The 60,948-nt window shown below is 39.5% G+C and overlaps 1 protein-coding gene across 8 annotated transcripts; it reads left to right on the top strand.

Annotated features, from left to right (window-relative positions):
* Positions 1 to 2,605: 2,605 nt before the first annotated feature.
* On the top strand, positions 2,606 to 45,683 carry RACGAP1 (Rac GTPase activating protein 1). Of its 8 annotated transcripts, none has more exons than XM_043964980.1 (17): positions 2,606 to 2,717; positions 15,062 to 15,150; positions 27,785 to 27,987; positions 28,842 to 28,978; positions 29,846 to 29,915; positions 31,666 to 31,719; positions 32,422 to 32,502; positions 32,940 to 33,057; positions 33,499 to 33,629; positions 34,149 to 34,313; positions 35,513 to 35,608; positions 35,691 to 35,889; positions 36,316 to 36,421; positions 36,603 to 36,735; positions 37,015 to 37,150; positions 37,584 to 37,692; positions 44,006 to 45,682. In XM_043964980.1, exons 2-17 carry the CDS (start codon positions 15,066 to 15,068, stop codon positions 44,079 to 44,081), a joined length of 1,899 nt encoding a protein of 632 aa, XP_043820915.1. In that variant the 5' UTR covers positions 2,606 to 2,717; positions 15,062 to 15,065; the 3' UTR covers positions 44,082 to 45,682. The 8 variants fall into 8 exon arrangements, with proteins under 8 accessions (XP_043820915.1, XP_043820917.1, XP_043820920.1 ...); XM_043964982.1 differs by having other exon boundaries at positions 2,613 to 2,717; positions 15,066 to 15,150; XM_043964985.1 differs by having other exon boundaries at positions 2,624 to 2,641; positions 44,006 to 45,683.
* Positions 45,684 to 60,948: the final 15,265 nt, after the last annotated feature.

The raw sequence follows: 60,948 nt of genomic DNA, 5'->3' as shown, positions 1-60,948 counted from the left end.
TGGGGTTTTCTTGGCAGAGGTATTGGAGTGGTTTACCATTTCCTTTTCCAGTTCATTTTACAGATGAAGAAACTGAGGCAAACTGGGCTAAAATGACTTGCCCAGGATCATACTGGAAGTGTCTGAGGATGGATTTGAACTCAAGTCTTCCTGACTACCTAGTTGCCCCTTCCTTATTTTATATATATATAAATAATATATTCCTTATTTTATATACTGACTCAGAGAGGTAAATTTATTTGCCCCAAATCTGAGCAGGTACAGGGGGCACTACTGTATCTCTTGCTGTGGACATCATGCTTCTTTTAATACATTAGATTATATAAGTTTTTTTAGCAACAATATTATAATTTATCATACTGAGTTTGTAGTCAGTTACAGTATCATACTGAATTTGTAGTCAATTAAGTCTCCCATCCTTTTTTAAAAAATATGCATTGTTGATTCTTTGAAACAAGAGTAGGACTTCATTTTTTAAAATCCCTATTAAATTTCATTTTGTTTGTTTCAGTTCTGGACTTCTGGCCTTTTAGATTCTTGAATCTTTATTCTCATCCACCTTGTTAGTTATTCCTCACAGTTTTGTGCCATGCATGAGTATGATGAACATACCTGCTATGTCTTTTTCAAGTTAAGCACTTATTAAGTGTTTACTATGTACTAATTTCTATGCTAAGCTTTGGGAATGCAAAGGACTCTCAAGTTGCTCACAGTCTAATGGGGAAGACAACATGCAAAAAACAATGTTCAAACAAGTTATATGCAGGATAAATTGGAAATAATCTGTTGAAGGGAGGTGCTAGAATTAAGGGAGATCTGGAAAGACTTCCTGTAGATAGATAGCTGGAACTTTAAGGAAGCTAGAAGGTAGAAATGAGAAGGGAGATCAACAGCCAGTGAAAATGCCTGGAATTGAGAGATGGAGTATTGTAAATGGGGAATATCAAAGAAAGCAGTGTTGAGGGATTGCAGAATAAGGGGCGGGGATGGTGGAAGGAAAAAGGACAGCAAAGTATAGGAAGGCTAGAAAGGTGTTGGGGGCACAGTTTATGAAGGGCTTTGAACACCAAACAGACAATTTTATATTTGATCCTGGAGATGATCGGGAGCTACTGTAGTATCTTGAGTAGAAGGATGACAGGGTCAGACCTGCACTTTAGGAAGATCACTTTGGCAGCTGAGTGGTAGACCTACTGGATTGGGGAGAGACTTGTGACAGGGAAACCAACCAGCAGGACTATTGCAGTTGCAGTGAGGTGATAAGGGCTGGCACCCAGGTGTCAGTGTCAGAGAATTTAATGTTATGAAAGATGTTATGAAAGTCAAATTGACAGACCTTGGTAACAGATTGGAAATGAGGAATGAGAAACTGAGAAGTTGAAGATAATACTTACACTGGGAGCCTGGGTGACTTAAAGATTAGTGCTACTCTTGACAGTAATAGGGAAGTTAGGAAGTAGGGAGGGTTTGGGGGCAAAAGATAATGTGTTCAGTTTTGGTCATGTTGAGTTTAAGATGTCTGTGGGACAGCCAGTCTAGGATGTCGATTAAGTATTTGGTGATATGAAACTAGAGCTCAGGAGAAAGGTTAAGACTAGATAAATAGATCTCAGAATCATCTGAAAAGAGACAATAATTTAATCCATGAGATCTGATGAGGTCATCAAGTGAAATAGTATAGACAGAAAAAAGGTCCTAGGACACAACCCTATGGGACACCTGTGATTAGTGGGAGTAACCTGGATTAAGATCTAGCAAGGGAGGGGCAGCTAGGTGGCACAGTGGATAGAGAACCGGCCCTGGATTCAGGAGGACTTGAGTTCAAATCCAGCCTCAGACCCTTGACACTTATTAGCTGTGTGACCCTGGGCAAGTCACTTAACCCCAAATGCCTCACTAAAAAAAAAAAAAAAGATCTAGCAAGGGAGACTGAGAAGTGCTTGGATAGAAGGAGAACCAGGAGAGAATCATGAGTCAAAATCTTAGGGAGAAGAGAATATCACAGGGAAGAGGGTCATCAGTAGTGTCAAAAGCTGCAAAGGATGGGGATTGATAAAAGGTTATTAGACTCGGCAATTAAGAGATTATTAGTAATTCTGAAGGGCAGCCAAGTGGTTCAGTGGATAGAGCTTCTGGCCTAGAGTCAGGCAAAACCTAAGTTCAAATTCAGCTAGCTGTGTGACCCTGAGTAAAGTTACTTAACCCATCCTGACCTAGGTTCAAATCCTGCTCCAGATAGTAGCTGCGGTGACCCCGAGTAAATCATTTAATTACTCTGTTTCCTCATCTGTAAAATGATGCTCTGACAAGTAATGGCTTGTAAAGTCCCTCCCAACTCTAAATCTATGATCTATGATGCTATCCAAATCTGAGGAAGTGCGTAGGTCGAAGTCCAGTACCCCTTGCCCTCAATCAACATGGCACCCCGAATGGCCTCATTAGGAAAGACCTTAGTCAAAATGGCTGCCCGACCGGCGTCTTCGGAGCATTGTGCGCAGGCCTCACGTGGTTTCTTAGTCGCCGTGCGTACGTGCGTGCGTGCGCACGAATTGGGCGGGCCTGGGAGGAATATGCCGCCTTCTGATTGGTCATTGGAGGATTTCAAATCGGAGCGGGTGTCTGAGCTTCGTGCTGCCGTTGGGTGAGTTGCCGGTGGGAAGATAGAGAAAAGAGCGCGGGCTCAGGGTCCCGCGGACCACCCGGCGGTCTCCGTTCAGGTGGGTTACGGAGTTGGCGGGAAGGGCCGCTCTGCGTGGGCTTTGTCATAAGAAGCGGAGGTTTTTGGTGTCCCGCCCCCTCCGCCCCAAGGCGTTCAGTGGTTGTGTGCGTTGTGGGGGAAACGGAGGCTGCTGTCCGAGGGGCCTGCTGCCCCTCTAGGAGAACCCGGCCTGAGGAGCGGGGGCGGGGGTAAAGTGGGGTAGAGGAGGAGGGGACCACGGGGAGGAATGAGGTGGGGACGACGTGGGAAGAGCGGGCCTCGGGAGAGGTGAGGAGGAGGGGGTATATTCTGGAGCGGCCGGGGTACCCTAGAGTTGTCAGAAGCAGCCGTGCCCCTACCCCCTTCCCACGCATGCCCCTCACCCGCTAGCTGCAGGAGGCGAGTGCGCACGCGTGGAGCAGGGGGGGCCGGGGGGAGGGCGGGCAGCTGCGCGTTGTGAGGCTAGCTTACTTGTGTTTGCTAGTGGTCTTGGCCCATTTCGCAGATGGGTGGGACTGAGGTCTTGAGAGGTTCAGAGGAGGTTTTCGGCCTCCGCGTCCAGGCTTCTTTCTGCTATGCCATTGCTACCTTCTTAGGCCACATAACTTGGTGGTGGTGAACTGGCCGGTATGAGGCAATGATAATAGCTAGTATTGACATAGCACTCTAAGGTTTGCAAAACGCTTTAAGAGGATTGTTTCATCTGGCGGTCGGAACCACCCTAGGAGTTAGGCACGTAGTGGGTGCTGTAGAATCCTATCCCAACATTCTTTTGGGGTAGCAGTGTTCTGTTTGTAGGGAGGGGAGAGTTAGGTGATGTAGGGTTCTGTTAGGGCTTATAAAGGACGTTTTTCTTTTTGAAATGGGGGGGGGGGAAGAAAAGCTCTATAAACTACTGAAGGGTATTTGAAGAATACTCAGTGTAAAGTAACTTTGATTGCCCAAGTATTTGAGTACAAGCTAATAGTTTATCTCTGAAGAAAGAAAGTTAGATTTGAATCCAGAGGATTCAAGTTCAAATTCTGATTGGGCCATTTACTTCTTCTGTTATCCTGGGTGTCACCAGGGGTTTGGGGGAGAGAGCATAAGAAGGTGAATAATACAGGGCAATCTATACTGGTTGGCGTTTAGAAGAACTTTTGTGGTCAAGGAGGCTTCACAGAGGAGGTGAGACTTGAATGGGACCTTAAGGAATAGGAGAATATGAGGTACTGTAGATAGAAGGCCGGTGAGTTTTTCTTAACAATAGTAATTCTTTTGTTCACTTCATCCTTTAATAGACCGAAGTAATTTTCTTCTTGCATCTCTGTGCAGCTGATAACATCAGTATATGATGGGGGGAATGTGACAATTTTTGTGGGGAGAAATTATTTTTGAAACGTTTTGGTGTAGAAAGTTTTGCAAGAGCAATACTTTTTGTAGTGAAATTGTTTTTCTGACTAGGAATGGTGCTCCTAGGAATCTACTGTCTCCTTGGCTACTCAGGAACCCAGTGATTTTTAGAAATGTTTCTGGGGATTTTTCTTATTTCTTTTTGTGAGAAGTGTTTTCATTTATAAACCACCCCTCCCCCACCAACGAACTAGCAACCCATGCATTGGTATATCTTGTAAAGTGCCGTCTTTATGCATATTTTTACAAAACCCAAACCCAACTTATTTATGAATCTGTTAATAATGTTGTTGGGGCTGGAGGAGGTTAGGGACAGGGAAGGTGGAGGATAGAAATCTTATCTAGTATACCCTGCAGTTAGATCTATAATAGTCTGTTATTCTGAAAGAGGATGTCTGTCTCTTGGCTGGATGATTGAAATTAAATTGGGGCCTCAAAGCAATCACATCAAGCTGATACTCTTGCATCTTGATGCTAAATTGCTCCCTTAGGGACACTCACAGATTGGGAATCTGTGAAATAGTGACTTCTGCACTGCTAGGGCTTCCCATCAATACCAGCTGAGATTCTCTAGCACCTTTTTGTGTAAAGTGCTTCACAAACTGATTTTCTAATAACACAAAGGTATTATTTCATCCACACTGAAAGACAGCCACCTCTATAGTGAAAGGGATGGCTTGTTTTACAGCCACATAACTGCACTATAATGTGATTTTGTTTTTGTTTCCTTTCACATAAACATCTCAGAAATATTGTTGTATATTGGGGGAAAGGGGGTGGCTGAGAAATGAAATACTATTGACTGGTTAGAATAATAACCAACAGGAGAATTAAAACCATTTCAACTGATACTATAAGAGATGAATAAATTTGAGTTTTTCTGCATTAGAATTTGGCTTTAATATCAGGGTTAATGCTCATGTGGAAATAATCTATAAATAATTCCCGAGTTACTTCTGTAGAATCTTAATTTTAAAAGTGATAGTTTCTTGACAAATAAAGAGTAGAGAATATTATTTTGCTAGCATGGTTCTGGGATTACTTTAAACCTTTGTGAAATGAAGAGCTAAATTTACTGATGCCTCTCCTCTCAGAGACTTAAGTCTTATCTTTGCCAGCTTGTTCAAGAGCCTTGCCAGGTCAGATGTGAATATCTGTTCCTTTCTTCTAGCACAATGTAGTTTTGGGGTAGTGTCTTAGAATGCCTGTCTCTAACACTCTCCTGTTTTTTTGATGTCATGTCTTCCTTCTCCCTTTCTAAAAATAAGCTGCGGGAATTAAGAGACTTTTGTATATACTGGGACAGAATGAAGTAAGCAGAATCAAGAGAACAATATTACACAGTGACTACAATAATATAAACAAAGGGAACATCCAAAGGAAGCCCAACACTGTAATTGTTATAACCAGTGCTACTCTCCTTTTTCTGGGAAAGTTGTGGGACTGAATGTAAATGATTTAATTTTCTGTCAGAAGTGGGTGTATTAGATAGTTTAACTTAACTGTTTTTCATTGTTAACAAGGGGTGGCTCACTGAGTTGGGGGTAGGATATATCCAGAAATAAAGGTGATATTAAAACAAAAGCTATCAATAAAATGTTAGTGTTTTGTTTTTACATCCCCTTCATTTGTGAATATATCCATACCCCCACAACCTTTCCCCAACAAGCTATCCATCTTAACAAAGATTTTTGGAAAATGTGTAGGGAGTAGTTCAGTAAAAATCAACCCAATTTATCAGTTGATACCAGTATCTGTAAAATGTACTGTATGGTTCTCCATCTCTCCAAACAAGCAATGGGGGTACATTTTTCTCCAGGGTGAGGCGTTGTCGTTTTGATTAGTACATAGTACATTTTAAAAAGTGAGTTAAAATTTTATTTGGGAATTTTGTGATATTCCTTTTGGTAACTTGACACATCCTCAAAGGGTAGCAAAGCAGGACTGAGTCATTGTTTAAAATGTAAGTAGTGTTTGTAAGGATGAGACACTTAACACTAATACATTACTTCATACCAATGATATACCACCAAATTAGAAACTGTTGACACTGGTAACAAGTAAACACATTTTTTTATGTGTTTGCTTTGTCAGATAATACGAATTTATGAGCTTTTTGAGAAGCCAAAGATTTTGTTAGGGAGATAAGATCTCCCTAAGGAAAAAAAAAATCAAGTACTAATAGTGAGAAAAGTTAAATAACAATACAGAACCAAATAACAGGGGGCGGCTAGATGGTGAAGTGGATAAAACACTGGCCCTGGATTCAGGAGGACCTAAGTTCAAATGTGGCCTCAGACACTTGACTCATACTAGCTGTGTGACCCTGGGCAAGTCACTTAACCCTCATTGCCCCTCAAAAAATAAATGAATAAATAAATAAATGTTTTTTTAAAATGACATAATTTAGGAAAATTAATCTTATGTGTGTACAGGATGAATTAGAAGAAGCAGAGACTATGGGGGGGTTGGCTATACAGTAGGAGACAGGTAATGAAAGAAATTTGAAAAAAATCAACAAGACTTGGAGGAATCAAAAATAACTACTCAGTTTTGAACCTAGAATAATTGTAGTTCCATCGATTTAAGAGCTAACATTTAGGGGCAGCTAGGTGGCGCAGTAGATAGAACACCAGCCCTGGATTCAGGAGGACCTGAGTTCAAATCCAGCCTCAGACCCTTGATACTTACTAGCTGTGCGACCCTAGGCAAGTCACTTAACCCCAATTGCCTCACCAAAAACAACAAAAAAAGAGCTAACATTTATATAATGCTTTAAAATTTGCAATGCATTCTACATACATTATTTCATTTGATACAACAACCCTGAGAGGTAAATGCTATTAGTATCCTCATTTTTACATATGAAGTAACTGAGGCTTAAGAAGATGAAGTGATTTGCCTAGGATCACATTAAGTGTCTGAGATCCTTTATGGTACTATACCACCTAGATGATCTATCTAAGATTCCTTTGACTTTTTTTTTTTTTCATTCCTTTGACTTCTAATCTGATTCTTTGATTCTTATTAGAAATGGAGAAATCAGCAGGGGGATTACTTAGAAATAGAATAGTAGGAAAGAGTGCCTTTTTGGAACAAGGAAGGAATGCTTCAAACTAGACTAAGATTGACTTGGAGATGACAGCTGAGCATCAAAGGGAAATACTTGGTGGGCCTTTAGGAATTAGAATTTGAGGAACAGATTTGGGCTGGAGATAAAGATTTTGGAGTTATGTGCAAAGAACTGACAGATGAACATAAGAGTGAATGAGTTCATTAAGGGGGTAGAGGTAGTAGAGAGAGAATAATTATAGCTCACATCTGCGTAGGTTTAGAGAGTGCTTTGCAAGTACAGCTATTTCATTTGACTTTCTTAACAACCCTGTGAGGTAGAAACTATTACCCCCATTTTAGAGTTTAGGCAATTGAGGTTCAGAGATTACATGATTTTTCTCAGGGGCATACTGGTAGAATTTGAGCTGGGTAATGAATCTTTGAGAACAACGGATATTGGGGAGTGTGTACAGGAAGAAAGACCCAGTAACAAACTATATATGTTTATGACCCATGTGCTCTCTACTTTCAAAAATGATTTTAATATTGTGACTTAACAGAATTGGAGTGGGGGAGTCCATCTTTTTCTTCTTTTGAAAGAGCATTATGGACATGTAAGTTGGTAGCATTAGATAATAGAAGAAATATGGACAGTTTTGGCTGAGTAGTTTGATGTCTCTCATTTTGTGGATGAGAGGATGCCCCGAAGAGAGGGATATACATCAAGAAAATATGAAAGGAAGAAGGGAAAATATGGGCTAGAAGGGGAATTTAGAATTTTATTTTGGTTGATGCCTTCTGTTGCACCACTCCCCTACCTAGTGAACCATTCTTTGGAATAGATTTTTAAAAGAGAGAAAAGATACAATTCAGCAAAACCAACACTTCTGACACATAGTGAAGCACTTAAATGCTTATTGACCTGACATATGATAGTATATGCAATATTCCATATCCATGGTGTGGAAGTGTCCCACCTCTGGCAGGGGATGGACTATATGGGGGGCCATAGTTCCCCCCACCTCTGCAGTGGAGGAAGGTACATTTTTTTCCAACCCCTCTCCAGGGCCAAACTTAGTATAATTATGCAGCATTCAGTATCTTTTTGTTTATTCATTCCATTTACATTTTGTGTAGTTATTGTCTATATTTTTTCCTAGTTCTGTTTCTGTACCACAACTTGTTTAATAATTTCTCTAGTTAGTAGGCAAGTACTTTTATTTCTGATCCTTTTGCTTCCCCAAAAAGAGCTGGAGTGAACGAAAAACAAAAAGAGCTGGAGTGAATATTTTGACATAGGTATATATTGGACCTTTTGTCTTTGATCATGTTGGAATATATATATGCCTAGCAAGAAGAATCTCTGGGTCAAAGAATATGGAGTTTTTAAGTACTCTTGGCATCATTCCAAGTTACATTCCAGAATGGTTGAATCAATTCACAACTCTACCGACTGTGTTAATGTGCCTGTCTTCTTGCAGCTAAGAGGCGCATTTTAAAAAATGAAGAATCAAGTAATTTTATTGTTAATTAAATTCATCCTGAGACATATTGGTGTCTGATTAAGCCAATTGGGAAATTGTTTCTCCCCCTAAAAATGATATACTAGATCAGTACCCTTGTCTTTCATTTTCATAGAAAATTGTTGTTTTTTTGTTTTGTTTGTTTTTCCTTTGCAAATTGGGTTCTCACTGCCTTACATCCTTAGTACTTAAGATGAGAGACTTTGATATCTCACATCCAAGAAACTGAGCAATGATTTCCATTTCTATTGGGACCCAAAAGAAATCTTGTCATTTGAATTTGCTGCTGAGCTTTATGCCTTTGTTTATGCTACATTTTAAATTATTATTATTATTATCTTGCTCTGTCTTGTCATTGGGGATTGTAGAATTTCTTATTAATTTAACAAAACTACTTGTAATGCTAGTTATTCTGCTTTTAGTTTTGTTCTTTACAACGAATATCTTTATAATCTATTGGCCTGGTTGCTTAGCAGCTTTCTGTGAATATGTAGCATAGAATGGGTAGTCTTCCATTTGGAATATCATGGTTGTTGACCCTGAATTGCATAGATTTCTAAGTATACATTTAAATTAGATACTTCTTTGGTACTAGAATGATCATTGTTCAAGTACAGGTGAATAATTTTATTTCATTTACTGGACCATATCTGTTCTTTGGTGGAGTTCCCTATTATTTCCATTGGCAGTCTTTTTCTGCCCTGTCCTTACCAAGATCTTGTAAGTATATTTGTTGAAAATGGCTGTTGTTTCTTCTGTTTGACAGTTTCACAGTAGTCTGTTGAAATCTTTGGTTTTTGATTGTTAAATGAAGATTTTTTTGTGTGTGTGCAGTTCTCCTTGGCTAAGACTTATTTGAAGCAGAACTACTTATAAGAACAATGTTTTTAATGTGGTATCAGCAGGTCTTTGAGGGAAATAGGAAGCTTGAGATTCTTTATATAGAACACAGTAGCAAATGATTTTTCCTTTGCCCTTCTCACTGTGAAGGTGGTGTATTGTCTCTCTGATGCCAGGATGTGGTACAACATAATCCTTTGCCTATACTTAGTATAAATTTATTAACCATAGTCCCCATATGCAGTCCAGCAGAGAGACCTGCATTACAGAAATAATTCTTGCACTGCTGAGCTGGCGATTTCCCACTTAATCACTCCTGTGACGTCATCGGCACTGTTGGTAGGAAATATGCTGACCATGTCCTGCATTTTAAAAGCTGGTTACTACAGGAGCACTAACTAAAAAGAAATGTAAAGCTTTCAGAGGATGTTTAAAGGTCTCCAAAGTCTAGAAAGATAAAATAGTAAAAAAAAATATTAGAACTGATTTTTTAAGAAAACCACATTTTTAGCTACCTAATCAAATGGTATGATATCTCTAATTATGTTCTGAGCTCCAGGGGTCTGGTGGGGAAAGGTCATATATGATTGTTTGTCACAAGGCTTTCTGATAATTTTTAAATCAATCTTGAAAAATATATAATAAAATTCATGCATTTGTTCTAACGCTGTCCTTTTTGTCTCCCTCTGAACTTTTGTGTTCTGTGTATTTTTTAAATTGTTTCATTGGCACTTTTTTTTTATGTCACTATGAACAGCTCCTCAATTTCAGATTCCCATCCTGCCCCTTCCCTCAAGAAACCTCAGCCTTTCCTTGTAACAAATAAAATTAAACAAATACACAACTGATCTTATCTGAAACATCTCTTTCCATACTTCTACTCTTTCTCCACCAACAGATGGATTGCAGACCATCAGTTTTTTGGAGTTGTGTGGTTGGTCGTTGAATTGCTCAAGTTGTTAAGTCTTTGTCATTGTGTTTCTTTATAATGTTGAAGTCCTTATATAAATATATTTCTTGTGGTTTTGTTCATCTTATTGTGTATCAGTTCATTAAAATGTTGCCAGTTTTCCTTGAATTTATATCCTTTTCATCATTTCTTATATCACAATAATATTCAATTACATTTTTATGTCTACTCGACGAGCATTTTTAATGTTTTTTTATTCTTGAATAGAATTTTATTTTCCAAAATATACGTAAAAACAAATTTTAACATCAATTTTTAAAAACTTTGTGTTCCAACTTCTCTTCCTCCCTCCCTTCCCACCCCCTACCCACAAGAATTCAAGCAATTCAAAATAAGTTATACATGAGTAGTGATGGAAAGCATTCCCACATTAGCTAGATTGTGAGAGAAAACAGTCAAAAAACCCCTAAAACTTCAGATTAAGGAATTGTCAAAGAGGGGGGAAAAAAACCCCATGTTTTCATCTGTTTTCAGATATCATCAGTTCTTTCTCTGTAGATGGGCTGCAATTTTCATAAGTCCTTCAGGGTTATATTGGATCATTGCCTTGCTGAAAATAACCACATGCTTCCTAGCAGATCATCTTACACTATTGCTGTTATTTTGTATACAGTAAATTTCACTCTGCTTCAGTTCATGTAGGTCTTTCCAGGTTTTTCTGACAGTATCCTGTTCATCATAACCTGTATATAGTACCTTAAACTTGACAGAGAATTTTCTTTATGATAGCCCAGCAAAGTAGGTACCATACGTTTTGCCATTATAAGCAATCATCATAACTATTTCTCTCCATCCTATTCCCTTCCCATGATATTTACTCTATTTTCTATCTTCTTTTACCCTATTCCTCCTCAAAAGTGTTTTACTTCTGACTAACCCCTCTCCCACTCTACACTCCCTTTTTTCACCCTTCCTTCCTTATACTCTTCCCTTCCTACTTTCCTGTAGGGTTAAATAGATTACTCCTCCCAATTGAATGTGAATGTTATTCCTTCCATGTGCCCACTCTGATGAGATTAAGGTCTTTGAGCTAATTCTGTGTTCTAAATTTTTCTTCCTCCTCAGCCCTCCCTATGAAATCAAGCAATTCAATATGTTATACTTGTGCAGTAATGCAGAACATCTTCACCTTCCTTGAAAGTGTTTTGCTTTTTACTGCTCTCTCCCCCAATCTGCCCTTCCCTCCTTCCCCTCCCACCCCCTTATCTCCCTCTCCTCCCTCAGGGCAAAAGTATAATACTATACCTACTTGAGTATGTATGTTAGTCCTTCTTTGAGCCAATTCTGATGATATTAAGGTTCACTTACTCCCCAACTCCTTCCCCCTCTTCCCCTCCCCTCCATAAGCTTTTTTCTTGTTTCCTTCATGTGAACTACCTCTCTCCAGATCATTTCTCCCCCTCCCCCAGTCTATTCCTCCTACACCTCAACCCTACTTTAAAGATGTCATCATGGGTTATTTAGGTGGCACAGTGGACAAAGCACCAGCCCTGGACCCAGGAGGCCCCAAGCCCAGACATAAGACACCCCACCCTATCTGCCACACAAAGAACAAAACATAAATGGTTTACAGATATCATCCCTTCATATTCAGTTCAGACCTGTGTCTTCTGTGAATTCCTTACTGAGATAGTTCTTATGAATTCGAAGTATTATCTTCCTATGTAGGAATGTACACAGTTTGATCTTTTAATATCCCTCATGAAGTCTTTTTCCTGTTTACCTTTTTATGCCTCTCCAGGGTCTTGTATTTGAAAGTCAAATTTTCCATTCAGTTCAGGTCTTTTCATCACAAATGACTGAAAGTCCTCTTTCTCATTGAAATTCAATTTTTTCCTCTGAAAGATTATGCTTAGTTTTTTTTTTTTTTTTGGGCTGTAGTCCCAGCTCCCTTGCTCTCTGGAATATCATATTCCATGCCCTCCAGTCCTTTAATGTAGAAGCTGCTAGATCTTGCTTTGTCCTTATTGGAGCGCCACAGTATTTGAATTCCTTTTTTTCTAGCTGCTTGCAATATTTTCTCCTTGACCTGGGAGTTCTGGAATTTGGCTATAATATTCCTGGAGGTTTTCTTTTTGGGTTCTCTTTCAGGAAGTGATTGGTGGATTCTTTCAATTTCTATTTTAGCTTCTGCTTCTAGAATATCAGGGCAATTTTCCCTCACAATCTCTTGGAGGATGGTGTCTAAGCTCTTTCAACAAGCATTTTTAAATTATCTACCAGGAACATGTCAACAAAGAAGGCAAAAACAGTGCCTACTTTCAAGGAGTTAATAGTCTAATGTTAACAACCAAGTCCAAATAAGTTGTATATAGGATAAATTAGAGATAGTTTCAGGGAAAGCAAGACATTAGAGAAAAGGAAGGGCTTCTTGAAGAAGGTGGGATTTTAGCTGAGACTTGAAGGAAGTTGAGATGAAGAATGAGAGAATTCTAGATATGAAGAATAGTCAGTGATGGTTGATGGGGTGTTTTGTGGGAGACCAGTGTCACTGAGTTATAGAATATGTGGAGGGGAAATAAGGGGTCTGAAAAGGTATAAAGGAGCAAGGTGGACTTTAAAAGCCAAATAGAAGATTTCATATTTGATCCTAGAGGCAATAGGGAACCACTGTAGTTTATCTAATAGGAAGATGACATGGTCAAACCTATGGTTCAGGAGATCAATTTGACAACTCATTGGAGGTTGGACTGGAATGTGGAGAGCTTTTGAGTCAGGGTGACCAACCAGACCACTGTTGTAATAGTTATGGCAAGAAGTGATGAGAGCTATACATGTATCCTTTCCCTCTTTTTTTAACCCCTTTGTGACAAATGTTTCATTCGGACAATAAGCATTTTTTTTTAAGTGAGGCAATTGGGGTTAAGTGACTTGTCCAGGGTCACACAGCTAGTAAGTGTTAAGTGTCTGAGGCCGGATTCGAACTCAGGTACTCCTGACTCCAGGGCCGGTGCTCTATCTACTGCGCCACCTAGCTGCCCCAGACAATAAGCATTTTAAATGCTTACAAATGCCAGACATACTAAACTCCGGGAAGACAAAGAAGGGCTAGAATAGTTGCTGACCTCAAGGACCTCATGTTCAGTTGCGGGAGGCAACAAATGAAAGTGACTATGTACATATAAAATATATACAGAACAGATGGAAGATAATCTTAGAAGGGAAGGTACTAATATGTGAGCAGACAAGGAAGGGGCCTCCTGCAATAGTTGGTCTATGACCTGAGCCTTATAGGAAGCTGGGGAAAGTATTCCTTGCATGGAATTTAGACAGTGCAAAAGCAAGGGAGTTAGGAGATTGAGTGTTATGTTCAAGGAACAGCAGTAGTAGGCCAGTGTGGCTTGATTGTAGAGTGAATGGTGGGAATAGAGTATTAAGAAGGCTCAAAGGGCAGGAAGGGACCAAGTTATGAAGAGCTTTAAATGCTTTGTATTTGATCCTGGAGGTGATATTGGGGAAGGGGTGACATTATTAGACCAACTCTTTAGAAAAATTGCTTTGGTGTTTGAGTGGCAGATGGAGTAAAATGGGGAAGAAACATGATGGAGACCAATTGAAAGACTATTGCGATAGTTAAGAGATGATGAGGACCTATAATAGGGTGGTAGCTGTGTAAATAGAGGGAAGACAAAGTAATAGAAATGATAAAGGTAATACTGAATGTATTGCATATATGGGGTGAATAAGAGTGCTTTTATACTGACTGTTCCCCCCCTCCCCACTTTAACTAGAATATTCTGCCCCCTCTCCTCTGCCTCTGTTTCCCTGGCTTTCTTTAAGACCCACCTCAAAGCCCACCATCTTTGAGAGTACTCTGCTTACTTAGTATAGTGCCTGACATTTAATAAGCACTTAAATGCTGACTTACTTTTGACCTAGATTATTTATCCAGTGTGTTTGGTATCTCCTATTTAACTCAATTTCTGATATGGGGCTTTGTTCTGAGGCCAGGTTTTGCCCTTCTCAGATGGGATGGTCAGACCTTTTTTGATTCTAATCTTACTTTCCAGGTTTTTGGTGCTGGCATCTTTTAGCCCTCCTCCCATTTCATGGGTTAGAAGGGTGCAGCTTCAGGACGTCCCTTGGTGCATCCTCTGTCAGGGTATCTGAAGGAGCTTCTGGATTTCCTCTCCCCTCTCTATCCCACACAGCTCTGCAGTTATCCTCAGAGATCTTTTGGTTAGAGGACTGGCCTATTTACATGGGCTTGTCTGGTGGGATCCCTCTCTGAATACCTAGGTGTGAATTTGTAGCTGACCCTTTTTTGTAGCCTTAGGCAGGATGAAGGTGCTTTTTAGAATTATTGATCATCATTCAATCCAGTGTTCTTTTAGATCTTTGATACAGTTTCAATAGGGAATACATAAGGTTTCTCTGATTTTTATATATATACACACACATTTACCATCTTTGCTATCAGTACCTCTAGTTTTGTTCTCTTGTATTATTATGTTGTATTCCTGGGATTCTTGTTGGCTTCACTATGCACATATAGATGTCACTTGAGGCTGTACAGGGGTACCACTGAATCTCATGTCTGAGAAGGAGGCAAGACTGCTTACATATTTTTTTATTTCTTGGCAGAAAGATGGAGACTGTGATGCTGAATCTGCGAAATCCGTTTGAGCAGATTGTACGCCAGGCGGAGATTCTCAATGAAGGAAATGAACTCCGTAAGTCATTCTGAGCTGGTCTGTGTAAAGAGGGAAACAGATTTTTAGAATTGGTTTTTTGACAGAGCTAAAGTGTATGCCAGTCTTAGAACAGTTTTTAATAGAGTAGCCTCAAAGAACTAGATTTTTTTCCCCTTTCCTCCATGTTTAAAGCTTAACATTCATGTGCTTATTCTGAGCTTCACATTCTTTGCAGTCCTTGCTTTAAAATGGGTTTTCTTATGGTAGTTCAGCTCTGCTAAAGACTTGGTTTAAGTTGCTGGTTCTATATTCATAATATGAACTGAGGAAGACCTACAGAAGTTCTAGGAAGGGTGCATCCTCCTTAGAGTTTAGAGTAGTGTGTCTTTAATGTTTTATCTTGAACTTATCCATGCAATACTTCTACGTGATAGGCTTTCTCTGACCTTGAGAAAAAGGAATGTTTATTTCTTTTGTTTCAGGTTGGATAGAGGGGATGGGGATGTCATTAGGGAGGCATAAGAGGGAAATGTTAGGAGAAAAGGTGAGAGAACATAGATTAGTAAGAAAGGAATAAAGGCCTAGTAACATTAATGTAATAGAAGGCAATTGCCCTAAATAAGCCAAATGCTGTCATTATCTTTTTGGTTTTACTGTTCCTTATCTTACCTCTTCCCCTCCCCTTTATTATTGCAACAGTACCCAGTTTTATAAGTGGCACTTTAAAGACACACACAGAGACAGACAGACAGACAGATACACACACACACACACACACACACACACACACACACACACACACACGCCACATGGTTTTGTTCAGTTAAATAGGCAAGAGTAAATAAAGACAGTGTACTTAGCTTCCATTAAATATTCCATTTCTAACTTCTTTTCCAAGCTTTTGAAAACAACCCTACCTGGCCTGGAAGTATGCTCTGAATCCATCTTTTCTGGTCTAAGCACAGACAAATTTCTTTTTCCCCTTAGTTCAGCCAAAACAAGAGTGGAATTATTCAATTAAAAAAATTAAAAAAACAAAACAACCATCATCTTCATTTCCTAATAGACCTCTTCTTCCTTTTCCTACCTAGCAAGCCATCCCTTATTACAAGGAATAAAAAAGAAAGGAAGAAACAGTTAAGCAACACTCTCTCTCTCTCTCTCTCTCTCTCTCTCTCACACACACACACACACAATGTTTTGTACCCACAGTCTTCCCTGCCCAAATCTCCTGCAAAGAAAAGGGAAGGTACATTTTCTCATCTCTTCATTAGAGTCAAGCTTGGTCATTATAAATGCATTTAGGGCTTTATTGTTGTTTTCATTTACATTGTAGTTATTTTGTATGTTTTTCTGGTTCTACTGCTTACCTTGCTTTTTATCAGTTTATATAAGTCTTCACATGCTTCCCTGAATTTTTCATATTTATTGTTCTTTATAACAGTAATGTTCCATCATTTATGTGACATGATTTGTTTAGCTGTTCCCTATTAGTGAGCATCTATTTTGTTTCCAGTTTTTTTTTTCTACTGCAAAATGCTCTACTATAAATATTTTGCTTTATGTGGGCCCTTTTTATATTTGCCTTTTTGGATATACTTAGCAGTATGGTCTCTAGGTTAAAAGGACATTTTAATTATTGTCTTAGCATGATTTCAGATTGCATTCCGGAATAGAGGACTTTATAATTCCACCAGTATTGGTGTGCCTGTCTTTGTACAACACTTCCAACATTGACTATTCCCATCTTTCATCATCTTTGCCAATTTGCTGGGTATGAAGTGAAACTGCATAGGCATAGGCATGGTGTGGACCTTTGATTTCATTAACATGAAGGAATCCTGGGTGAGAAAACTCCCTCCATCAATGCAGATTGACACCTTCTCTGCAACTTGTGTTTTCCTGATGATTCTATATGATTGTGAATCATGCGATTCCAAGATCTCCGAAGAACCAAAGTCACAGATTACCTAGATTTTAATGGAAAGACAAAAGATGAATATTAGAACACTATAGTATCTTTCCAATGAAGTATCCGAAAAATGGCATAAAAGTGATCAAGAACATGTATGGTCAGAAAGAAGCAAGGTGGATGAAAAGCCTGAGGGCTACACGACTACCCTTAGGATAATAAAAGAACCAGGGGACAAGGGGGAAAAGTGTACACATGGGAAACCAAGAAGGGATTGTTCTCTGCAACCTGTAGCAAGAGAATCAGTACAAAATAGGATCACAGATGCAGCTGATCATATAAGTAGACTTTCTTCTTCTACTTCTAAAATTTTTAAATAATAAAAATGGTAATTTTTAAAAGTATTATGTTAAAGCCATTCATAGCTGATACATGAAAGCATCAGGCTGTCTCATGGAATTGCATTTTTCTTTTGTTATTGGTGATGTGGGGCAGTTTTTCATAAGGCTGTTAAATGTTTCCAGTTTTTCTCTTGAGAACTGCTGTTTTTATCCTTTGATCACTTATATGTTAGGGAATGGCTCTTGGTCACATATTTGTTTGAATTACCTATACGTCTTAGATATCAGATTGTAAAGTTGCTATCTATACAGGGCTAAAATTCTAGCTAAACTGTCTAAAAATCTATTGAGTGGTCGCCATAAATTATAAGCTTTAGCAAAAGTTTAGACTTTTAAGTATTTATTTTTTGGTGAGGCATTTGGGGTTAAGTGATTTGTCTAGGGTCACACAGCTAGTAATTGTTAAGTATCTGAGGCCGGATTTGAACTTAGGTCCTCCTGAATCCAGGGCTGGTGCTCTATCTACTGTGCCACCTAGCTACCCTGACTTTTAAGTATTTATTAAGGAGCATAAGCATTTGGAGAGGAGAGAGAAAGAGGTAATAGATCTAACTATATCTAAGAGACCCTATTTCTAAGAGACCCCATCATCTGACCTCTCTCACCCGAAGTCAGGAACCCAAAGACCCAACGATTCCTTCCTCCTCTCAGAAGCCTCCTCTCCAATAGGAAACAGGGCCATCCACACACACACAGCTCCAAGCTAATTGACTGGTAGCTTTGATCAACAGTACCCACAAGCAAACATCACTTCCTGATGACAAGGCCACATGAATATGTCCTCAGGCCAGAGCTCACAAATGTTCCTCCCAGCAGGGGGTGTTATTCCAACCCTTGCAAAACCCATGTTGTAGATATTTGATATGAAGATTTTTTTTCTTCCCAGTTGATTCCCTTATTCTGGTATTTGTTTAAGCCAAAGCTTTTCATTTTTATGTATGTCAAATTTTTTTATCTTTTGTTAAAAATTCTTCCCTGGCCATAGCAGTATTTGATTTGATCTAGTTGACTTTTTTAAGGTGTGACCTTTAATACTCCAGTTTCATGTCCATTTTGACCTGATTATGGTGTTAGGCATATGGTACTTGTCTAGCTCTCATTCATTCCAACCCACTTTGCCATTTTCTGAGCAATATGCCCTTGAGGTGGGAATTTTACTCAAGACAAAAAAAAAGAGGCAAAGACATCAAAATGCAGATAGATCCACATTTGCAGGTCTTTTGTACATTTCTGGCACATCATATGGAAGTGGGCCTTGAGGTCATCCCCTTTGGGCTGCTGGGTTCTTCCACTGCACACTGGGGCCTTGTCATTTCCCTCTTGTGCTGTTTCTTTCACAAAAGTTGGGGATTGGTTTTTTTGTTTGTTTTTTTTTTCAGGGCAATAGGGGTTAAGTGACTTGCCCAGGGTCACACAGCCAGTAAGTGTCAAGTGTCTGAGGCCGGATTTGAACTCAGGAACTCCTGAATCCAGGGCCGGTGCTTTATCCACTGCACCACCTAGCCGCCCCCAAAAGTTGGGGATTGTTAAGGAGAAGATTAATACGTACACTAAAATATTTATAGAAGCACTTTTCATGGTAGGAAAAAACTAGTAACAAAGTAGATGCCCATCAATTGAAGAATGGCTGGGGAATGTAATGGAGTATTACCATGCTTTAAGAAACAGCAAATATGATGAACGTAGGGATGAACGGCAACATTTATATGAACTGATTCAGAGTGAAGTAAGCATAGCCAAGAAGACAATATACAAAATGACTACAAAGTAAATATAAAGAACAACCACCACAAAACAATAGAAAGTAAATGTTGCAAAATTATGAAGAACAACCATGGCCTCAAAGAAGAGATTTTAAAAAGATACTTCTCCTATTCCTTTGCCAGAAGTGAGAGGTCCACGTTGTATATATTTTCAGATATAGTTGGTGTATTTATTATTTTTGCTGATTTTTCTTCCTCTTTTTCTTTAAAAAAAATTTTTTTTGGTGAGGCAGTTGGGGTTAAGTGACTTGCCCAGGGTCACACAGCTAGTAAGTTGTCAAGTGTCTGAGGCTAGATTTGAACTCAGGTCCTCCTGACTCCAGGGTCGGTGCTCTATCCACTGCGCCACCTAGCTGCCCCTAAAAAATATTTTTTTAAATGGGATGGCTTTGTGGGAGGGAAAGGGCCATAGGGGAAATTTCTACAATATAAAAACAAGAAATCAATAATATTTTGTTTTAAAAACAGGATTTGGTTACTAGGTATAATAGCTGAGGGAGAAATAAGAGTGAATAATAACTGGTATGATAAATTTTAGTTATTAACTTGTGTATCTCCTATCTTTTATGTTTCTTAATTTCCCAGTCTGTACAATCAATACAAAGAGGTATTTTATTTACTTTTCTATGGTTCTAGTCTTTAAAACACTTTGGAAATAAATGCAAAGTAGTTCGTCTTCAGAGCATCCTTTGTTTCAGTGTTTATTATTACATTATATTATATTACATATTATATAATTATATTACATGAAACAAAGTTGGCTATAAAATGGAATTTTTGTAAAGCATATAAATTCTCTCTTAATATATTATATAGTTGCTAGAGTGTTTGAATTGAATTTAGGGAGATCATGGTTCCCACCCTGTCTTAGATACCAGCTGTGGGACCTTGGACAAATTGACTGGCCTCTCTGCATCTCACTTTCATCATCTCTGAAATGAAGGATGGACTTGGAACTCTTAGGTCCCTTCCAACTCTAAATCTGTGGTTCTAGAATTGTATTCTCCCAGAAAGAAAAAAAAAATCCCTAGAATTAAAATGTTAAGTTTTGGGGGAAGAATTATTGAGTTGAGGTATACCTAGCAGTATTGTGCCTACTTAGTATTTTCTGGCTTTCTCTTAACCATAGCATTTTGGTACCATCAGTACTATAAATCAATAAACATTTATTAAACACTTACTATGTGCCAGGTACTGTGCTAAACACTGGTAATAAGAAAAAGCAAAATACTCTGCCTTTCTATGAGAACATAGGAATATATTTATGTTCTCTTATACCTAGAATTGACATCCTCTCAACTCTATTAACCATTCCTGAAACTCCAGTAGAAGGAATGTTAAATTAGGAGCCTTAGATCTATGCTTAAATCCCTGTTCTACTACTTAGTAGTTATGCAACCTTTGGTGAATTACTTTACAAATGTAAAGATTCAGTTTGTTTAAAGTGAGGACATTAAACTAGATAAATTTGTAAGGAACCATAAAGAATAAGAATCAATGAACCCTTTTCTTTGTTAGAATATTTATAAGGCGTTCATCATGTATTTATTAAATTCTTACTTTATACTAAGCATTACATAAGATACTGTGAAATGTACAAAAAAGAGTATGGGACATGTTCCCTGTCCTCAGGAAGATGATATAATTCCAAGTCCCTAAGTATGAATTACATAGGGGCGGCTAGGTGGCGCAGTGGATAGAGCACCGGCCCTGGAGTCAGGAGGACCTGAGTTCAAATCTGGCCTCAGACACTTAACACTTACTAGCTGTGTGACCCTGGGCAAGTCACTTAACCCCAATTGCCTCACCAAAAAACAAAAACAAGTATGAATTACATACTAGAAGTGCAGTGAGATGTCAGACAGCATGTATTAAGTATCCACTGTGTACCAGGCACTGTTGTAGGTACTGGAATTACAAAGACAAAAAGGGGGTGGGGTAGGGGAATGTAATATTGGAGTAAATTTTTCTTTGAATGCTAACTAAAATTCATTTGTATATTTATTTTTTCCTGAGGCTTACTGTATTGGTGAAGGATTTAGTGTGGATACTTTATTGGCTTTAGCCTTGCCATAGTTCATGAATTCAATGAACTCAAGCAGTCTGCCAGCCCTGGTTTTACAAGCATCAGGAACTATAGACATAGTCAATTTTTTTTCCCTTGTAGGATTATATGCAGTTTTGTGGGGAATTTGATATTGGTTGTAATTGCCTGTTCTTGGTAGTTCTTGCTTTTGTAATATCACATTCCAAGATTTCCTCTTTTATAGCATTAGGTGCCAGGTCTTTATGATGTTGACTATGGATTCTTGGTACTTGAACTTTTTCTTTTTGCTATAGGTATTTTTTTCTTTCAATTGAAAGCTCTGGATTTTGGCTCTGACATTCCTAGGAATTTTCCTTTTACAGTTTCTTTTAGGAGTTTGCTGGAATATCTCTTTTCCTTTTGTTCTCTGGTTCTGATAGATCTGAGAAGCTTTCTTTTATAATTTCTTGAAGTGTACTCATGTTTGTTTGGTCATGTTTTTTAGAGTCTGATGGCCTGGTTTTTTTCCAAGTATATAGTAAATAAGATTCCTTGCATTTTCTTTTATCTTTTTCCCTTGTTTTTTGTACATCTAATTTTTTTTTTGCTTCCTCATTGAATTCCATTCTGTTTTTTAGGAAGATAATATTTGGGTAAGATTTTCTATCTTTATTCTCCTTTAAATTTTTCCTTCTCAAACTCATCTCATTTGTCACTTTATCTCTTCCAATAATTCTTGTTTTTGCAGTCCTTTTGACTAATTCATTTTTTTTTCCTCCAGAGTTCTGCTTATAATTGTTGTCTTTCACTCCTCAAATTCAACCTATTGCCAGTGTCTGTCGATTGTGCCTTTGCAACATCTTTCAAATATGCTTCTTTTTCTCTTCTGACACTGCTACACTGGCCCTCATCATTTTACACCCAGATTATTGCAATAGTTTGCTGGTGAGTTGGCCTGCCTCAAACCTCTCCTCATTCCATTCCATTCTCCATTCAGTCACTAGTGATTTTCCTAAAACAAAGGCCTATTCACATCACTCCCCTACATTAAACCAGTGACTTCTGTTGTCTCTAGGAACAAATAAAAAATGCTCTGTTTCACATTCAAAATCTTTTATAACCTAACCCCCTTCTACCTTTCCGGTCTTTTTATCTTACAGACAGGTGCTCTTTCTTTCAGTGACACTGGCATCTTGGCTGTTGGCTGTCCCCCATACTTGGAATGCCCTCTCCCTCCTTCACTCTGTTGACCCTTAAGTCCCAACTAAAATTCAGCCTTCTACAGGAAGCTTTCCCTAACCCTTCTTAATTCTTATATTTTAGTGCTTTTTCTCTTATTTCCTATTTATCCATTTGTAATTTGTCTTTCTCATTGGATTGTAAGCTCCTTGAGGACAAGGACTTTCTTTTGCCTAGCACATAGTAAGAACTTAACAAATGTTTATCGAATAATTTGTGTTTGCTTTCTTCTGTCCTTCTTTTTTTTTTCTTTTTTTTGGGGGGGGGGTGAGGCAATTGGGGTTAAGTGACTTGCCCAGGGTCACACAGCTAGTAAGTGTTAAGTGTCTGAGGCTGGATTTGAACTCAGGTACTCCTGACTCCAGGGCCGGTGCTCTATCCACTGCGCCATCTAGCTGCCCCATGTCCTTCTTAATCTGCTCTTAATCCTTGGCTTTTATTTATTTATTTATTCATTTATTCATTCATTCATTCATTTAGTTTTGGTAGGGCAATGGAAGTTAAGTGACTTGCCCAGGGTCACACAGCTAGTACGTGTCAAGTGTCTGAGACTGGATTTGAACTCAGGTCCTCCTGAATCCAGGGCCAGTGCTTTATCCACTGCTCCACCTAGCTACCCCAATCCTTGGCTTTTTAAAATGGTGGTTGATGTCTTCTCTTTTTTTGTTTTGTTTTGTTTTGCTTTTTGTGGGGCAATGAGGGTTAAGTGACTTGCCCAGGGTCACACAGCTAGTAAGTGTGTCTGAGGTTGGATTTGAACTCAGGTCCTCCTGAATCCAGGACCAGTGTTTTATCCACTGTACCACCTAGCTGCCCCATATGTCTTCTCTTGTTTTCAGCATCAGTACTTGATTTGCAGTTTTGTGTTTAAGCCAGTACCCTCTGAACATCTTTTAATGGGTTCAGTAGGCCTTGTTTGTCCTGTGCCCTCTGTACCCTGGATGGGTTTTCTGGAATTAGACTCCACATTCTCTCTCAATGATAGTTTCTGTCTTGGTCTCCTGGTGGGCTGCTGCAGATTCTGGCCTTGTCTATTCTTTCTCTCTCTTCCCCCCCCCCCCCCCATGAGCCTTAGTTATTTGTTGACTCTGTTCTCTGCTGCTGTAGCCTTAACAGCCCTGCTTTTTAGATGTTTGGAATTTTCACTAGTCTTGGTCTCCTTGCACTCCCACTACTAGGGCACAGGCTCTGAATTGGCCCTGTCTCCAAGTTCACTGAGGGGTGTAAGCCAGGCCATCTTTCCTTGTGCAGTATTCTATTCCTGGTTTTTGTTCTGACAGGGCAGAGCCAAGATCTGGCATCAAGCCCTACCAGTTCATTGGAGCTGGCGTTGGTTTGCCTTACTCCAGCTCAGAGCACAGACTGGCTTCAGGTCTCTTTTGGGGGATCACTAACTGTACTCTTGTCATTGCCTATGAGAGCTTGTTTACCTGGACTCTCCCTGGCTTCCCTGGTGAGACACCCTATATCAGCATCCTTTTGCGAAGTTTTAGATTGGATGAAGGAATTTCTGCTCAACCTTCCCCTGTTTCCTTTGTTATTCATTCCCTTTGCAGATATTTGGTGTAATTCATAAAGGAGAGATGGACTTCCCTCAGACTTCTCACATTGTTATCTTAACCAAAAATAATGGTTTTTTAATTCATATAATTGGGTATCATCCCCCCCCCCCCTTAAAATAGAGCAGTTAGAGCAGTATTCAAGACAAGAACTGACTTTGGAGTTGGGAAGACCTGGGTTCAAGCTCCACCTCTGACAGCTGTATAACTGGGCAAGTTACTTCCTCGTTAGTGCCCCCAAATAACTTTCTAACTGATTCTATCTTAAACTTTCATGGATCTCTTTGGCAGTCTGGTGAAACCTATGGACCCTTTTGTAAAAAAACAAAAAACATAATTAAAAGAAATGCTGTCATTTATAGTTTAGAAAATTAAAGATTCCCCCCCCCATCCAAGTTTATAGGACTCCCTAAAAGATATCCATTGACTCTTTTGGGAGTTTGTGGACTCCAAATTAAGAACTTCTTTGCTCTAAGACCTTAAATTGCAGAGCACATGCCATCCTTCATTGACAGACAGAATTTTTCACTTAGTTTCCTAAATTAAGGAAATCATGGGTTTGGTTAACTCTTCCCGCCCCCCCCCCCCAAAAAAAAAAAAGAACACTAAAAAAATTAAAAGTTAGGGTCTGATTGTCAATTTTCACAAATTTTGCTTTAAAGCAAACAAAATTTCTTCCACTAAAAATGCTCTTATAGTACCTCATTGTGGTAGCATGGATGACATCCTGGGTTCTTGGATGTTATGCCAGTAGGACTCCATTTCTGACAGGGCCTCCTAAATTGGAAAGGCAATAGAATATAGGTCTAGTGATGGTACCGTATTTGTCACAGGACCAGCATAGCTAAAAATTCATCATCCAGTTGACTGTAGCAGAGTGAAATTTTAGGGTACCATGATGCTTTTTTAAAAAGCTTTTACAAAGGAACTTTTTTTTTTTTACAAAGGAATTTTTACTTCAAAAACTACAATCTTATTCTCCCAACATGTATGATGTATCTACCCACCTACTCCCCCCTTAAATCACTTCAGTCTTTGGGGGAAAAGAGCTTTGTTTTATTCTTATTCCAAGGTCAACTATGGCCTCATAGTCCAACGTGGATCACCTCTGGCATGTAAAGATGAAAAGTATAAATGACACACAATAGAAACAGAAATCTTGGAGCCTAACAATAAAAGAGGGAACACAGCAAGGGAAAGCAGTCCTTCTCCTTTCACCAGTTTCGTTCTTGGAACCTGTGTGGGAGGTGAACTGTGATTTTCATCCTGTGTACACATTAGGAAACAGTAAAAGGGGAAAAAAATGGCCACTTCAGTTTTTGAAGAGATGTTAAATAAAAACCCAAACTTACTAGAACATGAAAAATTATTTGTATCAGTATTTAATTTTGTTGAAATATCTGCAATTTCCTCTCTTTAATAAAGTGACAACACACTTTCCTATCAGTTGTTGCCTTTATTGTTTGAGTGTTAACTCTATTCAGGGACTGAACATATGATTTAATTGGTACAGGGAACTCTGGGGTGAGGATTCTCCATTTATGAATGCAATTTGACGTGTTCTTAGTCTTAGAGAGTTGCCTAACATGCTGAGATTAAATGGACTTGGTCAGGGTCACATAGCCATTATGTGTTAGAGGCAGGACTTGAACTCTTCCCTCTTCCCTCCCCCTTTTCTTTAAGATTACCTTCCATTTACATTGTATATATCTTGTATGTAACTAGTTAGTTACAGCTTATCTTCTCCATTAGAATGTAAGCTCCTTAAGGACCAAGACTTATTTTTTGTTTTTACCCCAAGTGCTTATTTTGCAAAGTACTTGGCACATAGTAAATACTAGTTGTTCCTATTTATTTGTTTTCAGTCATACCTGACTCTTTGTGACCCCATTTGAATTTTTCTTGCCAAAATTACTGGAGTGATTTGCCATTTCCTTTTCCAACTTGTTTTACAAATGAGAAACCGAGGCAAAGAGGGTTAAGTGACTCACCCAGGGTCACATAACTAGTATGTGTCTAAGGCAGGATTTGAGCTCATGTTTTCCTGACTCCAGGCCCAACACTTGTCCACTGTGTCACCTAGCATCCAGTAAATGCTTACCAAATGCTTATTGACTGATCTTTCTGGCTTTGGCGTTAGCTAGCTCTCCATACACTATGCCATACTGGCCTGATAAAGCTTTGGGTTCTGGAAAATGTGTCCTAGTTTGTCATTTTTTAAAAGTTTGACATTTTGTGAAATATTTTCAAATGAATGTACTTAAAGCAGGGGATTATTAAAATTTCCTTATGCTTCTAAAGTTAAATTTTTTTTCTTAATCCTATTTCCCCATTTCTGCCACTTCCAAGTGATTTACTCAATACTGTCCTCCTAGGATCTTTATAACAATGAAACATGTAGTAAAGCCAGACAAACACACTGACCATGTCTGCTAATATATGCTTCATTCTACACATATAGGCTATCATCTGTTTGCTGAGAGGAGGGAAATATGTTTTACCTTTAGTTCTCTGAAGATTGTTCTCTGCATTGATTAGAGTTCTGATGCACTTTAGCTTTGTTTTCCTTCCCAATATTGTGGTTATTTTGTTCTTGGTTTTGTTTGCCATGCTTTCGTTAGCTCATATAAGTCTTTCCAAGTTTCTCTGATTTCTTCATTTTTTGCCATTTGTTAATGGTGTGATAATTTATTATATATTCATGGAGCACAATTTGATCAGCCATTCCCCAGTTAAGGAGTAACCATTGTTTCCATTTTTTTTTCTACTTCATAAAGCTCCATTCTTCTATGTTCAGTTTATAAGGTGTTTCTGACATGCCAATTTAGTCTGCATTTGGCCTAATTTCAGCCATAAAATTCCACAGATTGGCAAGTTGACCAGTTGGCAGAATTGCATGCTTGAATTTTCATCATGGAGTAGTATCTAAAGGTAGATTTAAGGTTAACTGTAAGGCAAATATTTCAAGTGAAGTATAGATGAATAGTTCTTAACTATAAAGTAACCGGGAAGTAATGCATTAGTCTTTTGGCCACACAAGTACTTACTATCTCTTAAATTGAGGGAATTCCTTCTTGCAGGCTTTCAGATGGACTGCATGTCCTCCCGTCCATGATTTACCAAAAACAGGTAGAATCTTCTTCTGTAACTTTGCAATTGAACGTTTACATACCCTTCAGGGCAGTGTTAAACAGCTAAAGCAAATTGGCTCTTTACTTTCAAATCAATATTTGTATAATTATCTAACTAAGTGGAATTGCAGGTCTAGGCGTGTATAATATTAATCTATATTTACTGGAGCATATTACAGCAGTTACATTTGAATTTGCTGTTTAGTGTCTCCCTGGTGCAGCAATGCATGACTGTAAAAGAGTCTGTTTTTGTTTTATAGCTGTAACTGTCCTGGTACATGACAGATGCCCCAAAGGTGTTTCCTTTTGATTGCATTCTGTTCAGGAGCTTTAGTGTCACATCTGGAGCCAATGACTAATGAGTAGCTTATTCTATAACAGATGCCACTGGCCAAAGCAAAAGTAAGTAGCCTATCAAAACAGGGACCTCTCCCCATGAAATATGGAAGGCCCTCAAATATGGAAAAGTGTGGAGCACAGAGCATCAATCCAGAATCTGTAGTTGGAACCAGGTTGTTTTCAGCTGTATTTGCTGATGGTTCAGCTGGTCTTTTAATGATTCATTTAGAATAAATCTAACCATTGGACATGTTTATTAGAGTTTATTCTCTCTGAATTATTGATGTTTTCCTCTTTCCTCAGAATTTATCCAGTTGGCAAAGACTTTTGAAGACTTTCGCAAGAAATGGCAAAGGACGGAACATGAATTGGGAAAATACAAGGATCTTTTGATGAAAGCAGAGACAGAACGTAGTGCTCTAGATGTGAAACTGAAACATGCAAGAAATCAGGTAGATGTGGAGATCAAACGGAGACAACGAGCGGAAGCTGACTGCGAAAAGCTGGTGTGTATTGTTTCTTGAGCTTGATGACCAAGACAGAATCCTTTCCAGTGCATTTTGTGATGGGCTGGAAATGTCATCTTTTGCATGGGAGGTCTCCAAGCTTTTTGAAAATGATATTTCCAATTTGCATTCTCTGGCATGGGATATTGACTCTCTCTTTATATGCTCCAAACATTGTAAATGCCTCCTAGGGTTATCTCTGTAGTTACTTGGTCACTGTAATACTGTAAGGCTTTCTGTATCACTATTCTCTGCTCCAGAACATAGGGTTAGGAGTATTCAGCCAGTTGAACAGTGTGACTGACAGAGCACTAGCATTTTGATGTACTAGGATGGGTCCTGGTACAGTGGTGCAGTGTCAGGTCTCCAGGAGGAGACACTAATCCATCTTGGTGCAGTGCCTGAGATGCCTGGGTAAGTTCAGATTGTCTGGTTCCACTATGTTACAGCTTTCTATCCATTTTAAATGCATCTAGAAAGGTGGAGATAGGTACCTGCTTTGACCTGTAGAAGAAGCCAAAAATTGTCCTATAAGATGCTGCTAAAATATTTGCTATGCCAAATCCATTCTGGGTCCCTCATTTTAAATTATACTTCTTTCAGATTAGCAGTGTAATCCAAAAGTCTTTTTAGCAGAAACTCCACTATTCTAAATGGAGTTTGTTTTACCATTCAGGAACTGGAGACAATCTAGGCTTGATGTGAATTAATATGCTATCGGTGTAGTAGCCTTCCCGAAGGCCTATTTGCATAATGCTGTATTTTAATGTCTTCTGCTCTGCCTGTCCCATAAATCTGAGGTGAAGCTTTCTCCCCTGGCTAGTTACGATGTTTTACTCTGCTGTGGTCTGTAGGAACGACAGATTCAGCTGATTCGGGAGCTGCTCATGTGTGATGCATCTGGCAGTATTCAACTAAGCGAGGAACAAAAATCCGCCCTGGCTTTCCTCAACAGGGGCCAGCAATCCACTGGCAATGCTGGGAACAAAAGGTGGGGGAACAGCATCTGTTGTTGTTTGATCAGGAGCAACACAGCTGTCCAGAGTTCTTATTATCTGAACTTGTGAATATCCTGCTTCTGGACTGTGTGCTGAATAAAGCAGGAAAGCTATCTGAAGAGAGGAGGGTGGGAAAGGAAGGCTTGGGGGATTGGGGCCAACTTTTTATCCCTTTGTATGACTTTGTCTTGCCACTGGTAAAATTTTGATGTTGGGACTAAATTGCACATCAATAAGTAATTCTGCACACTGTTAGGAATCCTGTAGTGGAAGTGGCAGTTGAGGAATCCTTTGTGTTTATTCTCCAGAGTTATTGTAGCTCTGGTTTAGAAAGCAGTCTGTGAGCCAAGGCCAGGCACTTCTGGTTCAGCTAATTCACTATTTAAATAATCTCAACCAAGCTTTAATTTAACACCCTAGTAAAATACAAGGGCAAAGGCCAGAACTTTAGGTACTGTTGTATTTTAGGGCCCAGTTTTATGGAGATAGTTATAACTAACAATACATATGAGTTTAATTTCTTAGAAAACTAGTGCTAGGGTAAGTCTGTGTTATGTTGAACGAAGCTTCATTTTAGATCAAATTAAATTTCATTTTTCTACTTGTCACAGATTTTTGAGTTGCCTGTGGTAGAAACACAGATTGGGAGGTGGAGCATCTTACTCCAGTCTGCAACTTGGAGCTAGCTTTGTAGGCCCTTTAAAGAAAAAAATCACAGCCAGGGTTTGCCCTTGTAGTTGTTCCCATATGAAACAGACTGCTCTGCGTATGATGTGACCTGACTGATGGAACTCACTGAGTGTTAGAATTTACCTTCTTTTGACTTCTGTGACTAATACTCTGTTGTTTCACTCTTTTAGACTGTCAACCATTGATGAGTCCGGATCCATTTTATCAGATATCAGCTTTGACAAGACTGATGAATCCCTGGTAATGAAGCTTTGATAAAGTTCTGGATAGTCTCCATTTCTCTTCTCCCCTCTGACACAGACACGGACTTCCCCTCCCTCCCTCCCTCCCTCCTCCCTCTCTCTTTCTCTCTCTCTCTCTCCCCCTCCCTCCCCTCCTCCCTCTCCCCCCCCATCCCACACAACAGTCTGTCTCTCTCACACACACACACACACACACACACACTCACCCTTCCTTTGCTCTCTTGATGTTTTATTGGTTAGCATACTATCAGTTCCGACAGCAATTAAAAATGTATCTTTCTATTGCCTTCACTTACACTCTCATAAACACCTATTTACTTTGAGTCTTTCTGAAAGAAAGATTTGCAGTTCAGAATTCAGCATTGAAATTGATTGATCAAGGCCTTAACTAGCAAATTTAAAAAGAAACAAAACCCAACGTTTTCCTAACATGGTCTGCATCCTTGTAGTTGGTGAATGAATGAAAGAGTATTTAGCGTTTACTATATCCTAAGCCCTGTACTAAGTACTCAATATATAAATAAAAAAGATTAGATAGTCCCTATTCTCACTAAGGCTGTAGACTGATCTATGATTCATTATAATCAATATTCACAGTAATTCAAACAGAATCAAACCAGTGCCTGAGGTTTTCCTGACTATGAGCTGTAGAATTTTAATTTCATTAGACCAAATGGTTATCCATTGTATAAATTTCCCAAGACTAGAGTTTTATTCTTAGAAATGATCTTATTAAGTAGTAGCAGGGTAGCCTAAAACAAATTACTTGTCTATATAAGATCCCAAAATAGTATAGATTAGGAAGACAAGGTAACTGCCGAGTGGAAACTTTTTTAAAGAATCTTTAAAAAGAAGTTTTCATTCTGAATTTAGATCATCCTTTAATTAGGCATAAGGAAGAGACCTAATCCAGTGACCTGTAACCTAGGCTAGACGATTCTTTTTTTTTTTTTCCCCCAGAGCAATGGGAGTTAAGTGACTTGCCCAGGCTCACTCAGCTAGTAAGTGTCAAGTGTCTGAGGCCGAATTTGAACTCAGGTCCTCCTGAATCCAGGGCCAGTGCTTTAACCACTTCACCACCTAGCCCCACCCCCTTAGACAATTCTTAAGTTGCAGCATTGGCAAAAAAAAATTTTTAAAGCCTCCTAAGGGTGTGAATGGTGTCTCTCACTGTTAGGTTAGTAAATATACAAGCTTTCCACATGTTCTTGTCATGGCAAAAAGAATTAGGAATTAGAATTAAAGACCAAAATCAGAAAGTAAGGGGAAGGTTGATTTGATAGCCTTTTTGGTCTATGCTTGAAACCGTCATTACATATATAATATGTCTATATGTACTCAGCCAAAGTTTTAGTTATTATGAAGAGGCTGTAGAGGCAGATGGCTTAGTGGATAGAGCACTGGACCCAGAGTCAGAAAGACCGGAGTTCAAATCTGGTTTCAGACACTTAGTAGCCATGTGACCCTGGGCAAGTCACTTAACTTATCTTTGCCTTAATCCACTGGAGAAGGAAATAGCAAACCACCCTGACATGGACAGTTGGTCCATAGGGTCAAGAAGAGTCAGACAGCTAAACAACAACAATAAATATGTAGTGTGCTTTACCTATAGTTAAATTTGGAGTTTGTTCCCTATTGAATCTGTAAGCAAGTTGGGTTGGGATAAAAAGTTTTCTGAAAACTTGGATGTGGTTGAGTTCAGGCCTAACCAAACTAAGAAATTAATAAAATAATGCAATTTCCAACAGGATTGGGATTCTTCTATGGTGAAGACATTAAGGCTGAAGAAGAGAGAAAAGAGGGTATGTAGGATTCCTTGATAACCAAAGAAAGTAGAAAAGTTTGCTACATGAAATTCAGCTACAATGCCAAATTCCTAATGCACTGGTCCTGTAGTTGTCTTAAGAGGGGGCTGGGGCTAGGGAGGGGTATGAAACACAACACTGGTATATTGTGGTTTGTTCTATTAGTGAGTGATCAGGTCCCAGCCCTATTTCCTGGCCTGCACTTATCAGCCTTCACTCTTAGAAGAAAACATAGCATGATATACATATGTCTTCACTTGTCACGTTAATTTTTATGTGAGACATTTTGCTGCCCTGAGAAGCTTCAAGTGGGATGGGGTGGGGGAGGGGGTGTGAGAGTGTGTGTGTTTTCTCCCCTTGGGGCAATTGATGTTCCAAAGTCTGCTTGTCCTTAGATAGGATTACAAGTCTTTTTTTACTAGGGTTGTCATTTAAATTCTAAAAGCTTACTCTCATGTATTTCAGAATACTAAAGCCATTTTGTGTGAGTATATCTTTAAGTTTCACACAGAAATGAGATGTATAAGGTGTGAAGGACATACTTTACTTCCTACCTCTTTGTCTTCTACTTTTCTCCTCACCCCAAGCTTTAGTCCCTAGTTATTTGCATAAAGCTTGGCCAGTTTAGTCACTTTATCTCTTATGCTTCCAGAGTCTATTGCTCTACCCTAATATTATCCCTCTTTGTCCCATCTCTAGCGTTCCAACAGCCGACAATTTATAGAAGGTCCACCAGGACCAATAAAGAAAACTCGTTCCATTGGTTCTACGATAGACCAGGTGAGAGCAGTAGAGCTGAGACAGTTGTGCTTATGAACATCGAGAGATTTGTGGCCTCAAGCACTGAAAATTCCTAGGGTCAGTAATGCAAGTTATCCTTTGAGATCTGGTTGATGAAGCAAAATTTTTCTATACCATATAACCTATCACTTCCATGATGAATGAGATTACTCCGCATTTTAAAACTGATTTGGGCAAACAGTTTTAGCCTTATATTTGATTCTAAGTAGCTTGAGTATGTGCTACTATGACCAAATATCCCATTTTAAAGTATGAGATTTTAAACTTTGAAGAAACCCAACTGGTGCCCTAAACCCTGATCAGAATTTAAGGGTTTGTCATGAACCAAAAGATATATCTAGGGGGAAATTTTCATTCTCTCTGCTGTTTGTCTCTTGTAGCATATTTCCCCTCTCTCATTACTCCCTTTCTTTCAGGGGAATGAATCCATAGTTGCAAAAACCACAGTCACTGTTCCCAATGATGGTGGCCCTATTGAAGCAATATCCACTATTGAAACTGTGCCCTATTGGACAAGAAGCCGAAGGAAAACAGGTGACTTTGGTTTATAGCTAATAGTGCCTATGTAAGAAAATAGTGAAATATGGGAGAATCATGTTCTTAAAATAAACTATCCAGGATGTGTTGAAGTTTCTTGCTGATCCATGAAGAAAAATAGAAAACTTTTAGATTGATAAAGCACAATATTGACTGTTCATCTGTGACATTTGTTTTTATTTTTTTGTTTTTTGGGGGTTTTTTTGCGGGGCAATGGGGGTTAAGTGACTTGCCCAGGGTATGTGACATTTATTTATGGCTTCACATCTTTGACTTACATCAGTTCCTACCTTGAAGTGGGAACTTTTACTAGTTGTAGTTTGCAAACTAGATTACTACAGTAAATTAAAACTTTGTTTGGTTTTCATGCTTCCTAGGTCCATGTGAATAATTAGCATAGACAAAATTGTCTGAATTGCTTATTTTGATGTGTTTTAGGTACTTTACAGCCTTGGAACAGTGACTCTACACTGGCTAGCAGGCAGCTGGAGTCCAGGGCGGAGACTGACAGTTCAAGTACTCCACAAAATAATGGAGGCATGCGCTTGCATGACTTTGTTTCTAAGACGGTAAATCTATGAATGTTGAAGAAGAAACTTCATGGGGAAAATTGTTGGGCACTTTAATGATTTTTACTTTATATTTGTTTAGTGCTGTTTTCATATATCCTCTTATTTAGTCTTCATTTTATACAATGAGGTACAGAGAGATTAAGTGCTAATATCACATCTTAGTAAGTGGAATAACTTGTAATAAGTGCAGTCAAGCAAAAGAAATGAACATATTGGTCATGTTTGAAAATGTTTGTCCCATTCTGCATTTATAGTATACCACCTCTCTGATTTGAAGTGTGAAAACTGGCCGTTACGTTTATCAAAGTTCTTAAGTCTTTTTTGGACCGTTGATTTGCTTTTTAACAGTTGTCATTGTTATTTAAATTATTCTCCTGGTCCTTACTTTACTCTTGATTAGTTCATTGAAGTCTTCCCTGGTTTTTCTGAATTTTCCTTTTGTAATTTTGCATTTTGCTTTCTCTGTTTTTCCTTTCAGTTTTCATTATCTTCCCTATTTGTCTGTTTTTTCCCTAGGTTATTAAACCAGAGTCATGTGTTCCTTGTGGAAAGAGGATAAAGTTTGGAAAATTGTCCTTAAAGTGCCGAGACTGTCGAGTGGTGGCTCATCCAGAATGCCGGGACCGTTGTCCCCTTCCTTGCATTCCAACACTGACAGGCACACCTGTCAGAATTGGAGAGGTACAACTTGCTATGGGAACTTTTCACTGACTATAGACCCTATATAGTCATTGAAGTACTTTCACAGCATCATATAGAATGATATGATTACATATAGAATGATATGATTTGTCTTCTAAATACACTAATTAGGTCTGCAAGGCTTCTAGCAAAATCCTGTCTGGTCTTTATTATTAAAAAAAAAAAAAAGACAAATTGACTAGCTGTGTGACCCTTGGCAAGTCACTTAACCCCAGTTGCCTCACCAAAAAAAAAAAGATAAATTGAGGGAAGGAGGGGGCTTTTCAAAAGCTGTCTGTCTTGGTTTTGGAACACCTTTGCATTTTTTTGGTAAGGCTTCTTGCCTTTATTCAGAAACGGGGTAGAACACGTTGGATATAAGGAATAATTTCCTGATAATTAAAGCTATCAAAAAGTGAAATGGATTATCACAGGAAGTAGTGGATGGATTCCTCTTCATTATAGATCTTCAAGTAAAGACTGGAAGACTACTTGATGGGGGTATTATAGAGAACATTCTATACAGGTAAAGGTTTGACTAGACCTCAGAGGTCCCTTTCAACTCTTGAAGATTGTCATTCTTTGAAATTAAAAAAAAAAAAAGACTCAGAGTGATATGAGACCATGTTGTAGTTTGAAGCTATTGATTCTATGGCTAAGCAAATGTACATCTGTCAGAGCTTCTCGTTTATAGATTCACTAGATTTCTTAGCTCCTTGGTGTTGATTAGTTCTTTGCAAGAACTTAATTAAGCTTAATTAGTTTTAATTGTTATATAGAAACTCCCTAGTCAGGAATGCTTGGTAGAATTGCTTCTCTGCTAGAATACTCTTTCTTTCTTTGCATTGACCCTTTTCAGCACTATATCTTCCTCTTGACTGTTAACAAAACATTTACCTGTTCTTGATCAGTAAATGGCACTACAAAGATATGGGGTAGATCTCTTTGGTAAGCATTCATCCATACACACAAATATGTCCGCACATAACACAATGCACAGCATACAAACACATAAAGTACAATACATAGATACATATATGTATTTTTACCTAGTAATACATATTTTGGGAATATGATACACAGTAATCTAACCTAAGTCAGTGTCTCCTAGAGATGACTCAGTATTCAAAGTTTTCAGGATATACCTGCTTGTCTGAGGGTTGTGAAGCATAATTGTAAGTTTTTCTTTTTTTTTTAAGGGCACTCTGGCTGACTTTGTGTCCCTGACTTCACCAATGATCCCCTCTATTATTGTCCATTGTGTAAATGAGATTGAACAACGAGGGTTGAATGAGGTAAAATTTAAAGACAGGAGTTGGGATTGTATTTGCATTCTGCAAATAGAACTTTCTCGAATAAAGGATTCTCTGATTATAGGCAGGTCTCTATAGGATCTCAGGTTGTGACCGGACAGTAAAAGAGTTGAAAGAGAAGTTCCTTCGAGCAAAAACTGTGCCCCTTCTCAGCAAAGTAGATGACATCCATGCTATATGTGGCCTCCTTAAAGACTTTCTTCGGAACCTGAAGGAACCTCTTCTGACCTTTCGGTTAAATAAAACCTTTATGGAAGCAGCAGGTAAGGACTGATCCACTCTTTTTTGTTTGTGTGTAATTGTTTTTCTTTGTGATGGTTTCTGTTCTAAGCTGCTTAAGGTGTCATCTTTAATGCTAATAGAAAAAAAAATGCAAATGTTAGTTCTTAAGGTTTGGGGGTTGTTTTGAGTTACCTTCATAATTGACATCACTGCAATAATGTGTGTGGTCTTAGATCATGAGCTAAGTACTTTCTTAACTGAAGAGCTGATTTTTTTTTTTAAGTTCTGACTTCTCATATTGAGCTGTTGGTCAGTATCCTGCTTGTTAATGGAACTTGAGGCTGATGTAGCCATGAACCTAATCAAAACTGTACTGTATAGATGAGCTTTTGTAGTCAATAACACAGATGCCTGCTGTCTGGGGAAAGGAGCCTCTAGGCTTCTGAGTGCTTTCTTTTCATTTATAGAAATCGCAGATGAGGACAACAGCATAGCTGCCATGTACCAGGCTATTGGTGAACTCCCCCAGGCCAACAGGGACACATTAGCTTTCCTCATGATACACTTGCAGAGGTCAGTACAAATGTGTCTTTGGTAATTTCTGTTTCTGGAGGTTATAGAATTTACCAGTGGAAAAGATTATCTGGACTGGCTGTTGTGGGGAGTTATGATTTATTTTCAGTAGGGATCTATATTTTGATTTTTCTATAAGAGAAATAGCATACTTTCTGATTTAACATTATCTTTTGTCTAGAGTCGCTCAGAGCTCCAGCACTAAAATGGATGTTGCCAATCTGGCCAAAGTCTTTGGTCCTACAATAGTTGCTCATGCAGTACCCAATCCTGACCCTATGACAATACTACAGGATACCAAACGTCAGCCCAAGGTAGTCAGGGACATGATGTTCATAAAAATTGATATCATATGATAAACTATGGTTGACTTTTGCTTTTAAGGCACTACTCAAAGAATATGCCACAAATTGTAAGAATATTCACAATCATATGTGAATGTTCAAATGTCTTCACTCTAAAAGACTTCTGTGATTCCTCATCACAGATAATAATACTGTGTTATGACTTAAAAAAGGGGAGACCCACTACTTTTGAGGTACTTAGGAAATGATAGAACTCTGGATGTGATAATGTTGTTTTGGGTTTTTTAGGTGGTAGAGCGCCTGCTTTCTCTGCCACTGGAATACTGGAGTCGGTTCATGATGGTAGAACAGGAGAATATTGACCCAATACATGGCATCGAAAACTCCAATGCCTTTTCTACACCAAAGACACCTGATGTTAAAGGTAAGGTTCTGGGGAGAATTGGTTAAATGAAAGCGTTCCTCTTAAAGAAGTGTATCTTACTGGACTAGGGCCCATTATAATCTTTGGTGGTATGCTTCTCCCCCCACCCCATTTTACTTAAAGCTGTCTTTTAACTGCCAGTACTTTTTAGGGGACAGTAGAACCTTTAATCAAGAATGGAAAGGGTAGATAATACAGATACATATCTGTGATGTCAGAAGCCTATATAGAACAAAAGGACTTACTTTTTTTTTAACATATTTTTTAAGATTGTTTCCTAAGAAATGTTGTCTAGGAATTGATTAGATTTTTTAGTTTAGCCTTTAGATAGTATTCCCTATGAGAGTTTTTTTTTAACTGAAATTGAACATGGATGAACTTTACCTCTTCTCTAGAATGCCTCTTTTCACGTCAGTATTTTTTGTTGTTGAAGTGAGTGTATTAGGACCTCTGACTACTCCTGAGCAGCAACTCATGAAGACTCCTTCATCCAGTTCACTCTCCCAGAGAGTTCGCTCTACTATCAGTAAGAATACACCCAAGTAAGTAGGCATCGACTTCTCGGGGTTGTTTAAATGGTTTTTTTTGGAAGAGAAACAGAAATGAGGACAGAAGGGAGATAACCTTTGATACCTACTCAAGTGATGACAAAGGACAAAACTGACAGTGTTGATTATATAAAATTCAAGACTGCACAAACAAATAGAGATGTGAAATAAAAGAAAGAACTTTGCTTTCTAACATGAGGTAAATCTGATATTCCAGATAGGCATAGGTGAGGTAACTCCCTTTACCAAAATGCAGGTTGTCACCTTCTCTGCAACTCCAGATCTTAGTTGCCTAGAACATTAAGTGACTTGGCCAGAGTCACACATGCCAATATATGTCATTGGCAATATTTGAACTTAGCTTTTTCTGGCTTTGAGGCTGCTTCTCATAAAATTTAGAAAAATTTCTCCATTAGATAAATGGTCAATAAACTTAAACAATTGTTATTTGTAAATTTTTATTGATGCCTTTTTTTGTGATAATACATTTATTTCTGAATGTGTCCTTTTATCTTTCCTTATGCTAGCCAGCCATTCTTTGTAACAAAGATTTTAAAAGGGGGACAAGTTAAGCAAGACCAGCTAGCACATTGACCACGTCTGACAGCATAGACAGTCTTTTATACTCATGGTTTCCCACCTCTACAACGAAGGACAGAGAGGTGCATCTGTCCAACTCTGCTCCAAGATCTAGCTGGTCAATATATATATATATATATATATATATATATATATATATTGCTGGTCATTATAATTGCTCAACTTTCAGGGTTGTTTTTTTTTGGGGGGGGGTTTATTCTTTCTGTTGACACTGCTGTAAACATTGTATATATTGCTTTTCTGGCTCAGCTATATTTCACCAGGCATCCTTTTGTTTGTTTTCAATGTTTCCCTGAATTCTTTTTTTTTTAATTTAATTTTATTTTCCATTTACATGTAAGAGTGGTTTTCAACATTCATTTTCATAAGATTTAGAGTTCCAAATTTTTCTCCCTCCCTCCCTCCCTCCCTCCCTCCCTCCCTCCCTCCCTCCCTCCCTTTCCTCCCCCCTCCACAAGATCACAACCATATGTACAATCCACAAGTGTTCTTTTTATCAGTTCTTTCTATGGGGGTGCATAGTAAGCTTCCTCATTAGTTCCTTGGGATTGTCTTGGATCATTGCACTGCTGAGAGTAGCTAAGTCATTCACAATTGCTCATTGAACAATACTGCTGTCACTATGAACAATGTCCTTTCAGCTCTGCTTACTTCACTATACATCGATGTTCATTAGTCTTTCAAGGTTTTTTGGGGATCATCCTGTTTGTCATTTCCTGTAACATAAGACCATTCCACTACAATCATATAACACAGCTTTTTCCATCATTCCTCAAGTGATGGACATTCCCTTGATTCTCAATTCTCAGTCTCCACCAAGAGTTGCTATAGATATTTTTTGTACAATTTTTCCCCCTTTTCTCTTTTTCATGATTACTATTGTTAACTGTTTCCCTTCCATCCTATTCCCTTCCCCATGATATTTATTCTATTATCCATCTTCTTTCATCCTATCACTCTTCAAAAGGGATTTGCTTCTGTCTGTCTCCTCCCCCACTCTGCCCTTCCTTCTTTTGCCCCTCTCTCTTTATCCTCTTCCCCTCCTATTTTCCTGCAGGGTTAGAGAGATTACTCCACCCAATTGAGTGTGTACATTATTCCCTCCTTGAGCCAATTCTAATGAGATTGAGGTCTTTGAGCCAATTCTGATGAGTGTTAGGCTCATTTACTGCCCAGATTAAATAGATGACTCCACCCAGTTGGGTGTGTCCTTGAGGCAGCTCTGATGAGTTTAAGATCTTTGAGCCTTTTCTGATGTGTGTAAAACTCATTTACTGCCCTACTCCTCTCCCATCTCTTCCCCCACTCCATAAGCCTTTTCCTGTTTCTTTCATGTAGGATTTCACTTCTGCCCTTCCCCCTCCCCCAGTGAATTCCCTTCACCCCTCAATTTAACCCTAAAGATGTTATCATCTAGCTAAGTGACATGGTGGACAAATCATCACACCTGGACCCAGGGGGATCCCAGCCAAAACCCTGCCTCAGACACAAGACAGTCGCCCACTGTATGACCCCAGGTCTGTCCCCCAGCTCCACTTTTTTTATGGTTCTCTAGGGTCTTGTATTTGAAAGTCAAATTTGCCATTCAGTTCAGGTCTTTTCATCACAGGTATCTGAAAGTCTTCTTTTTCATTAAAGTCCCATTTTTTCTGCTGAAAGATTATGCTGAGTTTTGCTGGGTAGGTGATTCTTGGTTGTAATCCCATTTCCTTTGTCCTTTGTAATATCATATTCCATGCCTTCCAGTTCTTTAATGTAGAAGCTGCTAGATCTTGTGCTATCCTGACTGGGGCTCCACAGTACTTGAATTCTTTCTTTTTGGCAGCTTACAATATTTTCTCCTTGACCTGAGAGCTCTGGAATTTGGCTATAATATTCCTAGGAGGGGGCAGCTAGGTGGCGCAGTGGATAAAGCACCAACCCTGGATTCAGGAGTACCTGAGTTCAAATCTGGCCTCAGACACTTAACACTTACTAGCTGTGTGACCCTGGGCAAGTCACTTAACCCCAATTGCCTCACTAAAAAACAAACAAACAAACAAAAATAGATTTAAAAAAATATTCCCAGGAGTTTTCTTTTGGATCTCTTTCTGGAGGTGATCAGTGGATTCTTTCAATTTCTATTTTAGCTGCTTCTTCTAGAATTTCAGGGCAATTTTCCCTGAGAATATCTTGGAAGATGGTGTCTAAGCTCTTTCCTTGATCATGTTTTTCAGGTAGACCAATAATTTTCAAATTATCTCTCCTGGACCTATTTTCCAGGTCAGCAGTTTTTCCCAGAAGATATTTCACATTGCCCTCTTTTTATTTTTTTATTTTTTTTTATTTTTAGTGAGGCAATGGGGGTTAAGTGACTTGCCCAGGGTCACACAGCTAGTTAAGTGTTAAGTGTCTGAGGCCGGATTTGAACTCAGGTACTCCTGATTCCAGGGCCAGTGCTCTATCCACTGCGCCATCTAGCTGCCCCTGCCCTCTATTTTTTTATTCATTTGGGTTTGCTTTATTGTGTCTTGGTTTTTCATAAAGTCACTGGCTTCCATTTGTTCAATCCTCATTCTTAGGCAATTATTTTCATCAGAGAGCTTTTGTACCTCCTTTTCCATTTGGCCAATTTGATTTTTCAAACTTTTGACTTTTTTCTCATGTCTTTCCTGCATCACCCTCATTTCTCTTTCCATTTTTTCCTCTACCTCTCTAACTTTATCTTCAAAGTCCTTTTTGAGCACCTCTATGGCCTGAGACCAATTTGTCCTTTTCTTGGAAGCTTTAGATATAGGGGCCCTGATCTTGACATCTTCCTCTGAGGGTGCCCCTTGGTCTTCCTTGTTACTGAAGAAACTTTCTATGGTCCTCACCTTTCTCTGTCTGCTCATCTTGCCTTTCTTTTACTTGACTTTGAGCTCCTTAAAATGGGGCACTGTTTCCAAGCTGCAGTATCCCAAGCTTAAGAAGTCCCAGGTAATATGATTTAAGGAGGATCAGGTTCTTCACTCACCTGGCCTGTTCCCTGGTCCTAGATGACCCCAGACCAACTTGCTAATCAACCAGCTTTGTGTGTTGTGGTTGCTCTGATGAGCCTGTGCCCCTCCCCTACCTGGGCCACTGCTACTGAAGCCTATCTCCTGGTTCTCAACCGGGGGTAAAAAGTTCAAGTTCTGCCTCAGCACCAGCATAGACCCCTGTAGTCTCCCCCCTGCCCAAGGCTCAGCACTCTCACTAGACTGTGAGCTTAGTTCCAGATAACACTGGTGCTTCAGCTGATTCAGAGGCTCTGGGGGTCTCCTTCTCTGGTGAGGCCTTCCTGGGACTGGATCTGTGTCAGGGTGACTGTGGGGTTCGGCTCGACTCCTGTATTAGCACAGCAGCTGCCTCCTTCTGACCTTCCAAGCCGTTCTTGGTTAGAAGTAGATTTCAGCACATTCTTCTGTGAGTTTTGCTGCTCTGGGTATCTTCCTATGGTGTTATTTGGATGTTTTTTGGAGTGATCGTGTCATGAGTTTGAGAGTTCACTGCCTTTCCTCCGCCATCTCCCTGAATTCTTCATATTCATCATATCTTATAGTACAGTAGTATTCCATCATATTCACATACATTTTGTTTAACTATTCTTTAACTGATGGGCATCTGTTCTTTGCAATTCTTTGCTGCCACAAAAAGTGCTGCTATGAATATTTTGGAATATATGGAATTTTTGTCTTTGACCTGTTTGGGGTATATGCCTAGCAGTGGAATCTCTGGGGTAAAGAATATAAACATTTTGATCATTTTCTTGGCACAATTCCAAAGAAACCAGTTAATCAACAAGCATTTACTTAGCATTCACTCAGTCCTAGGCTTCTTAGGACACAAACAAAAATAAAGCAATTCTTGCTCTCAAGGAACTTTCATTCTGTCAGGATTCTGAAACCTTGATTCCAAAAATCTTAGTGTTTTCGCTATTAAGGCTATTTAAGCTTAAAACCATACTAAGATTTTTGGAACAGCCTGTTTAGTATATCCAAGGTAGTTTTGGGGAGGAAGCACTAATAGTTGGGAAGATAAGGAAAGGCCTTATGCAGGAGGTAGCATTTTGAGTTGAGCTTTGGAGGAAGCACTTTTCAAAAGAAGAAATAAAAAGTGTCATAACCACATGAGAAAATGTTCCAAATCATTAATAATAGGAAAATAGTAAAACAGCATAAACATAACAGCCCATCTAAAAATCAATACTAGTTCCTAGCACCAACAACTACCCACCTATCTGTCCTTCTTTATATACAATTATTAGAATAATCTATACACATTTAGTATATTCTTGATGATCTTGATTAAAGTACACTCAGGCTCCCTTCCTGCCTTCTCCCCCTCCCCCCAGAGGGCTTTCATAAATTCTGTAGTGGAGACCACATATTTATTATCATGGAGTTAATTAAAAGAGACTAAAGCATCCCATTGTATTAAAAAAAATTTTTTTTATTTGATAAGGGGAAAAAACATTGCCTTAAAGGTTCTCTTAAAACACAGTTTCCCATGCACACATCAAAATTATATAAGATTGGGGGCAGCTAGGTGGCACAGTGGATAGAGCACTGGCCCTGGATTCAGGAGGACCTGAGTTCAAATCCAGCCTCAGGCACTTGACACGTACTAGCTGTGTGATTCTGGGCAAGTCACTTAACCTCATTGCCCCACAAAACAACAACAACAACTATATATATGTAAGATTTCTTGAAAGATATGCCAGAAACTTGTTCAATCCTATATCAGACAAGGCATAAACTAGAGAGATGTGTGCTTGCTATAGGTGTTTACTTATAGTGTCATGGAGGAGAGGTTCTGTGCAGAGTCCAAATTAAAGAAGGATTCTGAAGATGGTGAGGTCCTCTGTCTGCTTCTGTTTGTGGATGACATTGTACTGGTTGTGTCATGCCCCAGAAAGCTTCAGCACCTTCCAGAGAAACATGATAGAGCATTGGACTTGGAATCAGAAACATTTGGATTTGAATTGATGCAATCATGGCTTCATTTGAGTGTAATTTGAATTTTGGTATTTCTTAGTGCTTGATTTGTGTTGTAGTCATCTTGTAATTGTTCTGGTTCTGTAGCAGCATGTTTTGTGGTAGTAAAACTGGAAACAAAGTAAGTACCTGATAATTGAGTAATGGCTGAGCAAATTGTGGTATATGCATGTAGTAGAATGTTATTATTGTATCATATTTGCATGAATGAAAAGGCATTTATTAAGCAACTATTACGTACAAGGCACTATAAGAAACAGGAAGAATATGGGAAAACTGTAGGAGGATTTGTTTGTCCCAATGTAAAATGAAGAAAATGACATACACAATGACTGTAATTAATGTAAAAGAAAACAGTAAGAAGCAGTGGATTGGGGATTAAATGCAATGGCCAGTCTTGGTCCAGGACTGGGAGGAATACCCATTTTCTTCCTCTTGAGTGGGGTATATAGGTATGGAATGTTGCACATACTATTAGACTCAGTCTTTGTGGCCATAGGGTTTTGTTTTGTTTTTAACTATTTTATTATGAGAGGAGATTCAATGGCAGGGGTGTGGTAGAGATGAATGGAGTTCATTGTGGTGTAACAATACTGATGTTTTTAGGATTTTTTTAAACACAAACTAAAAACAGTCAAGAGGTAAATATATAGTTATGGTCCTTTTGCCTGTATCTTTGTATTTTCTAATATAATCTCATTTTATTTTAGGTTTGGAAGCAAGAGCAAGTCTACTACCACCCTGGGACGTCAGGGCAACTTTTTTGCCTCTCCAATGCTCAAATGAAGTCACTCTCTAGCTTTGTTTCTTTCCTGGCATTTACACTCTGCAAGAAAAGCCCACACCTATACACTCTGTTTTGTAGCCTCCTGTACTTGCTATTACTTTATCATTTTCCAGGCTTTTGATTAAATGTAATTGTGCATGGAATTTTTATTAAGATGTAATATATATATATATATATATACACACACACACACACACCTAGATATCCTCAGTTGAAGTAGTAACACCTAATATTGGTAGTTTTTGTTAACTTTTAAGTGAGAGAAGATCTGGGCAGGGGTGGGAGTTGAATGGATTCTTTAGAAAATATTAGGTGGGTTTTTTTTATTTTTTAAGCTCCCTTTTGGTTTAAAGTTTAAATGCTGCCCATGAAATGACCCAGTTGTCCCAAAATTTTTAAAGAGGTATTTTCTTGTGGTAGTGGCAAGAAATCTCTTTGACAAGACTGGCTTGTCTTAGGGGAAAGTGAAAGCAGGGGGACTATAGGATGTCATCTTCAGCAAACATTAAAATTTCCTTTACCACCACACCTGACCTGAACATAATAGTTTGGTGTGCCAGTTAGAAATATAGTATGCTTGGCTTAACATGAATTGATTAGCTATTGATATTAAGTGGGCACAGCCTTGTAAATATGATACTAAAGCTTATATTTATGTCTGGTACATGACTGGAAGTTGGGGTCAAAGCCAGTCTGTTTTTAAAAGTGAATTTCTGCTGGTACTTGACCTTCACTTTGTGTAAAGGGACCTCCTTTTTGGAAGTTGATAAACTTTCTGTTGTGTGTCTTACCTGATGGTCAAGAGAGTAGAATTTAAAGTGAGTATTAGCACAGCTTTATATGTCAGAGTAAGCACTGGTCATTTTTTTTCTTTGCACTTTGGATGCTGGGATTTGCCCCTGGAACATGTATATATATCCCCAGGGTTTTTCTTCAAAAGATCTATCCCGATATTTGTAAAAATGGTTTCTTTTTTATCCATATCTCAAAAACTGTATTGACCCTTGTCTGTCAAACTTAGCTATTTGGAATGAAAACTTTGGGAAAAAAAGTAAACTGCTTTTTCATTATGAACATGGAGTTTGTTTATTTTCAAAGCCCTCTTTTTTAATGTTATTTTTTATTAATATCTTTTTCATCACATTAATTTCCAAATATATTCCTCCTTCTTTCCCCTCCTTCACCAATGAGCCATTCCTTGTAACAAAGATTAAAAAGGTTGTTCAGCACAATTAACCAGATCGGCCATGCCTTACAACATTCATATTATTCCATGCTCTTCAGGGACAACTGGTCATAATTGTACAGCATTCAGTTTGTGCTTTTTATTGATGTGTTGTTTTTCTCTGCTTATGTTGTAATCATTGTTTCTTAATTCTATCAGTCTCCCCATGCTTCTCTGAATTCTCCTTACGTATTGTTTTTTTTAGTGTGGTGATATTACATTTGTGTGCTACAACTTGTCTAATCATTCTCCAGTCGGGCACCTCCTTTGATTCCAATCCTTTGTCAACATAAAGAGTGCTCCTCTGGCTTCTGGTGTATATTGGTACCTTTTTTTTTTTTTTGGTCTAAAAACCTTTCTATAAAAGGTCTTTTTACATATTGTTCTAAATCTGTTAATAAAATCCAGTTCTTTTCCTCCTCCTCCCATCTCCACCATTAGGTTGTTCTCATTTACTTCACTATTTGGCCATAGTTAATTCAAATCTGAGCCCTAGATTTGTTCCGTGATTGAACTCAGTTCTGCCTTACTCTTTGCAGGAACACCTTTCATTTTAAAAAGAACAAAAACCTTTGAACAAATCTTTAGGGGCTGGAATGGCATAGATCAAAAAAAGTCCACTGTCTTGCTGCCTGTAACATCTTTCCTGCTAGAAGTGACTCTGGAGTAAGCTAGGATGATTAACTGAGGGCACCTGCACTTGGAACTCTGGACCAGTGAACAAAATGTATCTGAGATTGAACGTAAACAGTTGCAGACTTAATATGTAACTGTGGAGAAAAGAAGCAGCCTTCTGACTCTTTTCCCAGGAGGTGGTAACTCTCACAGCATGAGAGGCATCTGCCTTGGTGAATTGATAAGACGTGCCCCAGCTCCCCCTTGTACCTTTACTAGTTCTTCCCCTCCCCCTCTTGTCCTAAGTACTTTCTTCTTTTGTCTTAGCTAGCAAACAGATTTGGCCAGGGTCCACAGTTGCTGTTCTGTGGTATCTCCCCAAGGTGCATTTTAAGTCACTAATGTAGAAGGAGTAAATGGATTGTGTAATGTTAGTGAAGGCAAGACTACCCTATCTGGAAATTGATGGCCCATTAACCAAAAGGGAAATGGACCCGAGTGTCAAATGTTGGCAGCCAGTTGCTCAACTTTGAGTTAGGCAGCAGCCTGAGCTATGAAAATATATTTTTTTAAATCAGCGTATTAGCAAAGAGTTAGAAATGTGGATATGTGCTCTGGCCCTGGAAAAGAATTGGGAAAATGTATCTCTCTCCCTTCATTGCAGAGGTGGGGTGACAATGGATATGGAATACTGTCTATACTGTCAGACGGGGTTGGTGTGTTGTTTACTTTTGCTGAGCTGCCTTTTTAATCTTTGTAATAAGGAGTGCTTCACTGGAAGTGGTAGGGGAAAATGAGTGTGATATAAAGACAATAAAAATAAGAAAATTTTACATAATGTGGAACAGATTTGCTTTGAAGGGCTTGCTTGACTGAAAATTTTGTGCTCTTAAAATGAGATCATTATGTGGAGAGCCCAGGTTTTCTTTTTCTTTTTTTTTTAGGTGCCTATACTATTCGATACCCTGTTGATGCTTCTTACCACAACTTTATTGCAGGTTAGCTTTTCTGTCACATCTTGTTAATAGGATCTTGAAAGCATTGCTATTATCTCTGGACTCTAGTAGCAATCTTTTAAAGCAGCTGAGTTTGATCTTTACTTAGCTGAGTGGAGCATTATCTAGTTTGTTTCAGCAGTGGGGTTTGAGTTCATTATTTGTTGTTGTTGTTTACTTTGCTTCTTAGAAAAACTAGACTCCCTGGAGCCTGTTACTTATAATAGAGTCTCCAAAGTCCTTTGCTAGAGATGGAAAAAGACTTCTGGAAATTGTTGTGGGATTTTGTTCTCTTGGCCAACAGTCTGAGTGTTAGAGCCTGTGATGTCAAACACAGAACTATATGGTATTGTGGTTGATCTGCCATGAATTAAGTCAGTTTTGGCCAAAAGCTAAACTCCAGGCCCTTGGGAAGAGTCTTTGTCATATAGAGAGAGCCATATCCTTAAATTGTTAGGATGTGGAGCAAGCTGTATATGTACGTAACTCACATTGCAGTGAGTACAATGAGCAGATGGAGGACTTGTATTTCTTTTCATGGGTACAGAACCAGTCTCAACCTTTATGTGCTTTTTCCTTTTAGAGAGGCATTTTTATCTTAGAGTCTGAGCTTGACTGATCAGAGTGTAACAGTCTTTAGGTTTGAGAAATTAGGTAGGTACAAAGTTTGGTGCACATAGTAGGCTCTTGATAAATTGTGATTTGATGAAAATGATACGACGACTCAGGCTCCAGCCACTGGAACAGGAGCTAAGCAGCCAAAGTTTGGGAACAATATTCATTGTGCTTTTAGTATAAATAGGGCAGGTAGAAAAGCCATTTAACCTAAAAACTTGGTCTTTGGTTGGGGTAAGGTGGGGATTTTTAAAAAATGTTCCCTGTAGCTGATGTGTTTTATAAATAAATGGGAGTAGCTTAATTTGTCTAATTTATTAGATACTTTTACCTCATCTGCTGTATTTGTTGATGGTTTCTGTTCATATAACCAAACAAAATACAAGCTTGATGTAGGAATAACCTTGTAATCTATGAGAGTTTTGTCCTTTCCATACAGTCATATGATCTAAAAGGAGCTAGGAGGCTTTTCAGAGACTTCAAGAATTTTTGCTCTTCTATATTCTTCACCACCCCTCACCTCTGACCAATTTCTGATCCATGTTTCGTGACATTTCTTTACCTCCCACAGATAACTGTAAAGACAAGTGATAATTGTTACACTTCTAAGAATTATTGAGATGAGCTTCAGTCTTTGACCACCAAGTAAAAACTGTACACCTTCATCTGTATCTGGGTCAGTGAATTTAATGTTCTTTTTGAGGAAACAGTTGCCCCTAAAACCTTTTTGGAAGTTGCTTCAGCAAATTGAGGGCTAATAGCATGGTCTGTGTTATTATCCATATAGTGGTAGATGTTATAGTCCGTGCTGTGGTTTTGCAGAAAGAAAAAGGGATCAGCTATCTAAAATGGGCCAAGACTATTAAGAAATAGTAAACCTGGTTGTTACTCTTGTGACTATGTAACCTTTGTGGCTTCTCATACTTTCTTAGGGACACACTCCATACCATAGAGCACTAACTTAGAGGCATTGGTCAAAGGGGGTGGGAGGGAGCAGAGAAAGCCAGCTGTGCTTTGTTTGGCAATAGATTAGCATGTGTCTAAGAAAAGGAAAGTTATTTTTTCACTGCTAGCTAGATGGAGTAACCTGTCATCTCTCTCATTCATTCAATACCTGTTTAGTTTGGTGTTTCGTGCTGTGGTAGACACTCTGGGGTCAATACAAAAAGATAGTATAAAACAGTGCTTTCCTTAATCCTCTAGGAAGTATTGTAAATTGATACAGAAATGAATCCCATCCAGGGAAGGAGCCAGAACTATTAGCTGTACCCAACTTATTTATAGTTTGCTAACCCATAACTATGTGGGTGTTTGATAGGTGAGAGGAGCATAGATTCAGAGTAGGAAAGGACCTTAGAGGTCATCTGATCTACTCTTCACTTTATACAAATAAAGAGGAAAAGTGACTTGTCAAGGGTAGTGGCCTACCCTGAACTCTAGGACATTTCTCTCCGGATTCCCATGCTTCTGTGTGAGGTGGGGGGAGGGTATATAAACCCTTTTCCCACTTAGTTCACTTTTCCAGACCTAAGTTGAACAGGATTTAAGTTTCAGTTGCTAGGCAGAGGGGATATTTGATTAGATCTGTGAGCTCATTGATACGGGTACTCCTTCCAACATTGCAGATCACAGCATCGTCATGCCTTCTCATTCTGTATCTCTCTTTTGTCCTTGTCCTCCCTTTCTGTCTCTTGACACTGTGCATATCTGTCATCAGGCATCCCTTGTTCACCCTTATGACTGTTCTGCCTTTTCTGGACGTGATCTTTCTGATGTCCCTAGTATTGCAGCACATTCATCCACCATGGACCTCTCCATTGTCCATTTTAATGACCCTCCATATTAAATCTGTAGTATTCGATAATTCCCAATCATAGCATTCCTGGAAAGCAGGTATGGGGAGGTGAATGTGTGTGCTTCAAGGACCTTGTCTCAGGGAGAAGCCTAGAACAAGTAAAAGGTAGAGACAATTGAGCTCTCCTCCCTCCTGCTCAATCTTGGTGCGTTGTCCAGCTATAGTGACTGTGCAAGAAATAGGCCTTGTGGATCTACTCTGTAGGAGTACAAAGACAAAAGTAAGGCCAACCCTAGTCATTTATTTTCTATGAGGAAGGAGGGGAGAGGGAGGGATCAGGTATGTATCCTTATAAATACAAGGTAATTTGAGGAGGGAAAGAGCATTAACAATTTGGGGGAGGGGTGGAGATTAGGGGAGTGGCTGGCACCTGACCTCAACCTTGAAAGAATGAGGAGGAGATGAAAGAGGTTAGGGAAAGCCTGTTTTAGTTTTTATCCAATGCCTTCTTTTCTTCACCCCATCCCCCACCCCACCTCCTCCTGACAATCAGAGGAATATTTTAGTTGTTAGAAAAAGGCTAGGGAGCCAGAGGCAAAGGAAGAAATCGGCTTTGGAGGAGGCAGAATGTTTATTAGGATTATTGGGGGGCAGCTAGATAGCACAGTGGATAGAGCACCGGCCCTGGAGTCAGGAGGATCTAAGTTCAAATCCTGCCTCAGACACTTGACACTTACTAGCTGTGTGACCCTGGGCAAGTCACTTAACCCTCATTGCCCCACCCCTCCCCCCAAATTAAAAAATTATTATTATTGGAGGAGATGAAAAGGGAGTACTTTCTGGGTGTGGGGCACTGCTTGTGCTGATGCACAGAGGTAAGAAATGGGATAACTGTGTGCCAACCAAACTGGAACCGTTTGAGGCAGAATTCATGTGAAATAAGGCTAAAGTGGAGCTAGGTTGTAAAGGGCCCTAAATATCAGACTGATGAGTTTTCATTTTATCCTATGGACTGTATGGAGCTTTACCAGAAATTTAAAGGGCCAAACAACAGCCAATTAAATGTGACTGATATTATCCTGAGAAACCCCTGATCCAGCCAGAGACTCTGCAACTGGTTTCCAGAGGGGAAGTGTGGTTGACCAGGTGTGCTAAGAGCAGACCAACATTTATTGGATAACAATAGGGACATTTTTAGTACTGGAAAACTCTTGAGATACAGGCCTAATATCTATAGTAATAAAACTTCAGGCAGGATTGGGTTTGGTTGTCAATGCTGTCTCCTGACTGGGGCAAATTTTTTTTTTAATACATTAATAAATTTTGTTTTGCTATAACAGACGCTTCCCAAGACGTCCACCTACAAAAGAACATTCCTGAAAAGTTTGTAGCTTTCTTAACCAAAAGGAGTTATCAAGCATTTATTAAGTGCCAGACACTTCTAAGCACTGGGGATAAAAAAGAAGTAAAAAGAAATATATTCCCTTCTCTCGAGGGCTGAACATTCTAACTGGGGAAACCTACACATAAAAAAGGGAAGAGATCGCCAAGGAGCACCCTCAAGGGGGCATGGTGGCAAAGTCCTCAGAAGCACAGCCCAGAGGGAAATGAAGCATAGCCAGGCTAGGCACATCCCCCAAAATGGAGGCTTCAAAAGTTACAAATGGGAGGGAGATAGGGGTTGGCATGGGGGAAGGTTTATGTAGAGCATACAAGCCCAGTGGCTGAAGTAAGCAGTAGGGTGAAATGGCAGCTGAGTTATTTTGATGGTACACTAACTTCAACTGACGTATTTGACCAGTTTTATTGACCACCTTCTTTGGCTTCATTTCCATTTTTGTATATAGCTGAAGTATTATATTTTCTTTACTTTGTATCATTTCATGGGACTCTTCTTGTATTTCTCTGAATTCTTCCTATTTGTCTTTTCTCATGGCTCAGTAATATTTCTATGTTAAGAGGCCATGGTTCATTCCCTGCTGAGAATTTGTTTCCAAAATTTTATCACAAATAATGCTGCTATTCTTGAATATTTTTATGCATGTGGGTCTTTTCTTGCTGTCAATAACCTCATTAAGATACACACATCTGTTAGTGTGTCAAATGATGCAAATGATTTGGTGGACTTTAAAAAATACTTCATTGTTTTCCAGTTACATGTTAAAAATTTTTTTAACTTTTTTTTTTTTTGGCAAGGCAATGAGGGTTAAGTGACTTGCCCAGGGTCACACAGCTAAAGTGGCAACTGTCTGAGGCTGGATTTGAACTCAGGTCCTCCTGAATCCAAGGCTGGTGCTTTATCCACTGTGCCACCTAGCTGCCCCTTAACATTCTTTTTAAAAATTTTGAGTTCTAAATTCTTTCCCTTCCTCCTCTTTCCCCCTCTTGGAGAAGGCAAGCAATTTGATATAGGTTACGTATGTGCAGTCATGCAAAACGTTTCCATATTAAGTCATGTTGTGAAAGAAAACACAGACCAAGAAATAAAACAAAACATAAAAAAAACAAGAAGGTAAATAGTATGCTTCAATCTGCATTCGGTCTCCATCAATTGTTTCTCTGGAGATTGATAGCATTTTTCATCAGAAGTTCTTCCGAATTGTCTCAGATCTTTGTATTCCTGAGAATAGCTAAGTCATTTTTAGTGACTATTATTACATAATTTCAAGTTGTTTTCCAAAATGGCTGAACTAATTCTCAACTCCACCGACAGTTGAATAGTTCCACGGCCCTTACTTACGTCAAACCATTTTCCCTGGCTTTTAGCATCTTAGCTAAAAATATTTGAGGTATTTGGGGTTTTTTTCTTTTAAAAATCAAATTTTTCTGATATCTTTTATCTTTATATCACCTGTAATTCCCCCTTTATCCCTCTCTCCTCCTCTCTGAGGATCCAAGACAGTCATCCCTCATAACAGAATGAAAATCAACACATCCAAAAAGTACGATATTGTGTGCCTTGTTCCATACTCAAGGACCCTCACCTCTGCAGAGGAACAGGGAAAGGTGTCCTCTCAAATCTGTTCGGAAACCAAGCTTGGTCATTATAATTTTGTACCATTCATTTTTTCAAGTAAATATTTTAAGGAGTATTTTTTTTTCATCACTACAGTTTTCCTCGAGTATGTCTCTTGCTCTTCCTAAAGAGCTGTTTCATATGATATATTTTCAAGAAAAAGGAGACAAAAATCAGCATAGCTGATCAATACCTCAAAAAAAACGAAAATGTGCATTGTGCAATACTTGTGAACCTTCCATTTCTTGAAGGGGGTGGGAAAAGAGCATCTTCTCATATCTCTTCCAGCCAATTCTGTTCTATATAATTTGCAATTCATTTTCAGTGTTTTTGTGGTGGTTATTCTTTCCATTTAAGTGGCAGTCATTCTTTATGTTGTTTCCTTGGCTCTGCTTACTTCACTTTGCATCTGTTTATATGTTATATTCATTGTTTCTATTTCTAGTAGCAGTGATACAGCGTTACATTCACGTATTACAATTTGTTTAGCCATTCCTGTGAGGTGTTATTCTAATCTGTATTTTTCTGACTACGTTGTCATTTAATTTTGTATGAAAACTATTTATGTCCTTTGACCATTTGTTTTCTCTAGGTAGTGGCTGGGTTCATTACATGGAGCAGCTAAATTTTTTCTGATAGTGTGGGTTATTTGGCATTAGGATTAAGGACCAAAAGAGATTGTGGTCTCCTTTAAACAAACAAATATCAATAATGAGTGATGTTCTTGTCTGGGGTGGTTTAAGTATGGCCCTTTTATGAAGACAGGGAGATGGACTAGATGAGTGTTTATGGTCCCTTCTTGGCAGTAGGATTCTATGGTCACTTCTGTGTACCCTGTATGCCACACAGGCTAGCGCCAAGTGCAGATGAGTCTCTAAGCCAAAGCCATCAGGCTGTTTCTAGAACGTGTCAGTGGATTAGCTTATTGGCTTTCCCCCTGAGTGGCATTAGCTCTTACCCTGTCTCATGCTCACCATCTGGCTTTGAGTAAGAAGTCTTTGAGTGATCTCTCTTCAGTAGCTTACTCTGTGCCAGGGCTTTCTGAGGACTGTTGAGCTTTCTCCATCAGCCTAAGAGATCGGTGCTATCTAAGGAGAGGGCAGCCTGAATTGAGGAGGTGAAGCAGTCAGGAAAGCCTGTTTTTGTTTTTATCCCAAGTCTTCCCCCCAGCCTCACCCCCTGTCTTCTGACAATTGGAGGAATATTTTAGTCATTAGGAGAAGCCTTGCGGGGACCAGCCTTAGGGAAGGGATGGTGAATAGAGGATGTTAGGGTTAGTGGGTGAAAAATCTGTGTTTTCTGTGTAAGCTTCTAAGAAACCAATCTGTCAATAGACAGCAGACAAAACGCTGAGACAGATTTTAAGATGAAACAGCTTCTACCATAGAGAGCTCTGCCTCTGTGTGGATGATGTTTGCTCAGTTTTCCTCATTTAAGGATGGGAGAGAGAAAAAAAGAGCTAGGATTATTTTTCCTCGCTCCAAAGCAAAGCCTAGGGGTGGAGGTGACGTAAATGAAAATTCTCCATTCTCCAAAAGGGCTGGCTGCTCTCTCCTCCCAGGTTAATACACGTTGACTGGGGCTAAATGCCTGATGCTGCTGGACAAAGTCCAGCCTCTCAGCAGAGCATCCACAGTGTAGTAATACAGCTGCTGGCATTAAAGGGCTAAGCCTTTTCCAGCTGCTTGCTTTAACAGGCACTGCCTGCAGCCAGCAGCTTAACGGAGCTGTCTAAACCCGATTAGGAGGAAATAACTAATCTTTTCATCTTCTGACAACGGTACTGGAGGTCCTCTGGAAGATGACTTAGGGGGTGGGGAATCTTAGAGGGGTAGAAAGAGGCAGGCCTATACCCTCTCACAAAGAGCAAGCTCTCCCAGAACCTGAGAATGGTGGTCCCTAGCTTGGCTGCTTTTCTTACCTTTGTGCTGGAAAGCAGGGCTATCCCGTCTCTTCTGAGCAGAGCACTGCAGCAGATGGATTCCACATCAGGAAGGAGAGTGTGCTGAGCCAGCAGCTAAAGGCCAAAAACGAAAGCTGTCTAAAGTAAGATATGGCCCAGGTAATTGGGAACTCTGACAGCTGAGGTGCCTGAGAAGTAGAGGCTCTGGAGCTGAGGGACACTGGTATCCTCTCTTCATTTCCCTCCATAGTGAACCGTGTTAAAGTTTAATTATTTGGTTGTCTATTCTCTGATTGGAGATCCCCGTTGTTGGGGAAACTCACTAAAATGACAAAGCAACCCGTTCCATTTTTGGACAGCTTGAATTAAAAAAATTCTTCCCTGTATTGAGCTTAAATCTCTCACTATAACTTAGACCTTTTGATTCTAGTTTTTCCCTTGGAGGTGAGGCAGCGAGTTCTGTCCCTTTTCCATTTGACAGTCATTCAGATGACAGTCATGTTTCTCCCCCTCCATTCCTCCAAACAGAAACCTTTTCTAGGCTAAGCATCCCTGGTTTCTTTCATCAGTCTTCATGTAAACATTGTTTTTGTTGGCCTCCTCTGCCCTGAGTTCCTCTTATTTTACACAAGACCCGAGCACGAGTTTAAGGTTAGATCCAGGTATGATCTGACTAATGTAGAGTACAATAGGACTGTCTCACCTCCCACCTTTCTTATCAGTGTTGACATACTGAACTAGTTTGTTGTCAATTGAAACCCAAAGATCTTTTTCAAATGACCTACTGTTAAACCACTTCTGACTTATCCTGTACTTGTACAGTTGGGTTTTTTGGACCAGACCTTTAATTTTCTTTGTAGAGGGAAATTCAATTAAAGAACCTCCCTTAATTGATGCAGATTAGCACCTACTTTGCATCCTTTTACTATAACAGCCTTTCAGAAGTGGAGAACCAATCTCCTTACCCTTGTTTTGGCATGGACTGGAATTAAGAGAGAGGGAGAAAAGTCCCAGAGAAAACTTCCCACTTGTTTTGCCATTTTTCCCATAAACTTTGTGGAAAATCCCCTCCCAGATTGCCTTTGCCCTAGTTTGGCAACTCCTAGTGTGTGAAACAATGGAGAGAGTATGGGTAGTATGAATTAGAACTTTATTTCAAACCTGTCACTACATATTAGAATGAGAGGCTACTCTCTAAAGCATGTAAAAGGAAGTACTCTTTTGAATAGCAAATTATAAACTTAAGCAACTTGTTTTCTGAGAGAATAAAAGATGTAATCAGAAGCAATAAAGATCAATGTAATTATGTTTGATCATAACAAGTGGTAGGTAGTAGCACAGCTAGTCTAAACTAGGAATATCTGAGGGACACCTCTATTCTTTTCAAAATGGGTGTCACAGATTGTCATCAACATTCTGCCATGCTCCTATTAGTACATTGTTTGACTTCATGTTGTAATCCAAGATGATGGATGAAAGGTGGTCCTTCCATAGTGTCATAGGTATGATGCTCAGTCCTATTCGTTCTCCACGTCAGTTTCTTCTCTTTAGAGGAGCTCTGGCACGACCCCATCCTAATTGGCAAGTATCCCTTTTACCACTTTGGTGTGTCTTCACCCATTGCCCATTTGATATAAACCATCACCACTACTATTTGCACATAGAAGAAATCATTGTCCTGTATTTGGTTGGGTCCAAGGGCCTTACTTGGTTAGAAGTCTCCAGGCAAGAGACTCTTCCTCCACCTGTGGAGAAAAGTCTCAATAGCAATCTCGACTGCTTTAGTAGGAAAGTAGGGCATTTTCCAGACAGCCTGGTGCCACTATCTGTTCAGCTCTTTGGCCTGGCCTTCCACTTAGAAGATATGGACAAGTGATGGGGAGACTTTTTCCTTAGATTACAGATCTGTCAGTCCACTTAGGTGGTTGGTCTTTCTGTCCCCCACCTCTTACTAAGAACATAGGCTCATTGATTTGAGTTCCTTGGCTTCCTCCCCTGATTGGGAGTGTCTCTCTCCCCATTGCCTGATTCAGTTGGAGCTCTGAAACATCATTTTTCATTCCCTTCCTATTCTGCTTGTTAACTACAGCCTGTTAATTAAAGCTGCTGGACTCCCCACTCTCACCAATCTTCCCTTTTCCCCCTCCCCCCAGTTCTTTTGATAAATGCCTGTGGCTGCACCTCAACTCAGATGCCTCTTGCTGAGAAGTGATTATAAGCCTCTACTGTGCTGACCCCCTGCAGCCCAAGGCAAGCATGACTTGAGCCACTGCTTCATCTTGATTAGCCCCTGGCTTTTTCCTTCTCATTACTAAGAGCTAGAACTAAACTGTAGCTTAAGCTCATCCTTCTGCTCAATGAGGTCAACTCACCTGCCCTCGTCTCCCTAGGCTTTCTAGAGCTCCTCTAGCTTTGGAATCTGAGGAACTAGAACATGTCCTCCCAACTCCCTGCCTCCTCTGGCATCTGTCTTACTGTTTACAGTCCTGACCAGTCAGCCCAGTTCGTTTTTATAGTTAAGTCAAATAGTTTCAGCATAAGGTTTTTTTGGTTTGTTTCGGTCTGTGCAGACTATCAGATCTGGAAGGGACTTGTGGCAGGATCCTTATCTGTCATGTTAATTTTTCCATAAGTTATTGAAACAACTTTCTAGGTTTAATTGGTTCAGAGGACTATGGCTCAGGCCGTTGATGTAGCTTCTTGGTGGCTTAGGTAGAGTCAGAAATGCCAGGGAACCAGGGCAGCCTGCAAGCCCAATAGGGTTGTGTCTAGGCCTAAGCCCCAGAAGTGGCAGTGCTTGACCCAGCTTTAGGGAGAGAGGGAAGTACTCAGGCCCCAGTAGAGACATTAGAGACCCAGCAGAATGGGCACTGGGCTGGGTAAAGGTAGGCTCACTGGAACTTTATGTTTAATGTAATCTGGAATTGATTACATTACAGTCCCTCTGCATTGCTGCCAGGACAGCAATCACTGGTCGGTCGTTAGGCAACTTCCTAGGAAGTGGTCAGGGACCAAGAGGTGGTACGTTGTTGGGAGGTGGCTTTGCTTTCTGACGTGAGAAAATAAAACTGTTTACTCAGCTCATTCAGAAGAAGGGAGCGGGGGCTGCAGTCCTTCTGCAGAGATTTCTAAAGAGGAACAGATTTGGTATTCTACCCTCTTCTGTGCCTCCATTCCCATAGGAGCCCTGGGCTGGCTAATATTTTGTGTGTAAGTGGAAGCCCAAGTCAATTCTCAGTCTCCACTCTGGTAATGGAACAGGCTGAATACAATGGGGTGATGACATCATAACCCTTACTACAGATGACCCTGACCTGTGATGAGGATCAGTGACTGCTGGAAGTGTCATCTGTGTTGTACCTCTGGTATTCCTGCTTCTGCTTCTGCTCAGTCACTGACTTACATTCAGACGCCCATTGTGAACTTTATTGTGGACCTGGGACCTCTCCTGAGAGGGGTTGGAAATAGGATAGAAAGAAGGTGTAAAGCCTAGGGATTCATTGCCTTTAGTCTGCTGATATTCTCTCATTCCAGGGACCTTGATTGGATATAAGGTGGGGTGTCTATCTTTGTTTTAATTTTTCTTTTCCAGTGCTGCCTATGCCAGGCCAGGCCAGGCCTTCCTGAAATTAGGGCTGTCTATTGACATCCCTAAAACCATATAAGTGATGGAAGGTCCCTATGAACAGAAACTGCAAACACTCAGTCTGAAACACTCCTGAGTGCAGCTCCAACCAGATTAAAATGTAATTGGAGGGGGGCAGCTAGGTGGTGCAGTGGATAGAGCACCGGCCCTGGATTCAGGAGGACCTGAGTTCAAATCCGGCCTCAGACACTTAACACTTACTAGCTGTGTGACCCTGGGCAAGTCACTTAACCCCAATTGCCTTACTAAAAAACCAAATGTAATTGGAAATCATTTAGCAAAATAAATAGAAACAATAAAACAGATAACATTACATGTTAAAACATAGTATGAATTGTGAAATTCCAGTTTTTCAAACCTCCAGCCTACCATTAGGGATTTTTATGTGCTTTTTGGTTTTTCCCAGCCTGGTCTTTGGCTTTGGTCAGGCTCTTGGCCCTAGGCCTCACTGTGACTTGCCTAAGTTCTAACTCAACTCCATTTCTTCTTTTCATAACTGCTGACAGTCTCCTTTTCAATGAAATTCTCCCCAACCCCATCTGGCTGTGGTCACATCATCCCTGCATTAATATTTGGGTATTTCGTGAATGTCTCTTCCTCTACCCTGAAGCAGATTGAGGCTGAGAAGAAAAAAGCAATGGTAACTGGACCACCTTTTTTGTATTAGGGTGTTCAGAAGGAATTACAACTTAGCAGCAGCAGGACCATGGATCTACTTGCCTTCAGGTTCACCTCCTCCAGGAAACCTTAACTCATTTTTGGTCACAGCTACTCTGGATCCCAGTTCCCTTCTGAAGTTGCAATATATCGATTAACTTAGGTTTGGGGATTTAAATGCACTGAAAACTTCACATTTCTACCTTGTCAATTGAATCTGATTACCAGAATAATTTTTTTTTTAATCTGGTTCATTTGACCAGTAGAGAAATGAATACGTAGGTCTAACAGAGTAACAACATCCTTTATGTACAACACGGCTCCACCCAATTAGGAACACCAAAGGATAAAAGTGAGTTTAATATAAAATAAAAGCCAATGTTTTTCAACCAAAAAAAAAGCTATCATCCCCCCCCCCCCAATGAGGGATAAATGACTTGCCCAAGGTCACACAGCTAGTAAGTGTCAAGTGTCTGAGGCTGGATTTTAACTCAGGTCCTCCTGAATCCAGGGCCGGTGCTTTATCCACTGTGCCACCTAGCTGCCCCATATCTGGATATGTCCTTTTATTCTTCATTTACAACTCTGGTGAAGCTGACGCCCCCTCCCCATTTCAAGAGCACTGTGCCATCAGTCGCGTCTACTACTTTCACCTCCTCTTTCTAATGTCCTCTGCTGTAGGCATGGTCACTTTTATACCCTGAGAGAGAGAAGGCTAGAGCTGGATCTATGCCCGATAATTGGGTTGGGGGGGGGGGGAAATGGGTTCTGGAACCATATCTGGGCCAAACTGCTTCATTTTTCTGGGTCTTATTTTGCTCACATACATAAAGGAGTTGGGCAAGATGATCTCCCAGTCCCTTTCAGGCCTGGACTACAGACATTATCAGCATGGAAAACTAATTGTATTAATCACCATGGCACCCATTCCAAATCCAATCCATTTCCCTCCCCCTCACCAGCTGAGTTATGAGTTGCAATTGCAGATGGCTCTGCTGATTGAAGGCAACACTCAGCAGGGAGAGGGGACATATCAGATTACACACCATTAATTAAAAACTTCCCCTGATGAAAGGAGGGAGTTTACACAAAAGACCTATACATCTGGGGAGCCTGGCACCACCCTTCTAGGAATGCTTGTTAAATCAGCCCTTTCCTTCAACGATGGAACATTAAGATGAGAAGGAACCTTGAGTTGTCTCATCCAGCCCCCTCCTTCATAAAAAAACCTATATTTCTCCCAACAGCTTGAGCAGTTTGGTCTCCAGAGAAGACTGCAGAACATTTGGTTACCTGTCCCACTGACAGAGCCTTCCTTAAAAACAAGTGGAATGGATGAATAAGTCTAACCTAAGTACTGTTGTGGTGTCTCCTCTCTTTCTTTAGTGGAATTAGAAAACTTAGAAGAAAAAAGAATACTGGGGAAAAAATAGTTCTTTTGAATAATCCCATTGGGAACTGGAGAAAAGTGTATGATGTCCACTCTCACCTCCCACTCTCTTCCAAACTCTACCATGAAATTCACAGCTGTTTTTTTTGACCTCATGTGGATTGACAAGTTTCCCCAATTACCCTTAAGATTTTTTGTGTATCTGATTTACCTTTCAGATTCTCCTACAAAGTTAAACTTATCCTTATGCCCTTTTCTCTCCTCCATATTTCCTAGCCTCTTGCTCCTCCCTTTTCTGGTCCAACCCCGGGTGCTCCACTTAGGAGAATTCTGAGGTAGGAGCAAGGGATACGTGGACTCTTAGCACTGAAAATGTGACTTTGATGATGCTGTTCACACACTATGTCTTCCTCCAGCACTTTCAAGGTAAAACTGAAGGAGAAACTGGCCTCTTGGGGGTTGGGGAGTTGCAAAGATGGAAGAAGGATGGGTTAAATCACCCATCCTTTTGGTCCTTTCTAATCTTGAATCCTGTGAAAATGAGCAATTTGTTAACTGCTAAGAGGAAGGTAAGTTACTGTTTACTTCACTGCAATTTCTGGATATGTCCAAATTTACACTTAAAAGCCTGTGAGCTATCTGCTGGTAATGATAAGGATTACAATTTTAAATATGTACTAAGTGATTAGGTCATCATTACTGCCCTTTGACTCCTTTTGTAACTCCCCTCCCCCCCACTTCCAAGTGAAGGATTTGGCTACCAGTGTTCCAGTTGCAGGGTGCCAGAGTGGTGGGCACCATAGAAATGATGAGGTGTGAGTCTTAGCACAGTTTATGGATTTGTCTGCTAATCCTTTCTCAAGGACCTCTTCAGGTCAGGAGTGAAGCAAGGAGCAGGAAGTCAAGACCACCATTTAATGAGAGGGGAGGAAACTTCTCTCCCCCCACCCTTTTCACTAAGAAGCCCTATGTCCCTTCTGCTCCTTCCTATTACCAACTATAATTGCAT

The sequence above is a fragment of the Dromiciops gliroides genome, chromosome 5 (assembly GCF_019393635.1).
Source record: "Dromiciops gliroides isolate mDroGli1 chromosome 5, mDroGli1.pri, whole genome shotgun sequence".
NCBI lineage: Eukaryota > Metazoa > Chordata > Mammalia > Microbiotheria > Microbiotheriidae > Dromiciops > Dromiciops gliroides.
Note: the sequence above shows the minus strand (reverse complement) of the source record. Positions and strands in the feature narration are given on the sequence as shown.

Excerpts from the sequence above, each read along its gene's own strand:
- RACGAP1 (XM_043964985.1), top strand. The coding sequence starts at position 15,066 with ATGGAGACTGTGATGCTGAATCTGCGAAATCCGTTTGAGCAGATTGTA. Across the intron at positions 31,720-32,421 it reads TGAAGAAGAGAGAAAAGAGG|CGTTCCAACAGCCGACAATT; the intron begins GTATGTAGGATT and ends TCCCATCTCTAG. Across the intron at positions 32,503-32,939 it reads TTGGTTCTACGATAGACCAG|GGGAATGAATCCATAGTTGC; the intron begins GTGAGAGCAGTA and ends CCTTTCTTTCAG.